This window comes from Archocentrus centrarchus, chromosome 6 (assembly GCF_007364275.1).
Source record: "Archocentrus centrarchus isolate MPI-CPG fArcCen1 chromosome 6, fArcCen1, whole genome shotgun sequence".
Classification (NCBI taxonomy): domain Eukaryota; kingdom Metazoa; phylum Chordata; class Actinopteri; order Cichliformes; family Cichlidae; genus Archocentrus; species Archocentrus centrarchus.
In genome coordinates, this window is record NC_044351.1 from 18628121 (window position 1) to 18692230 (window position 64110).

A 64110-nucleotide genomic window follows, 5' to 3' on the forward strand; every position below is an offset into this window, starting at 1 on the left:
TATTGGTTTTGTAGGATCAGTTTGACTTCATTCAATACAATACAGACCAGACAAAGCCATGTGGATGATTTGTTTCAACATCTTTAATGCATGCATGCATCCATCCATCCATCCATCCATCCATCCATCCATCCATCCTTCCATCCATCCTTCCATCCATCCATCCTCTTAACCGCTTATCTGTCTTAAAGTTGTAGGGCCAATGAAGACTATTCCAGCTATCACAGGCCAAGAGGGAGGGTGCATCCTGGACAGGTTTCCAGTCCATCACAGGGTAAAACACAACCATGTTACATAATTTGCCAGGTTGAAATCCAAGAAAAAGGTTACAGCAGAACATTACAGGCGAGTGACCTGGAGACTCTTCCGAAACAAGCAGTCACGGGTATTTGTTAATACAAACTAAATATTTGATAGGAAATTTAAAGGCCTGTAGTATTTATGCCAAGTAAATTTTGATCTCTTGAAATAACAAGCAATGGAAACATACATAGTTACAACATAACTGGACTGAACAAGGGAAAAGTAAAACCAGAGATATAAAAATGTTACTCTCACGGGTAAACAGCCTGATACATTTAAGACAGTACACAAGACTATAAAGCCTCACCTTCATTGAGAGAAAAGAGCTCCTTTGAATGTAAGTTACTTCAGGATCAAATGCAGAATACAGAATACCGTCTGCTATAAAAATTGATTTTGTGCATATATATATTTAAAAATAATTAATTGTTATCACTGCAAATGGTTTTTAATTTAGAACTTAACAGAAAGACTCAGGTCACACACTTTGCCGTGGGGAAAAATGCTCTGTGTTTTTCTTCTGGAGAAGAATTTCTGATATGATGTTAGTAAAAATACTTCACTGTATTCCTAGCCAAGCAAATTGTGCTTTGCACCATTGACTTTCCATTGTTTCTTATTTCTAAATGCTTGTAGAGCTTGTGTTCTTGCTACTGTGACCTTCACCACTGTAACACTCGCACCTTAACTAAAACTGATTGCAAAATGAGACCAATTAGTCACAGTCTGGAGTCCTGGTGTGTGTGTGTGTGTGTGTGTGTGTGTGTGTGTGTGTGTGTGTGTGTGTGTGTGTGTGTGTGTGTGTGTGTGTGTGTGTGTGTGTGTGTGTGTGTGTGTGAAAGAGAAAGAGAAAGAAAGAGAGATTCCTGCTTAGATTTGTCTCAAGGCTCATAATTTGTAGTAACTGAGCTACATTCAGGTGTCTCATCCAGCCTCTTGTCTCATTCTCTCTGCTCTCTCTCATTGTTCTTCTGAAAGTCTGCTTTTGATGGAGAGCACTTAGCCATGTTTAGATGTACAGGTTCAAAAGGAGGCCAGCAGCACAATAGAGCAGGGCAAGTTAGCTGCAGCACCCCTGTGTGGGAAACATCACTACACATCAAGGAATTAGAACAAAGAAAGAGAAGGGGGAAGACTGCAAGGATTAAGGAAACTGCTACTTTTTCCTAATCTGTTTTGCTACATGAAATCTGCAGTAAACAGTTCCTTGTCATAACAGAGGCACTAGCCAAAATGACCTGTGGCGCAATGACAGAAAACTGACCACAGACATTATATTCATTGGTAGTGAAAAATATGTATGAAGGAAAATGCCACTTTCTCTGAGAGCTATTGGCCAAGTCAGGAGGTGGGACCATAGGCCTTCTAAAGGGCAGGGTTGTAAAGATCATTGCATCATTTTGCATGACACTACTGACTGGTTGTAACAGTCCTTACTTTATGCTCATTTCCCAAACAAATGCATGCTTGGCGTCAGCGTAGGTGAAGGGCAGGCGTGAGTGCCACATTAGAGGTATAAAATTGGAGTTTGGGTTTTGAGTAAATGTTTGGCTAACTCAGCTTCATCACATGTCCAACATTTAACTAAATGGCGTGCTGGCATTGACCATAACGTACAATAAAGGGAGCCAGTCTTTTCATGGTGGCCTTCTCACCCTGACCAGCCCCTGTGACCTGTCCTTCAGCCCCCACCCCCCACCCCAATGCTTTAATCCAGCTAACCTTGTCAAAACCACCAGACCTCATTCAGAACAAGCAGATGACTCTCTGCACGCCAGTGGCCCCTATAAATAGAAATTTCATTGAGGAGCAGCAGGCTGAAGGGGAGGTATTGTAAACAGTGGGCCAGCCTAAAGCCTTAGGGCTAACCTGGGAAAGTGATGGAAAATGACATGCTGCAGCCAGAAGGCATGCAGTACAATAACAAACTGACACCACTGTATTGCTGTCCTTTGCTTTACATGCAAAGCTTTTATCTCAGTGTTAGGTGGCAGAAAAACAACTTGCACACAGCAAATTAAGAACATTTGTTGGGTTGAGCAACAAACATTGTGGTTTACAGTCATTCAAATAATAAAAGCCTTCCTTTTTTCTTTTTTTTTTTATAAAAATAACCGCATTTATAGAATGTCTGCTTCTACTAAAAAGGTAAGTAAACAGCTGTTTTCAGCCGCAACCCGACATCAGCCTGTTTTTGGCACAGGCCTAGTCTGTCTGTGAGCTACCTTATTCACTGATCATTAATTCAGTTTACTCACTCCATTTTATACACAGGACAGCATAATAAACCAATTATGCAATGGACTAACAGATTTGACATGGAAATTATGTCTTCCACAGGAGGCTAAAATGTGATAAATTAAAGGGTTACTTTGTGAAGAAAATAGTCCCATTCAGTGATGTCAAAAGCTGGCTGGCATCTCATTCAGTCAGTTCAGATATTTACAGAGTGATGCAGTTTCATAGGCAAGACAACAGATCAGTGAGGCTTAAAACACACATCTAGTCTGTATGAGGCATGTTGCTGGTGCAGCAGAGCAGCAGGGGTCTGACTCTGACTAATGTCTGGGGAAGGAACGGGGACAGTGTTTTTGAAAACCGAGGAGGCACTTCTGGTTGATTTTGTTCTCAGAATGTATGACACACTGTGGCATACTGTAATGACGGTTAACAGTCACCTACCAAAACATACAAAGACAGAGACAGAAGTGAAAGATGGTGAGAGCAAGAGAGAGACTGAACCATTTTAAAGGTGCTCATTTGATTCACAGTCCACGCAGAGATCCCAGCCAGCGGGAGGGATTTTGGGGTGGAGAGATCAGTAGCTAGGCTTAACTGAAATGTCAAATGTTTCGCTTTGACTTAATGGAAAAAAGACAGTTCAGAGGACCCAACAGACCGCATACTAGCGAGCACTTTTCTCTCTTTACTTTAAAAACAGGCTTTTTTTCACTGAGCTGGAGCACAACAAGGAGGTGCTTCAGCCCCGAAGGCCAGTGATACTTGATCATCAAACTGCTACCAATTAGAGCATTAGGAGAAGTCATTTATTTTGCCTATGTTGAAGAAGGTGCTAAACTCCATGAACCATTCCCTCATACCCCTGCTGAAATTTCATCCAGTGCAGACCTGGCCCCACAGAGAGAAAGAGGGATATTGATGGCTAAGTGAGACGTGGGCCCTGGAGACCAGGCTCGCTGGAGTAGACCCTGCCAGTCCAGGGGCAGCCGGAGAAATGACAGCCCCCTTTCATCATGCCTCCCCTCTCTCTCCCTCCTCTCTTCACAGCCCCGGCTGGGAAACTGCATACTAAAAATTTGTTGTTCACAAAAAAAAAAAAAATCTGCATGCTCAGAATGATCCGTCATGAAGGGGCTACCAGAGCCCCTTCATGGTTGTAGGGTTGTAGATGGTTGCTGATCCCCTCCCTTTTTTCAGCCCATGACCTAATGCAGGTAAAGAGAGAGGCTTGGTAGTAGACTGCCCCCCCTTCAGCCCCACACCCAAATCTCCCCATTTGGGTATTTGTGTAACCCCCTGCACAGAAACCACTGCCTGTGCAAGAACTGAGTGCTGGACAGCACACAAGTTTCCACCTATGGTAGACAGTCAAAGGAGCGCTCAGTAAGCCTTTAACCTTCCCAGTTCCACATCTATTACCGAGGACAGAAACAGCAGCCCATCAAGTTGCATAATTCAGCAGGCTCAAAACATCACTGTCTTTTTCATAAATCAACATATAGAAATTGATATTTTGATATTTCAGTGAACAGAACTACATGACAGACAGTAAAATTCTAGTGGACGCACAAGTCGTCTGCTCATGTCTCAGAAAAACAGGAAATCATACGCTTGAATGTGTCTCATCACAGAGGTGTCTCTAGGTATTGCTCAAGTGGTTTCCTCTGATTAGGCTGGTGAAGTCTTTCAGCTAGCACCTAAGCTGTTGTGGCCTTGCTCAGTTCAAATAAATCACAGTGAATGTCTGGCACCCCAGCTTGAAGACATTTTTAAATTGCACGCACAGTAAAAGGCAGCACTGTTAAAGAAATCCACACTGTGGCAGTTGTGGCACTGTCTTTGGGGGTTAAAAAAAAAACAGACAACAAATGACAGAGGAAAAAAAAACTATTTGTATCTTCTGCCACCAGCTATTAAAAACAAGCTGTTAAAAGTTCATACAATCTGATAAACAGTGTCCTCTGCTGCTTAGCCTCTGAATTATCTGTGAATTTCTTCCTATAAAAGCTTCATCTGTTCAAGATCAAGGAGGCTGAAGAGTATCCCAGAATGCACTGGGTGAGAACTCTAAATAACAAACAATCAATTTGTTCACCATGTTAAAATACACGGAGAGTAAACAAATTCCCATTTGCATGTACACACAGAAACCTAGCCTTAGTGTAGGTCAGTCTACAAGAAAGAGAATAAAAAGCAACAGTGTGGAAATGCATTTCTTCAAATATTAATAAATGTATTACAAACATAACTCTAATCCTAATTAAATGAACATCAAGGCTTTAAACCTCACACCAAAAACAGCATTTGCTTTCTGTCCTTAATATTAAATATGTACTGATTAAGTACATTTCTGGGAACAGAACAGAAACAAAAAAATAAATAAATAAACATCCAGAAAATACAGCCGTCCTCTTCTTTTAAGGATCAAAAAAGCCTATTAAAGTAACCAGTGAGTCATTCTGTTTCAAGTCTCATTAATCAGCAACATCCAAGTCCATCCAAAGCGAGAGTGGAAAACTAACCACTGGGGATCTTTATGACAGGCACTTTTTGTCTCCTTACAGAAGAAAAATAATCTCCAATGGCAAAGAAATTCAGTGAAAGCACAGATGATCGCTGCGCTTAATATAAATTTATCTGTTTCACTTTGCAAAAGACAAATGATTCCTCAAACTCAAGAGTGATGGTCCTATATTAAGAGTCAGCTCTGAACTGTGGAGGATATTTCATCTATCTGCTGTGCACAGGGCACAAACAATAACATGTCCCCACTGAAAGGAAATTCCTCTGCCTCCTCTGTTCTCAGCTGAACACACAGCTCTCTTAATTACACACTATAATATTTAACCCTTCTTTTTTCCACTTTAAAATGTGGCATTGCCTAGCTACAGGAATAAAATTTTTTGACTGATCTTTATCTTTCTTTACGAAAGATTAAGTTAGACTGGTCTGCTTGATTGAACGAAGAAAAAGTTTGATTTCCATATGGGACTCTTTGATCCTTGTTTACTACTGTTTCTGCAGCTGGGATCACAGGCCTTCATTGAAGTGGGACAGCTAGAAAAGGAGGTGGTAAGCAATCTAACAGACAGAGATTTTTCTAAGAACTATACCCTGCCAAAACTAACTCTGGTCACTGCTCTGAAATCATCTGATTGTGGGAGCACCAAGTCTGGCCTTAAGTGGAGGTGACAGTGTGTCTGAGAGACACGTTACAAGTCAGAGGAAATTGGAGATAAACAGATAAAAGAATGCAATCTCTGCTGGAAGTAGCAAGGCACAGGGGGCAGGAAATAAACCTGTATTTAAGCTGATTACCCCAGCAGAGTCCCAACCCCTTTCAGCAGTTCTGTAGTGCCCAGCCTCAACACTGCCAATGTTGTTAATTAGAGATTTGCTAAGGGGAAAAAAGGCAGCCTTGTCAGACTTGCAGGAGTGTTAGTGATGGCTGGCTGGAGGGGGACATGCAGAGCTCTTAATTGGGTCTGTATGCTGTATCGGTGGCTGGCTGGATCGCTGGTGATGATTGCTGTGAGCAGGTGGCCATGGTGGCAGCTCCATGCAGGCCGTCCCAGGCCAGCCTGTCTGTTCTTGTCAGGACCTGGAACACTGAGCAGACAGCTCCTGAGCCCCACGCTCATTACGCCAAGTTGCTCAGCTCGTTGCTTAGCAACACCCTCACAGCCCCTCCACAACACCTCCCTGGCCCCACAGTGTAACCCGCAGTGGAGGTGGACTACTTCGTCACTGTCCAGCTATAGAGCTAAGATGAATTCACTGCTACTTTCAGCGTCCTCTTTAAAAGCAGCATGTGATACGTCAAACCAGGAAACTGCAAAAACCAATGTGCAATAACTAATATTGTATATATATGACATATATATATATATATATATATATATATATATATATATGTCTGTCAAATTGTGTTTTCTTTTGAATTTTTCATAGATTTAGCTACAGAAATGGGAACAAATGATGAGCTTTTGCAAAAGGCTGCTAGTAACAAAGTGCCTAAAAATACAATTTTAAATTGTTCTAAATTTTTGATCAGTTGTCTGTTATGGATAGACACAACACTGGTTCATTCCTTGAGTTAGGTGCCTTTTTCATGATTGAATGATTCATAGGTCAGTGTTACGTGGTTTGACAAACAAAAAAGAAGAAGAATAAAAATATTCCCCTGACAAAGGTTAGGTACAAAGACTGAACTGGCACGATGGTTAGCACTGTTGCCTCACAGCAAGATGGTCCTGGGTTCAAATCCACCATCTGGCTGGAGACTTTCTGTGTAGTTTGTATCTTCTCCTCGTGTCTGCGTGGGTTCTCTCTGGGTATTCTGGGTTCCTCCTGCAGTTTAAAGACATGTAGTTAGTGGGGTTAGGTTAATTGGTGATTCTAAATTGCCCATAGGTGTGGATGTGAGTCCAAATGGTTGTCTGTCTCTTTGTGTTAGCACTGCAACAGACTTGTCTGATGTGTACCCTGCCTCACACCCTATGGCAGCTGGAATAGGTTCCACCCCATTTTTCCTGTAACACTCAGCTGGATAAGTAGAAGAAGATGGACAAAGTCTGGACTAAAACTTTCACTTCTCAAGACTTAAAATTAGTGAAAAAACAGTCCAAAGAAACACTGTTAAAAGACCTTCACAAAGTTTGGAGAACCACGAATCAAGACCCCTTTAAAGCAAGAAAGTCTGGCTCCTTGGAAGCAAAATATAAAGAAATGAGGGGTGGTTTAAGACTTTTGCACAGTACTGTAGGTGTCTGAATTTTAATCAGACCTGGTTATCCAAGGTATTTGAGATCACAATCTGCTTCCTAACAGTCCTTTATGCACACAAGAACACAAATGCAGCCATGAACATGTGGAAACCTCCACACAGCTCTTGGAAGTATTCTTGCACTACTGCTGCCATATTTTCTGGCAGTAATCTTCATTTGCAAAAGAGCGTAGCCAAAGTAGGAGTGAGGAAGGGGGTAAACTTTATGAAAACATTGCAATCCAAAAACCTACCCGAACATTTTTAACTCCAGCATCTTTGTTCTGTTCCCAAATGTCAGCTTGCTGGGGATCAGCATGTCCCAGGACAACCTAACGTTTCTTTCATTGTAGCTAGATTACTTTGGGCAGTAGTCAGGCAAAGTTTCATGATTCAATGGAAATTAGATGAATACTATAAATTAAGCGTAAAAGAATCAATCATGTGAAGATCAGACTGGTCGGACTTTGGAGAAGGGCATGTGGAACACTGCCTGCTTGGAAAATGACAGGAAACAGTAGAATGACATCAGTTATGGCACAGTGCAAGGCCTGTTTAATGAAATGGAGAAATCAATGGGCTTCTATAACGCCTTTTCAAAGATGTAGCACACCTCGAGACTCCAGTTGTGAACTGAAAAAAGGGAACATATTTCATGCAACCACTGAAGAAACTGGAGCAGAGTTGGAAACCAATCAAAACTAACATCACCCCCTAATACGCAGTGACTAATCTGGCAGTAATAAATGTTATTTTCACTTCTCGCTTCTCAAAGGGTTATGGCTTGAAACTAAAACGAAACCAACTTCCAAGGTTTTTTGTGCTATGCCTAGGATATGTGTTATTGAAGTTGATTTAATCCAGTCACCAGCCCACTAAATGACACACAGACCTGTCAGTGTTCTAAATGCAGGCTGTCCAGTTTTTTTTTTTTTTTTTTTAATGAAGGTCAATATAAAATCTTATCCTTTCTAAAATAACAATCCACACCAGTACTTGTCCACATTATGCAGTGCTGCTCCAGTCACTGAAGGGGAAAACTCTCAGCCCAAGGCAGACCTTACCTTGCCAAGAAACCCGCAGCATACGAAAACTAAAAATCCAAAGGGTGATCATTTGTCATGGGCAGTTCATATGTCTGGAACGTTTCAGTTTGTGCACTCAAAATATCAAACAAGATGTGTGGTGTTCATGGAGATCAGGGACGCTCAAATGTCGGACGATCAAAGTGAACCGAGCTGTCCCTACAAGGTTCACACGCAGCTGTGTCCTTCCCGTGGTTGCACTTGGGCTGTGGGTGCTAGACCTCACTGTGGAAGTGCCTGCAAATACATGGTTTTGTCACTGTGTTCACACATTCCTCCATCCATTGGGCCAACTCAGCTTTATACCTCCATTAGTATGGGTTGCTCGCTTGACACTTGTCTGCTCATCAACAGCACTGAGACTTCACAGGAGGAAGTGAAATGATACTCACCAATGCCATTATTTAGGTGTTACAGAAAGGATTCAAGTTTTCTCTACTGAAGGATACATAAGAAGTAGAAGTTAACATGTTTGATTAATTTAAACCTCTGTAATTTCTTTCCTGTCATGCCAGGTCATAGACTGTATATAAAAGAGGGACAGAGTCACTTGCCACCCCTCATTGGTTTGTGGACTCTCATTTTGAAGCTAAGCCTGATTATCAGAGCGCACAGACTTCTTGGATGCACTCTTAGTACAATGGACTGCACAGCAAACTATATCATTTGTCAGATAAACCAAAGACACCAAGACCACAAACACAGCCAAGAGGTCACTGACTTAAATTAGCGGAGAGAAAGGGCAACAGCAATCTGCTAACTACAGACACCTATATTAATGGTGGCTGAGTTGCTGTCATTCCCAATTGTTATAATACCACTAACTGATGACTGTGAATATTTAGTAGTGAGGAAATTTCACAAGTAGACTTGCTGCACAGGTTGCATCCTATCACGGTACCACGTGGGAATTCACTGAGCTCCCGAGAGCGACCCATTCTTTCACTAATGTTTATAGAAGCAGTCTGCATGCCTAGGCGCTTGTTTTTATACACCTGTGGCCATGGAAGTGATTGGAACACCTGAATTAAATTATTTGGATGGGTGAGTGAATACTTTTGGCAATATAATAAGACTGATCAACATTAAGGACCAGCTCCAGCCAAACTGTCTACCTCTTCAGAGTGGTTTTTCATGGCTCTCCTGCATTTGTGTAGCTTCTCAGCTCTAAGATTCTTGTTTTCTAGTGTTTCCTGTTTCGTTGAAGAACAGTTCACTTACCTGTTTCTGTCAAAGTAATCTATTCCTTCTGGAATTCTCCCTCAGAATACTCCCCTCACCATCTTACCTGCCCGCCCACCATCCTGGACTAACCCACCTCTTCTCTTTCCCAGAATAACTACTCCCTGTCTAGATCTGTCTCCATTGTTGCAGTTCTTATCTTTTCCACCACTACCTGTGTTAATAAATCTGTTAACTGCTGAACTGGTCTGTTTTGGGTTTTTAATATTACAGTTTGCTTTTCATAGCCTTTTTGGGCTTTGACACACAAAGGAGGAAAATTAACATGACCAAAACAGTTTTTTGGATGAGGCTGTATACATATATTTTTTTGCAGAAAGGTTTAATATTTTAACATGAAAGTGTATGAGGGATTGACCTTAAACTACAGATACACAAAAGATACACAATCACCACAAAGTCACCAATTTTAAAGCCTCAATGTTAGCATTTTGGCTTCCCCGCCACATTAGTTTTTGGGGGATTTTTTTGTTTTTTGAAGCCAGAATTGACCATATTCAGAGAAGACGGGACAGTGCTTAGTTATCACTAAACACTTGCAAGTTCAGTTGGCAATATGTATCCATAAACTAAGAATTCAACGCTCAGTCATGGATACCTGATAGTTAGTGTTAACTAACAAGCATAAAATAATATAATTTCACTCACTTACTCAGAGATCCAGTTCAGTGACTCCAATTAGAAAAAGTGAGGCCTGGAAGACTGATCGGCTACAGCTGTCTGTGTTAGGACACCTGTCAAGTGATGTGGCCATACCCCTTATTCCAGTATTCAGATAGGAAAGTTAAAAGGTAATTAATAAATTTGCCAAGATTGTTGTTATGAAGGAGGAAACTATTCAAAGAGGCCAAAAATGTTCCATAGATCGCCCCCTGGTGACCATTACAAAGAATGTGATAAGCCGCGTTATTTCTAGTGCTGATTTAGGAGCAAATGGCAGAGTGTGAGGAGGAAATCAGGACTCTTTTGCCTGTTGCATGATGTTTCCATAAAGAATGTGAAGAATGCCTAAACCTCTAGTCAATATTTGCTTTAGATGAAGAGATAATAACAGCTTGGTTTCTCATCAACTACAAACAGGATATCAGCCAAAAAAGAAACCCCTGAACCCCGAGGAACACACTCTAACCTGCAAAGAAACCAGCCAAACATTTAACTTGAATATGACACAAGTCCTACACAGGCAAATATTATTAAAAACCGTTACCTAGCTAGTGCTGTGTAATGATCACACAGCCAATCCTAGGGGGGTAATGCAAACTTATGCTGTCATTTGACCTTTGTCCTTGGCATCAGCGTCTGAGACTTCCCGTTGCCCAGTGTTGCAGTAAGTCTTATTTTATAAGCTTGTCATTTTTCTCTCTTGGTTTGTGGCGAATGAGGTCAAAAGGATTTGTTTATTTTTACCCTACTCCAAAACATCGTTCACCACATCTGTAGCCAGGCAATTGGATATTTGAGACTGAAAAGGCTCACCAAGAGAGAAAAATGAGCCTGTAGACTTACAAATAATGAATCACTGCGAAAAGAAAAAACGACAGCAGAAAAGAAAAAACACAATGGATTTCCTTCTGGCTGGTCTGACATTACAAGGATGTTTAACTTAAAGTATCAAGGGAGGTTAACTGCTCAGACCAATACACAAAGCTCAGGAGACAAGAGAGTGAGCAAGAAAGAAAGGAGGAGGGGGGGTGTAATTAATCATACTACAGTCTGTGGGTCTCGTGGAGGTGTTCTTGAGTTCTGGGTTTGTTTGTCGGTCTCAAGAGAAAGGCTAGTGGAACAGGAATGCTGTGTACGGGTGGTCAATTAGTTTAAAAATTTCAGCTGTGACAGAAGCATTCTCCTAAGCCCTGGCCCCAAAACTCCCTCCCGCCATCTCTGAACAAAACCACATCATCAGGGCCTAAACCTCATGTCCTGATCTGAGGAATTCCCTGGGCTGCAACATAAAGAAGCACAATCCATTTAGCCCCAACCTAAATCAGCCGCCTTTTACTGTGGTTATTTTGGACTGCCTTATGTCCAGGATCTGGCAGCACTTTCAACCTCTTTTCAGTTCCACACGTCCAGCAAAGCTCTGAGAACCAGACCTCCAAAACTGTTTTTTCACCTCCCTGGTGTCACAGTACGTTGCACATCCTTTCCAACTTGCCTGGCTGCAATTCTATTTTTCTGGATAGATGAGATTAACTACCAAAGCACAACAAAAGCCTCACAATCTGACTGAAATCAAACCTGATTATGGAGTAAATATGCTTTCCAGAGATTGTCATGAATACGGAAGTGACTATCTCCTGGAACTTGAGTGCTTCAGATAATAAAACGCTGACTGCAACAATGATCGAGTTTCCCAGCAGGACAAGGAAATAGAGCTTGGCCTTTACTACACTTGGATGGCAAATGAAGACAGCATTATAGCTGCAGAGGGCACCCAAATATACACTTACACACACGTACACATGCAAGTGTTGATAGACAAAAAACACACAGTGGCTCATACCACACTGCTGTGGTTAATCTAGAGATTAACAGTATTATCAATCATCTTCTCTGATTCAGTGACAGGCATGCCCACTGGGAGGTAGTTGACACAGTCTGAAAGGTTTCATAAAGAACCTTTTCTCCACCTTCACTAACATATTGCCACTCAGTGCTGTGATGATATTACATAAAATATGAAGAAATGTTTTCTTCGGACCCTGTAGGCTACACTTCTGTAGGCATTTTTTTTTTCTTGTAGCTGTGCTATGTCCACACAGGGATCTGTATTGGTACACTTATTCACCAGCAAAGCATGCATCCATATCTTTCAGGCTCTGCTTACGTGCACAAGATTGTGCTGATTACAATGGAAGCACTCTAATACATTTGTCCCACTGCTTGTGCATGCCACTTTGCATGAATATGTGTGTAGGAGTTCAGAACAGGAAATGTTAAGGTTTAGCTAGTTCCTTGGAAACAAAGGCTCCAGCAGATACACAAGCCCTTTCTTTTTATAGGCACGCTGGGCTCATGTCTGAGTCGCCGTTGGGCTGAAGAGGAAACATCCCAGAGTTAACACCCCCACCTTTCCCTTCGTCTCCTATAGATGGCCTGACCTGCAATGCATTACAGTCAAGCAACTTTATTACATAAAAGCAATTAGAGTAAAGCTTTATTAGACTTGTTCCTGGACCAGTACCAAATGAAAGACAATGCAATCTATGATCAGGGGTGTATAACTAACTTGCTATTTAGCAGGATAGAAAACCAAAAAAAAAATTGCCGTACTTCATCATTGTAGTCATTTTGGCCCACAGTCCTTTACACTGCATGTACAACAAGTTTGTGGCACAATATTAAGACAAAGTAGCATGTTCCAAATATATGCATGGTGCATTCCCTTTGTGAGAGCAGGTGCAGAAAAAAGGAAAGTGAAAAGAAAAAGTCTGTGATTTGGAGCTTGGGGCTGGTGGTCCTCAGCTGTGATTCTACAATGACTCACCAGTCCCATCAGCTTCCCATACCTTTCACTGCTCTCTTACAATCTGCATAATCCCCCACTTCTCCATCTTACATCTCCCTCTATTGCCATGCTCTTACTTACTCTGGGTAGGGCTTTAACCCAGTTCTGTTCCTGCATTGCATATTCATTTCTGCCACTGAAGACCTGAGGAAAAGTGATTCTGCATATACCCACTGCTTATTTTTTATTTGGTTTGTTTAAAATGATCTGCATCAATTTGTATTAATAGTGCACGCCGATCAGTCAAACTCCACTGTGTACAGTTAATATACTTCCCAGCTCAGAATTTGCATGTGAGTGAACAGAAATGATGATAGACAATTAGGAAGGCCTTCAATCTGAAAATTAAAGGTTAAAAAAAAAATCACCAACAAAAGGAGTGTGCCTGCCTGGTAAAAGCTTGAAGCCTTCTATCCCTGCTCAGCCCTTTTTGAGCTTCACTCCTGAAAGCAAAAATAAAAACTCTGAAATGGCCCAAGTGATAGAGGATCAGTGGAGGAGCATTCAGTTCAGGGAATTGGCATATGCCTTCTCTATTTCACTGCCCCAGTTGAAAAATTGAGTCATAATTTCCTGGTGGCACTGTTCAAAGGTCACCTCCCCTCCTCTTTCTTTCTAAGTTTCTCGCCCCTTTTCCTCCTCTCCCTTTTGGTGGGCCCCTCTTCCAAAATGCCCAGCACTGCATTCCACAGACAGAGGGAGCACCTTCAAACGCTGCACAAGCATAGCAGACCACCACAGGCGGCGGTATGCATGGAGTCTGAGCCCCAGCCTCAGCTGCCACCAAGGCCTCAGCACTGGGTCTGAGCCCTGCCAGGAAGAGCTTTGACTGGGGAGAAACTGCAATGTAGCTGCAATACAGTCTGTGTGATGACAAGGAGAAAACAACTGTCTCTCTCAAGAAGCAGAGTGATAACTGTCCAGCATTAGCCACCTCAGAGTTGATGAAACTTGCTCCAAGTAAAATCCTCGTGCCACAGCAGAACCTCTTGTGCGTGTGCTGGGAGGCTGGCAGCTGCGATATTGGGGCACACACCTAAGAGCACCTATTCATCTGACCCCCAAATCCTTGAGGTCACTGCTACACTGACATGCAGCTCCAATTTCTGCCTCCCAAAGCTTCCCATGTGCTTGGCTCATAAAACAATAGTGTTCTTGTACATGAGCACATGCCACAACACAGCACATGTACAGTACTGTTGATTAATCCATTAGCTGGCCAACACAAGATTAATGACTTCCAATCTACCAACTATTCTTACATGTGTCCTTGTAAGTTTGGATTCACTGGAGAGACAGGATACCTTCAGGTCATTTACACTGCAATGGCTACCTCAGTAGTGTTGCTACCCACATCTGTCCCTTTATGACAAATATCATCAACATCAGATCTTCTCCACGCTCACCAGATCTGAATCCAATAGAGCACATCATGCATGCCCAGCTGACAAATCTGCAGTATCTCTGTGATGCTCTCAGGTCAGTATGGACCAAAATCTCAGAGGAATGTTTCCAGCACCTTGTTAAATCTATGCTGGGAAGAATTAAGGCACTTGAACCTGAAACATTCCACACTGTGTGTACCAGACGCATGAACACCCATCTGTCATGCCAGAAAGAAGCCCCCAAAGCACAACAGAACCAAATGACCTCCTCACTGTAGGAGTCAAGGGTTCAGATTTTTTTCTTTTAATGTGTCACTCCTCTGTGAATATTATATAGTGCTCAAAAAATTAAAGGAACACTTTTTAATCAGAGTATAGCATCAAGTCAATTAAACTTCTGGGATATTGATCTGATCAGTTAAGTAGCAGAGGGGGGTGGTAATCCGTTTCAGCTGCTTTGGTGTTAATGAAATTAACAACAGGCACATTAGAGGGTCAACAATGAGACAACCCCCAAAACAGGAATTGGACACTGACATTTTGTCCCTCCTCATCTTTTCTGACTGTTTTTTTTTACTAGTTTTGCATTTGGCCAGGATTAGTGTTACTACTGGTAGCATGAGGTGATACCTGGACCCTACAGAGACTGCACAGGTAGTCCAACTCCTCCAGAATGACAAATCAATACATGTGATTGCCAGAAGGTTTCCTGTGTCTTCCAGGACAGTCTTAAGAGCATGGAGGAGATTCCAGGGGACTCCAGGAGATTCCAGGAGGAGATTCCAGGAGACAGGGAGTTACTCTAGTAGAGCTGGACAAGAGCATCAAAGGTTCTTAACCCATCAGCAGGACTGGTATCTCCTCCTTTGTGCAAAGAGGAACAGGATGAGCACTGCCAGAGGTCTAAGAAATGACCCCTGGCAGGCCACTGGTCTGTATGTCTCTGACCAGACAATTAGAAACAAACTTCATGAGGGTGGCCTGAGGGCCCAATGTCCTCTAGTAGGCCCAGTGTTCACTGCCGTGGAGCCTGATTGGCATTTGCCATAGATTATCAGAACTGGCAGGTGCACCCTATCTATCTATCTATCTATCTATCTATCTATCTATCTATCTATCTATCTATCTATCTATCTATCTATCTATCTATCTATCTATCTATCTATCTATCTATCTATCTATCTATCTGTCTGTCTGTCTGTCTGTCTGTCTGTCTGTCTGTCTGTCTGTCTGTCTGTCTATCTATCTATCTGTCTGTCTGTCTGTCTGTCTGTCTGTCTGTCTGTCTGTCTGTCTGTCTGTCTGTCTGTCTGTCTGTCTGTCTATCTATCTGTCTGTCTGTATGTCTGTCTCTCTGTCTATCTATCTATCTGTCTATCTATCTGTCTGTCTGTATGTCTGTCTGTCTGTCTGTCTGTCTGTCTATCTATCTATCTATCTGTCTGTCTGTCTGTCTGTCTGTCTATCTTTCTTCTGTAACTACATAGTGAATCCTCCCACTCTTTCTTGCTATGGTGATATTCTCCATTCCCCATTCCTGATCCCACAGTGCTAAGAAGTAAAACAGTTGAACTAAAAGCAAAAACTAAGAAAGCCTTAATTTGTGAACTTAGGAAAAATTAGGACATTCCTAATTTTCCTGTTTTCATGTGTGTGTGAACAGAGACAGTTACTGTATGTCTCTCCTTTTGGCTGGGCTCCACAGTGGTGCCTGTGCTGTGATTATCAACGCACACACATCTGGATGGACTTAGAAAGAAATCCTATAAAGGACCTAATGGGCTCTTCAAACATTTCTGAAGACTGATTAAGAGCTGTTTCAGATCTTGTTCACATTAGTGAGTTCCATCTGCAGTTTATTATGTTTTCACTGAATTCGTCATCTACTTTTGTTGTTTCAGTGTGTTGGAAGTTTTTCTTTTTTCGGAGTGTTTTGCAGGTAATGTGCAACACTGCAAAATATTTTCTTTTATATATATATATATATATATATATATATATATATATATATATATATATATATGTAGACCATCTCCATTTCTGTCTGTCTGACTACCCATGATAATCCTATATGGTCCGTGGCATGACAATGATCTCTTGTTCCCAGCTTCTGGTTTCATGCTAAATTTCTTACAGCATGTTAGTTAAGCGTCACTCACCTTACTTAAGGTGACATTACAGGCAAATTTACACCATGTATTTGAAGTAGCAAAAGGCCTCACTTCTTCACTTTTAAGGCCTGTTTGTCTTCCACCAGCGTGACCTTTGTGTTTTATAAGGGGAACTAACACCCTGGGCTACATTTGTTACATATTAGGCTTCCTGGCGCTGTAAAGTTAACACCAACCACTTCAACTGGTCCACCAAAGAATTTAATTGATACTGTTTAATTAACCACGTCAGCTGATGGCCAGCTGCTGTAACCACTGCAGCGGTTTGTTAACAGTTGTTTATGTAGTCGCTCTTACAAAAACAGCTAGATTTTCGGTTTTCTTACCGGCTAAAACCTTCATGTGGTTCAAAGTATGGTCCCTCGGGTTGTTTTTTTTTTTTTTCATTAAAAAAGGCAAGACTGTAATTACTGCCACTTTACCGCAAGATGTCGCCACATGAAATCCTTCGTTAATGCTGCCTTTCAATGCTTATTGTGAATTTGTGTTCCTAGCTTTCAAGGGACAGAAATATAAAGAGTGTTTTCTTTTTTTTTTTTTGCAAAAAACATCGAAGTGAGTCCAGTTAACTAACAAAACAAGAAAAGTATGAAATTACACGTTTGTGGCGCTGTAATTAGTAAAGCCGTGACAATCTTATTTGACAACTGTATTGTCCGATAGGACATGAAGGCGCACCAAACCCGGACATGACAGCACAGGAACCAAAGTTTGGCTAGTAGCGGTAGCCGTAGCTGTAGCACAACATCTCTGCTGCTGTTCATATGCTAAATAAGAGGCTCTTGGAGGCACTTTATCCTGCGTATCATTAGTTTCGACGTTGGTATGGAGCTGTAGGCTGAATTTATAAGCAGAGGTAACGGTCTCTAAGCTGTTTTTGTTATGCATGCGAGGAAATAAGCTGGGCTACACGCTTTTCCTCTAAAGTGCTCTTCGTAGCAGCTTGCTAGAAATGACAGCAAAATCATGTTCCAAAATTAAGGAAATAGTTTGTGCTGCTGCGAAGATTAAATGCCGATCTGTTCGTAACTGTTTGCGATATGTGCACTGTTATAGTGTTCTAAAAATTGATATTTTGGCCAGCTAACACTATCTGCTGAGTTGTTAAATATATTTAATATTGTTAAATTAAATTTTAAAAAATAAGACAGAAACAAGGCCAAACGTGTTTGACGACTGCAGCAGATTTAGTACAGTAAACTCAAGATGCTGGAGATCTAATAATGGGCTTAAAAAGCACTTTTTAAAGGAAATAGAAAACATGCCACCCATCCTTATCTTGTCCTTTTTTTTTCTCTCAGTGTTGAGGAATGGTCTGACTGCAGCAGCAAAGATGCTTAGCCGTCTGCAGGAGTTAAAGAAGGAAGAGGAGACTCTCCTCAAAATCAAAGTCATGCTACAGGACCAGTTGAACAGGTTGAAGGTAAGTGCAAGTGCAAAATACAAGCATGTTGGTGTTTGTGTACATACCCTTAGTTTATGTTCTGTGTGCTTATTCTGTATTTCAGTTTGAAGAAGGGGCCCTGAAGTCTATTATTAATGCTCAAACAGAAGAAGGAGCCTCCCAACGCTCATCCCCTGAACCTGAGGTATATCTCTGCACCAGGAAAGGGCACAACCCTGAAAACTGTCACAAGCTGATTACATTTCAATTACATTACAATTCAGAGACTGCATTTTGCATGAAGAGTCTACACAGCTGAAGCATTTTTAATCATCAAAATCTGCTGCTGAGTAGAGTAGGCTTCTACTCTGCAGAGTAGGATTCCCTGAAATATAAACTTGTTGGTTCTGCATGATTGTGAATGATTGCAAGGTTAAAGTAAACATTTTGCAATACTGTCTCAAGAGATTGTACCATCAGCCTGACAGTCTCACACTGACTTATGCTCTCTTTGCATATTTTTTCTCAGACCTTTGCACAAAAGTACTTTATGGTGCCTGTGTCCAGTGATCACGACTGGTTGTAAAGTTTGCACCTTTTAACATCAGTTCTGTTTTTTGAATGTTTTAGGTTCACATCAATCTTGATGATGAAAGTGAGATCAATCGAACCAAACTCCTACTGAATGCCGTTGCAGATTATGATATGGAAGAAGAAGAAGAAGAGGAGGAGGAGGATGAGGAGGAGGAGGAAGAGGAGGAGGATGAGGACGATGACAACGAGCTTGGGTTTTTGCCTGAGGAGGATGAGGAGGAAGAATACTGAGATCCAAAGGTGTCCATATTTGCACCACTGAAAAAGAACATGAACCTGTTATTTGTTCACCTGTTTTGTATTATCAGTGAGGAAGTTTTATTTATTTGGGTGGAGTAGGTAGCAGTGTAACAATGTCTGGTGCTAGCAATATCCTCTCCTTTGCTGGATTTAAGGTGCATCACCAGGATTTCAAACCATGTTAGTCGTGTCAAATTTTGCAGGAAATCTGTTGCTAAAAGGCAGTGAGGCAGTGTTATCAGGTGCTCCCGGCTTTCTAAACGTATTGTGCATTTTGAGGGAATAAGAGCATCAATTCACTTGAGAAATAGTCTGATGTTGAGATGTCTGTTGATGAAAATGTATGGCTGGGCCATATAAGGAGATAGTATGTCTGTGTTGTGTAAGAAATTATAACTGTAAGCACAAAATAAATGTTTTCCATACATTTTCACCGTCCTGATTTTTACAGTGTACACTTGAAGGTAATAACTGTGTTCACTTCATGTCCTAACCTGACCCGGGCAAATGGGTAATGCAGTGCAAACACTTTCCACGAGAAAACCATTCAGCATTTTCTAAACAGTTAAAACAATACGGTGAGCCTCACAATAAGGCCAGCTTTCATCCTGACAGCAGGGACAGCTCTGGAGAAGGGTGGTGCTACAACAGGGAATGTATAATAGAGATTGCACAAATACAGCTGTATACAGGGTCTGCTGGTCCAGGAAAGAGCTGCCACTCACCCACGGACTCAGGGGCCAGCACGTAGACCTGCTGCAAATGCCTTCTTCTTAAGTTAACAGGTAACTGGGTACGAAGGGTAATTTTAGAGAGAATGGGGAAAAAATACTGCAAGGATAATGTTTATAAACGAGCAAGGAAGAAAATTACATATTTGGGGGAAAAAAATGTTTTTAATGGTTACAGTGCAGTGTCATTATGTAGTGTCCACTGATTGCAGGCTTTTTAGACTATGAGACCAAAGTATGCTTCTGAACACCTGAGAATTATTTACAAAGATAAGTAGGTTTATTATTTTTAGTTTCAAATGTGTAAGCAAAATAGAAAATAGCATAATTGGTTTGTAATTGTGAGGTTCTCTTATTCACATTTGCCCATTTGTGCAGAAAAGTTCATCCATTGTGCACTGTAAATATATCAACCTCTCCAACATTAGCTTTGCTTACAGAGGTGAAACCATAGTTTGTATGGGATCTGTCTGCCTCAGCAAGATGAGCTTACACACCATTGAGTCTGAAAAGCTCCATTTGGCTTTGCATTAGGGACATGGGACCCCCCACAGTCCATCACATTGGATGCTTCCAGACAGCTTGGTGACAGTTTATTGCTATTATATAAATGTTATAACGATTTTGCACAGTTTTTAATAGAAAGGTTTGCAAGCATGTGTGCACATGCTTAGATATAGCATGTTTACTCCAGCCATGCATCTTTTTGTGCTGAATGCTTCTCATCTGTATTTAGGCAGCAGTGAGGGACTGAAGCAGAGCGAGACACTAACTGTGCTGCAGGCTCAGGAGTACCATGCTGCCCCGCTGTGCAGTCGGTGTGTGCCATGTGCTTATGTTGGTGCTGTGTCTGTCTGCGACTGAGGACTTCGACTGGACAAAAAACCACCACGGCTCCTTCTATTATGGCACTTTTCCAGCTGGTACACCTACTTTGTTTTGTTCAGTAGGATTACCTTTTAATTATTTTGTATCTACTGCCATTAGTTCCCCCAAATTGTGGTGATGTAACCTAGATCTGATGGATTGCTGCCAATGTTTTGTTTCGCAGGATTTTCGTGGGGTGCCGGAGGTTCAGCCTATCAAACAGAAGGAGCCTGGGACAAAGATGGAAAAGGACTGAGCATCTGGGATGTGTTCAGTCACAAGAAAGGGAAGATCCAACAAAATGACACTGGCGATTCCTCCTGTGAGGGCTACTACAAAGTCAAGGTAGGGTGATCAGGTGTGGTGCACCTGAGATATAAGGAAAGAGCAGGGGTTGGAGTTAGGACACCAAGTAATCTAAATACTTAACTCCACTGTATGCATTTTGTACAGGATGATGTTTCTCTGATGAAGGAACTGAGGCTTAACCACTATCGTTTCTCCATCTCGTGGCCTAGACTCCTTCCCACTGGCATAAAATGTGGGTAACTGATGTTAAGTTAAGCCTTTTGAAAATGAACTGGCACCGTGTGATCTTATTTAAAAGTAATCTGTGCTAAAAAAACTATTTTCAGCTGACCACATAAACGAAAAAGGAATACAGTACTATGATCACCTGATTGACCACCTACTGGAGAACAAAATCACTCCCATTGTTACTCTGTATCACTGGGATCTTCCACAGGTTTGTATGCAAAATACTGAGAACTCTTAACTTTATCCTTCATAATTTTTTTAAATAATGTACTGCTTTTTTTTGTTGTTGTTGTTGTTTTTATAGGTCTTACAAGAGAAATATAATGGATGGCAAAATATAAGCATGGTCAATTATTTCAATGAATATGCCAACCTGTGCTTTGAGAGATTTGGCAACCGAGTGAAACACTGGATCACTTTCAACAACCCATGGGTATGTTTACAAAAATATTTATACAATTTTTTTTTTTTCAAGAATATAGATCCTCTTTTTTAATAGTTTTTTTTTTTAACATGCATATATATTGTGCATGCCTGAATTAAAAGTATTGCATTTATACACACCTACAGTCTGTAGCAGTTGAAGGCTATGAGACGGGTGAACACGCTCCTGGACTGAGGGTGAGGGGAACGGGAGCATACAGAGCTGCGCATCACATAATCAAGGTATAAGACTGCAATTGTATTTACTCAAAGTATCAAAACTACTAAGTGAACACTTTAAAATGAAATGTGAACCTTTTTTCACAGGCACATGCCAAAGTTTGGCACACGTACGACACACAGTGGAGGGGGAAGCAAAAAGGTAAACAAGATGAAAGTTTGGAAAATTAGCACACAGTCACTTGATTCAATGTTTACCTCTAAAAGACAAAATTTTTAGAGTGTTGAGAGCTTCTGTTTAAATCCGTAGGTTTGGTGGGCATCTCTCTGTCGGGGGAATGGGGAGAACCGGTGGATCTCAGCAACCAAAAAAACATTGAAGCAGCTGAAAGATACGTCCAGTTCCACCTGGGATGGTTTGCCACACCGATCTTTCATGGCGACTACCCTCAAGTGATGAAAGACTTCATAGGCAGGTTAAATTGTAAACGCTCCTAAAATAATGTTATTTATATTATGGGATTTAAATAATTGCTACTTCCGTGTACAGGAAGGAAGAGTATCCAACAGGGCCTCGGGACATCTCGGCTGCCCACATTTTCCCCTCAAGAGAAGAGCTACATAAAGGGGACCTGTGACTTCCTCGGCATTGGTCATTTCACCACGCGCTACATCACCCAAAAAAGCAACCCATTAGGCCGTAGCAGCAGCAGCTACTTTAGTGACCGTGACCTGGCTGAACTGGTTGACCCAAGATGGCCTGACCCTGGTTCAGAGTGGCTCTACTCCGTGCCCTGGGGTTTTAGACGTCTGCTCAATTTTGTCAAGGTGTCTTGTTGATATCAATAATCTTAGCACTCCCTGTTCAAATTTGCAAAAAGGTAACTCATATTGATTTAATCCCCATCTAGACTCAGTATGGAAACCCAATGATTTATGTGACCGAGAATGGAGTCTCTGAGAAGATGTTATGCACAGAGCTTTGTGATGAATGGAGGATACAATACTATAAAGAGTACATCAATGAGATGCTTAAAGGTGAATGAGCTCATGTGTTAGAGCAGAAAAAATTTACAATGTGCTTATTGAATCAAATTCTAATCACTTTTTGTTTGTAGTTATCAAGCTCTTTGATCTCTGTGTCATCCAGCTATTAAAGACGGAGTCAATGTGAAGGGCTACACTGCGTGGTCGCTGCTGGACAAGTTTGAGTGGGATGAAGGTTTTTCCGAGAGATTTGGCTTGTACTACGTGGACTTCCGGAACAAAAACAAGCCTCGCTATCCCAAAGCTTCTGTTCAGTTTTACAAACGTATTATCAGCTCCAATGGATTTCCCAATCAAAGAGAGGTATTCCCTACAAAGACCTGCCACTCTGATGGGTTTTTAATTACATGGTTTATACCCCCAAAATACACCAAGCCTCTGATTATGTCTGACTGTCCTGTGAACCTCCACAGGTTGAAAACTGGAAACGAAAGGCTGTTGAGACTTGCTCTTCCAGCAACCAGCTCCTCGCTGCAGGTCAGTTTGTCTATAACATCCCTGATCATGTTCCTCACTGAATGGGGGTGAACAACTAGCAGGGGGTAAACAAATAAAGATTCTTACCAAAATATGGACAAAAACAAAAAAAAAAAACAAAAAGAAATGTCCCAACAAAATTAGTACAATATACCAGTAATAATTTGAATAAAATGTGTTTCTGTTCTTTAACCCCCTCAGAACACACACGAACAAACTATGGTAGAAATACAAAACCTGATTATTAAAATCTCTTACAGAATATCTGAGATATCTTCTTTGTTTGCCCCTCCAGCTAGAAGAAAAGCCCAGGAACATGCAGAAATGCCAAAGGTTTGGCCAGTGCATGATGAAGTTTAGAGCTTGAGGGTACATGCTTCCTATTCCTAATAATGTCATTTTTTTTTTTTTTTTCCTTGTTGCTTTGCGATTGCGTGGTCTTCATTCTGACTAACGGGCCTCTGCAGTTTAACACCTGCCATTAAAAACAAGCTTTTGCTGCCTCCATAAAGTTTCTTAATTCAGCTTTGGTTTTACCAGCGTGCACAAATCTGGTTTGCAAGAATCTGATTCGCTCTTTTAACAAAAAGCTGGTAAAATAAACATAAAGCAAAAAGGAGTGGACTTCAGCCCTCGGGGTATTTCACAAAGCAGGGTTAAAAATGAAACTGGATAACATAATAACAGTCTGTGATATATCTGAGCTGATTTTAGAAATCAAAATGTCAACATAAGATTCAGCTGTTTGCTGACGGCTGGTAATGCTAAATTATTTTCAAAAGGCTGCATTTTAGTAGTTATCTGGTAAAAGCACTGCTTTCTGAAATATTCCCTTGTAGCTGCATGCAGTTCTCAAAGGGTTAAAGTGCCATTAATCAACTCTGAGTACTTTCTCTTCTTTTATTAGAGGAACAGCGGAGTACTGCTGCCAATATTCTAAGACTTATACATGGTAAGGAATCCCTATGCTCTCTATTAATTCGATCAAATATTTGATTTAGGGACAAGTGTTAACCCTTTGAGTGCTGCTTTTTACACTGTGCTTGAGCATTCACTTCATAAGCAGTGTCTGTGCGCCAAAAAAATGCCCTAAGTTTTTAATGTGTGTGTGTGTGTGTGTGTGTGTGTGTGTGTGTGTGTGTGTGTGTGTGTGCTTTGCAGACCCTTTGACCAACCACATGGAGATGGTGACTGAGATCGTTGTTCCCACTGTGTGCACACTCTCTATTTTGCTCAGTGCCATCTTCCTCATGTTCCTGCTGCGGAGGCGGAACTAGAAAGGCTTCATGTTTATAATCACAAGCATCAGCTCACATATATGCACACACTTAAAATGTAAGTGCATCATTTCTTTATTGGATTATGTGTGAATATAAATACATCATTTGAACTGAACTGAAATTGGTGATTCCATCAATTTGACATATGTCAAGTGTTTGCTCAAAAATGACTGGTTTAGCATAGAAGGAACAGGGGTCAGGTTTTCTTATTAAAGTACTGCTGTGGGTTACTGACACTGCAAACAGCCCAGGTGATCTAGCATACTTTGTGTTTTCATTTGGATACAACTTTCCTTGAGCAGCAAAATGTGATAATAAAGATGTGACTGGAAAACCCAAATATATATACAAAGGGCTGAAATGTGTTTACTGAAAGCACTGACAAAAATATACTGTGAGAAATACCTATAGTGGCCATTTTCAATCTCCCAATCAGAATATAAAACATGAGAACACCTCTTTGGTTGGTTAGTCGCACGCTTTGTAAATTCAGGCAAAGTTGACGAGGCTGCAGCACACCACGGTGGAGAAGAAAGCAGGATCCTCACTGTCCCCGTTCACGGTTTCATTTGGGAAGTCTAAAAAGAAAGAAAGAAGAAGAACAGAAGAATAAAACCATCTGTGCTTTACTGGGGTGGTCACTTACATATTCGTTAAATAAAAATCACCTGTTTCAAAGATGACATGATCAACCAGTGGTCTGTCGCTAAGCTGTAAGGAGGTCCTGACCTCACGGGAACCGTGGCCACTGGACAACTCAACCCCCCACACTACTGGGTGCTCTCTGTGGAACACAAAGATCAACACAGATAAACCCAACTGTGCGTAAAAAGTCTCTATAAAAAGATTACAAAAAGGGGCCTAATCTCTACTAACATATCCTTTGACTTTCAATAAATGTTTTATGTGGTTTCTTGCAAGCTGCTGAGATCTCTGTGTTTTCAACACTCCGTATAATAGACTGCCAGAATTCTGCGGGCATCACATTCAGGTCGACTTTTATGTGCCCTTCAGTCAAGATTGGACTGTGGTGAGGTTTACAGGGCTGATATCGTGGAATCGTGGAAATCACCTTTTGGCACAAAGCAATAATTAGTTCTCTTTTGAGATTAAAAACAGCAATATCAGAGAGGGATTAAAGAATGAGTGAATAAATACCCTGGAATACAGAATGATTATTGCACATTTTCATTAGCAGTATGATTATGTTAGATATACAAATGTCATTTGTCAAAGGTCTAGATCACTAGAGTGTAGTGCAGTGCTGTGGTTAGCACTCCACTCCACTCACAGCAAGAAGATCCTGGGTTTGAATCCACTGGCTGGCTGGGGCCCTTTCTGTGTGGAGTTTGTATGTTCTCCCTGTATTTGTGAGTCCTCTCTGGGTACTCCAGCTTCCTCCCACAGCCCAGAGACATGCATGTGTTAGATTAATTGGTGATTCTAGATTGGCCATTGCTGTGAATGTACATGTCAATGGTTATCTTTGTGTTAGCCCTGTGACAGACTGGCAACCTGTCCACTGTCCACCCTGCCTTTTGGATGGATGGATGGATGGATGGATGGATGGATGGATGGATGGATGGAACTGTATTTGTTGATCTGGGAAACACTAAAAACTCTAAAGTGCCTTAAAACAAAAAACAGACTAAGGGGCATTTGAATCACTTACACAGCATTTGGAAGTAAGCAGAACATTGGTTAAATAATTTATACATTTTTGAAAAAACACAAATAATAGGTCACATGTCCCAGTTTCACTTTCAGTTGTTTTTTTTGTTTTTTTGGAATGAAGCAGGCAGTAAACAAAGGTTGGGATTCCTTACTTTTGGTAGAAATGACTGATCAGCGCAGGTTTGATTTGGAGTTTGAATTCATGCTCTTCATCATAAGGTGATGTTCTGTAGTGCTGCAAACATGATCTATGTGAGGAGAAAGGAAAGGGAATTGTTTATTTCAATGCCAGTTTAAAGAACACTCACACATCACTGGAAAAAAAAGTCAAATGATTTACTGCGTGAGAAGAAAGAGACGATCGTAGGGCAAGCCCAGGAACGTGCTGCAGGTCACAGTTATTTCCAGCAGATGGTGCAGTTTCCTGAGTCGGATCACTTGCTCCTGCAGATCAACCTCTGTGCTCAGGTAATAACACTGTGGAATAGTTTACTCAGAGTTGGTACTTTGCAGACAAACATTTGAAAAGAAATGCAACAGTCTGAAGCTTACCAAGTGGTTTAGAGTCGTCAATTCCTCACCTGAGAAACAAACACAAATTGCAAATAGTCTATCATCCAAGAAACAATAACACAAACGTAGAGCTACAGGGGAATAATTAAAGATTACCAATTAAGTAGTTAATATAGTCTTTTCTCATCTTATCCAGACCCATCTCAAGCAGCATGTTGACAGGCGTGACACCTGTAAGAGACACATGCTCGATCTGTTGGTGGTAGGACTGCAGGATGAGCTTGCTGAGGGAACTGCTGCTGTCTCTGTGAATCTGGGTGAAGTGGAAAAAAAAAATTTTAAAAATAAATAATAGCTGTTCACAATAACATCCAAACATTTGCTTGTGATAAACAGTTTTTTAAAGCGGAAACATTTTCTTTTTTTTTTTTTTTACCCAGGGTTTGATGTCACCATATCTTAGAGCGTCAATTACCAACTTCAGGCAATCTCCAATGTCCTGATATGAAGTCACACCTGTAATAGAAAGTTACTGCTGTCTGTAATGCTAAATCAAATAAATCCCATTTTCCTGAATGGAGTGCCTGACTCACTTTTCCTCATCCGAACCCAAAGCTGCTCCACAAAATCCAAATCTCCTCTTTCCAAGAAAGAGTTGAAAATGGGAGTTTCCGTCTCAGACTTCAGCTTTGAGATCTTTAGAACAAGAAAAAGAGAAAAAAATTCAAGAACTCTACCAGATATATATGAAATTAATGTTTTAGTGAAAAGGCTCCATCGTACCTCTGGTGTTCTTGCAGCTTGATCCTGCAGTGTTTTTGCAGTGCTCTGCAGCTCTGAAAGAAGAGTTTAAAAAAATAAAAATAAAATAAAAGAGAAAATAATCAAGTAGCGGGTTACATTAGATTTACAATTTACTGCCTACCTACCTTCTAGGTAGGCCTTGGTCAGATTTACAGCTGATGTGCTTTCCAAAGGTTCCATCCATTCAGTCTCACCAGTTCTCAACCCATCAGCAAGAGTCTGAAACAAAAGTAATCTGATATATTCTTTTTTTTTGGATGCAGGTAGTTATTGTCATTTCAGACTACAGTCGAAGACAAACCTTAAGAAACTCCAGCTCCCTGTACATCTCAAACATTGGACTTCTCATGTCTCCACTGGCAACTTTGATATTCTGCATGAAAACAAAGATAAACAAAATCACAGTCTGTGTAAAATGCTTAGCTTCTACTGTATTACTTCCAGATCCACATTTGCATTTTCTATTGATAATTACATATTAATGAAATAGAAATATGAAAAGTAAGCATTTTAAGAGAAAGAAGAAGTGGTTATAAGAGTTCATTATTGCTGCTCACTAATGTTGCTGTGGAGGACAGAGGTGGGATCTCAAGGATACTCTCCATATGGCTCCATTTGAAATCCACAGTCACACTGCTCTGAGACTCAATGGTGGTGTTTTCAACAACAGTGGAACCAAACAGGTTGAACCTGGCACTGCCTTTAATCCCCATCTAGAAGTATTGACCGGTGTAAGAGAACAGACATTCATTCATACAGACTCACAACAGAGGATGAAAACTGAAATACCGAGGACGGATGATGGCGCTTCTTATGTTCTTGTTTCAGTTCCTCTAAGGTTGTGAGGGATTGTTTGTCTGCAGTAGAACCTAACAATATTACACATCAGGAAAAACAAAACGAGTGATTAAAAACACACAAAAATTAACAGTAAATAATGTACTGATAGTGTTTTAGGATGGGTTATTCAATGAGGAATGATGTTTCTAAGCAATACCTTTGCAGGTAATGGAGTACAATTTGACACCAGTAACTTTAGTGCCCACACAGATTGTTTCAGCTCCAAACCAGGTTGTTCCTGCAGGATCAGCCATGTCACATCGCACCCACAGGGGGTATAACTGAAGGTTCGTGTCCACAGCTGACACGCTAGCATTTTGAGATAATGTATACCAAGAGAGCAACTGCCTGTACGAACAAGATGAAAAAAGCTGTGGTTGAATAAATATTCACATCTTACTTATGTGTTTCATTTGCATGAAATGTTAAACTTCTTAGCACTGATCACCTTGCTTTCATGACTGTAAGTGGCTGTGGTCCAATTTCTGTTTGAAGAACATGGGCACTATCATTAGCCTCATCAGCATCACCATCAGAACAATTTGATGTCTCGGTCATTTGCCCGTCATCTGGTTCGCTCATTTTTGGAACCTTAGTGAAATAAAAACACAATCCAGTGGTGAGTGCTGAAGAGGAGATTGGTTAATCAACTAAGAGTACATCCACACTAATAGGTTCATTCAGACTAAAACACAGTCCTGGACCCTGTACAATGAAGCAAGTTCCACACACCCAGGTATCTTTGCATTACCCAGCTTTGCTTATTCTAACATTGGCAATCAGGCTAAGGGGTCACATGAAGGCAGCTATCAACTCAGTAAGTCTATTTAGGGTTTATCAATCTAACTACAAGCTTGTTCACATGAAAAGGGCAGCGTTGACAGAACCCGATCAATCAGAAACATGGATAAGTCTACTGTCAGCAGAGTGACTGATTTTACAAAGAAAGATAAAACTATAATCTTAGAAAAGTATGAAGGGATTAAGGACATAATACCAACTGAAAGCAACACAAAGGAAGAAAGTGTGTGTGTGTGTGAAAGAGAGAGAGAGAAAAAGACAGAGGAAAAGTATTAAAGACCTGTATGAATGTGACACTTTTTTTCCCCCAGAGAACTGATTGGGCCGGGGTGGCTGTGGCTCAGGAAAGTGCATCTACCAATCAGAAAGTCTGTAGTTTGCTTCCTGGCTCCTTCAACTAGCATGCCGAAGTATGGGCTTGGGCAAAATATTGAACCCCAAGTTGGCCCCTATGCATCCATGAATGTTAGACAAGGTGCTTAGATATAGAAAAAAAAGCACTTGTATGAATGTGTGTGTGATTGGGTGAACGAGGCTTGTAGTGAAAAGCTTTTCTCTGTCCTCAGCTAGAGCACTGCTACTGGTACTGGACTGGTACAATATAAGTACCAGTCCATTTACCAATGGTCACTAGGTGGTGATCTTTAATCTCAAACATAATCTGCTCCAGAGCAGGTCATACCCTGAAGGTACCAAATCCTGTTTTGTACTACAGGCCTTCAGAGTTTTCAAACTAAAACTAGTAGTAACAGTTCCACTTTAGAAAACATAATTGTATCAATTAGGATGTACCCTAAAAGTCAAAGCAAGTGTCAACAATTGTTCCTTTACGTCACTATAAACACAACTTTGTAAAAATAATTATAATAAAAGAAATTCGGAGAAAAACAGTGTATGTCAAAGGACTGACATTACTCACAGCTTTTTCACACACGAAGATTTTCTGGTTGCCACAATACACATTCACTGCAGGAATTCTGTCTCCATTCATCTTCACTATTTGGACATCTTCCTGATGCCCAAAAGATATCAACATCATTACTGCAACAGCGACAAATGCACAAACCCAGGACAGCTTACTTTAGTACGAATGAATTTACCTCGTATGCATATGGATCACTGCTTTCCGCATCCTGAAGGGATCTGGAACCAACAGGCCAGAAATTAACTTAATCACACGAACATAAGTATTTAGTGGTAAGTGAAGCCAGATCAAAACATAATTTTCTGGCATCATCTTAACGGCTAACTTTTTGTTTGTTTCGCTGTGCGTCCAAAACTCACCGAAGAATACTGACAAACTCCTTCGCTCTGGATATAACCTTTGAGCACATCGCGATCGCAGGATGTAGACAAAATATACAAAAGTGGCTGAAAGAGTTTAACAAAAGTGTTGTTGATATTTCGACAGTCCCGCGCTCGAAAACCAAAGGGTGATGACGTGGGGGTCACAGGTCAACACACTTCCCAGATAAATAACTTGAAAAAATAATAAAGTATAAAATAAATTGAAAATGGAATATGAATACAAATGAAATGTCAATAAACTTAACAATATTTTATATAAAAAAAGGAAAGAAAATAGTTCGGTCTTTCCGTTTATCCTGCGCCAACATGGAGCAAAAAAATAGTCCCAGGCGCATGACCCACTTTAAAATTGTTTTGCTTCTTAGCTAGAATTTACTTAAATGCACCAAAACAATTATGTTCGGTATTCATTCTTCTTTTACTGTTCTTGTTTTATGAGGTTAAACAAATAAGTTGTCGCAAGAATGTTGTTACCGGAAGTGGTGCTTTGAAGCGGAGGCATAAACCATCTCAGATGAATCGCCAACTTCCTTTTTTACTGTGGCCGCCATAGCGTGTGGAGCGTGGTTCCCGGCGAGCCGAAAAATAACTACCGAAAATGGTGAGAATTTACATGTATGTTCAGGAAAACGGGGTATACTACACAAGTGTTGGTGTTATTATTCGCACTTAACAAGCCAGCGCGTATTTTGTGAATTTGGGAAACCTCGGTTCATATTTAATGCAGTAGCAAGATGAAATGCTCCCGGCTAGCAAAGCTAACACGAGGAGCCATTTTGGGCGAGCGGCTTGAAGTTACACGTGTGGCTGTCCTTTCAGAGGTAGCTCACTAAAGGCTGGTGTTGTGTATTTTAATGGCAGCTACAAGTGGCTTGTTAATGCCGTCGCCTGAGTTTATTTATGCTTAGCCGTTAACATCTACAATGAATGTTAATTTAAAACGAGCTCGCCAAGTCAGCTTAGCAGAAATGAGGTAAGGTGAGGCCAACGAGGCAGGTTTCATGTTGGCTTATTCACAGCTGTTAGTTAAAGAAGGGATGTCCTTTTTTGGAACTGTAGGTGCATCAAGATTAGTCTGCGTGATTTTTTTTTTTTTTTTTTTATGTTAAAAGTTTGTCCAGTCTCAGTTTATGAGCCCTTAAAAACCCCTGCTGCTCAGGTTTACAGCTTGTACTGTCTACATGTCCGTCTCTGATTTAACAATGCATTTTACTAACGATTTTTTTTCCCCTTTCTCAGGCCTGTGCCCGACCCCTCATCTCGGTGTATTCCGAGAAAGGAGAATCCTTAGGCAAAAATGTAGTCATGCCTGCTGTGTTCAAGGCCCCTATTCGTCCTGATGTGGTGAATTTTGTGCACACCAACATGCGCAAGAATAACCGCCAGCCTTATGCAGTCAGTGAACTGGCAGGTGAGTGCATAAATATATTTAGCATATAGTAAATGGTTCTATTATACACACAGATTATAGTTATTATATACACAGTATGGGTGTGTAAATTTGTGTGTGTGTGTTTTAGGTCACCAGACCAGTGCAGAGTCCTGGGGTACAGGAAGAGCTGTGGCCCGTATCCCTCGTGTGAGAGGTGGTGGTACTCACCGCTCTGGTCAGGGTGCTTTTGGAAATGTATCCTCTTGATGCAAATTGTAAACTGCAAGAGTTGTTCCCCCTTTGTAATTTATATACTAAGCCAAACTAACTCTTTGGACTTGCTGTGATGGTGTAATTTGCGTCTGACTCTGTGACCAGTGACAGAATGCCTGCTGTCATATACTGGTGCAGATGGCTGATGACCCTTGAGTCTGAGCAGGGGAAAAGTTTTCTTTTTTGAAACTTAAGTCAGTGGGCAAGCATCCTTGACTTTGGTCTAGATGTGTCGTGGTGGTCGTATGTTTGCCCCCACTAAAACCTGGCGCCGCTGGCACCGCAGGATCAATGTACCCCAGAAGCGCTACGCCATCTGCTCTGCCCTGGCTGCCTCTGCCATTCCTGCACTTGTGATGTCCAAAGGTAAGCACCAAAATAGATATATACAGGACATACATGGGTAGAAAGCAATATAAAAAAATTTTTTGTGATAATAAAATATAAGCCTTGTGATTCTGCCCATTTGACTTGCCATGATGGTGTAATTTGCGTCTGAGCCTGTGAACAGTGACAGTTGCCTGCTGTCTCTTAACTGTCACAGAGTACTGATGTGTTTTTTAAATCTGAGCAAGCCCAGTTAATGCTGTAATCTTGAAAGCCCCAACATTTTCTTGTGCCATCTTTGTCTGATTTTAACAATCTTGTCTGTTAGGACATCGTATTGAGGAAATCCCTGAGGTCCCATTGGTAGTTGAAGACAAAGTTGAGGGCTACAAGAAGACCAAGGAAGCAGTGCTCCTGCTCAAGAAGCTTAAAGCCTGGAATGACATTAAGAAGGTACAATAACTTAGACCCTCAAACTGAGAACACTGGATTTCATCAGTAGTTTTCCTGAAGTCAATTTGTTTATTTAAATAGCCCTATATTAAAAATTAGCACTGGGGGCAATTAATTATTTCTTTTCTCAGGTCTATGCCTCTCAGCGCATGCGTGCTGGTAAGGGTAAGATGAGGAATCGCAGACGTATCCAGCGCAGAGGGCCATGCATTGTCTACAACCAAGATGCTGGCTTAACCAAAGCTTTCAGAAATATCCCAGGTAAATTAACTGATAAAATTTAGAATAAATTATGGTGTTAGAAAATTGATATTACTCATGCATTAAATCAGAGTATAGGTAATGCAGCAGAATGAAAAGGCTGAAATAGAATAAAATGGCCAAGATGGTAAAAGGCGGTAACACCGTGCTGCCCATTAGACCCTAGTTATTGTATTTTCTCTATTTATGCATGTGTAACTTTGTGAGTCTGCCTCTACATTGCTGTTGTAATTGTTAATGTTTACAGCATAGTTCAGTCCTAATTAAATTACTTTATAAGTCATTTCAGCTTCAATATGAGTTCATCAACCTCCAGATGTTGAGTTATTGTGGTACATTTTGCAGGCATCACTCTGCTGAACGTGAACAAACTGAACCTCCTGAGGCTCGCTCCTGGTGGTCACGTTGGACGGTTCTGCATCTGGACCGAAAGCGCTTTCCGCAAGCTGGATGACCTGTACGGCACATGGCGTAAATCTGCCTCCCTGAAGGTCGACTACAAGTGAGTATTTTAAGGAGCATGCACTTAACAGTACAACTCCATATGATGCTTATGTACGACAGTGATGAGCTTCTACTTCATGGTCCGTGTTTTTGAACTATGTGATATTAAGTGAAGTTCTGAGTTTGAGCAACACAAGACTCCTCATAGGACTGTTTGTCTTAATGCATGAGGGACTTTAATTCTTGGCTCTTCATCCTTCAGCCTGCCAATGCACAAGATGACCAACACAGACCTGACCAGGATTTTGAAGAGTGAAGAGATCCAGAAAGCACTTCGCGCACCCAAGTATGCACTTTTTAAATTATTTTTTCCCAGAACTTCTCATTCATCAGCTATGATGATGTTCCACTTCAGGTCCGTGTTTCTGAACCCTGATTATATGGAAGTCCTGAGTGATGCATGACCTTTTATTACTAAAGTTTTAGTTGAGCAGAAGTTCACATATTTAAGAGTGGATTATATTGTCATTACAGCAAGAAGCTCAAGCGCAGAATACTGAAGAAGAATCCTCTGAAGAATTTGAACATAATGCTCAAACTGAATCCTTATGCCAAGACAGCAAGACGTCATGCCATCCTCAAGCATAACCCTGCGGTAAGAGCCTGATCAGTTAAAGATAAGTAAAAAATTTTAGGTTTAATTGTTGATGGTGACTTTGAACTCTTGTTTGGTCTCCTCATAGATTAAGGCCAAGATGCTGAAACCCAAGAAGAGGCCTAGAAAGAAGGCTGAATCTGCTGAACCTGCTAAACCCAAGGCATAAACTAATACATACAGACTTGAGTTCAGTGATCAATAAATGAGTTGGTTCAAATGCACGAGTCAGACTTGTCATTCAAACTTTTAATTCACAGGACTAATTTATTCCACATAAGCTAGCAAAGGTTTGCACTGTGAATACTTGGGGTTACAAAGGAATATCAAGCACACAGGTTGAGCAGCATTTGTTGTCATTAAATCTTTAGAAAAGATGGCTTTTCAGGAAGGCCTGCAAGATAGCCCAAAGAATTGTTCAATACATAATTTCACTTGGCATATGTAGGTTTGTACACTTTAACTCAGTATAAACAGTTTTATATACTGACAATAGAAATTAGTCATTAGTAGACTTTCTGATGCAGGCTTTGTAGGCAGAACAGGTCTCACATTGTGGTACCATGGGTTGGTGTCAAAGGCTGACTAAGTCCAATGGTGGTGCACAGCCAGCCAGCAAAGTCAACCTCCTCTGCTTCAGAGTTTTTGATAAAAGGGTGCACCTGAAGGAAAGGAGAGCTTTTAGATGCATAGAGATAAGGAGGAGTGTGGCAAGTGGGAATATTAAGGGTGCAAACCTTACCATCAACTGTTTCAAGTCTGCTCTCTCTGCAGGGTTTTTAATCAAGCTGCAGAGGAAACAAAGCATCTTAGAATGTGTAGTCCTCTTAAATGCCACTAGGTGGCATAAGATTTATTTTTTTTCTCTCTTCTACATACCACTTATTAACGAAGTCTTGGAATTCAGAACTAAATACTGCAGGCAATTTTGGTGGAGGCTGAAATTTAGAGATACACTGCATAAGTCAAATTCTAGCATCAAACTGGTCTCAAAGGCATTGGTACTCTGTAGCCCAGCATGTGTGACTAAAACCGGCAAACTCACCTCATTGACAATGTAATCAAGAAGCTCAAAAATGGCCATTGGAGGTCTGCTGTCTGGGCCGTATGCTGTGAAGAGGATAAAACCAAAATACCAGCCTCTTAAAGGTTAGATGACATTGTCTAGTTATTTTCATGACTATGCCGTAACTTATTTTAGCTATTTCATCAGAGCTTTTTGAAATGATATAAAGCTGCTGTAACATCAGAAACTGCCCTTCAGAGTTACAGCAAGAACCAGAGCCTTCTCAGACTTACAGCTGCCGGGTCGCCCAGGGGGCCGCGGCTTTGGGGAAGATTCCCTGGAGGCTGCCTCCCCTTCCACCGGGAAGCCGAAAATCTGTTCGAGCTCCTTAGCATCGGGTGGTGGAATAGGAAAACGTCCGATGGCCATTTCAACCAGTGACAGACCCATACTCCAGATGTCTGACTGAACGGAGTAGTGGGTGCCCTGTAAACGCTCAGGCTGCGCAACACATACAGAGTTTTATCAGTTATATAGCTGTTACTGATTTTTATAACAATTATAAACCTACAGGTAAATTATAGATACAGAAGATTTAGTTAAGTGACAAATGTAAATCAGTACTGCGTAAAACATACGAGTTTTCCATTTTAACTCACCGACATGTAAGAGCGAGTGCCCACAAAGGAGTTGGCCATGGAGTCTATAAGCTGTCCGCTCACTCCAAAGTCACACAGCTTGATCTCACCACGGGAATTCACTAGGATGTTAGAAGGCTTGACATCTGAGAGAGGGACATGCAGCTTTTAGGAGAACACAGAGGGCAAGTGTAGAACAGGCAGCAACGACACCGCTTGTGCTAGTTTGTCTTAATTTCATCTATATAGCAAAGATTTAACATAGGCAGGTCATCACTATGTTGCTGTAATCATTCCTTGGTTTATAAATTAGAAAATAAGCTTTTAAACCCAGTATAAAACACAATATGATAGAAACATTAAAGTGAGCATATTCTGTAACTCAGAAAAAACATGAACTTCAAACATCCCCCTCAAAACAAACTATATCTAACTTATGTGCAATCATATGTACACCTCTCTGCTAGTGCCAGATCCGGGCTTTAAGTACAGCATAACTAAGGAATGGCATTTATATGTTTAAAGGCCAGATGAAGAGAATAAAATTATATTTAATTTTGAGATTTTAGTCAATGAGATAGCAACCTCTGTGCATGATCTTGTGCTTCTCCCTCAGGTAGGAAAGGCCTTTAATGACCTGCAAAGACAAATATTGCATAACTGCACAGTAAAGGTACAGATAACTTGGTACTGCAAAACAAATATTCTTAAGAATAAGAAATATAGCTCTAGTGTGATGGCCACAGCATGAAATAAGTGGGAAGGGTGTTAAAGCTACCCACAGCAATGCTGACTTTGCCAAGGATCTGCTCGGGGATCTTGCCTGCTTTCTTCAGTGATTGGTCCAAGGAGCCACCATCCTATAAACAACAGAAGGGAACACATGGAGAGCATTCAAAATAAAAATTGTGAAAAACAACACATTTAATCAAAATTAGCTTGTTGCCTTACTAACAAGGCTGTAAACGGAAGACAAGAAATACCGGGCACTTTCAGTACAGTCTCTAAAAAGAAAACACTATGGGAAAAGCACTGGCAGGCATAACATTAATGAGCTGTACCATATGCTCCATGCAGATGCTGATTTCTCCGTCGCTGTAAAAAGCCCCGTAGAAGCCCACAATATACGGGGAGTTGCACTCATGTAGCACCTGCAGCTCCCTAATGATCTGGTTCCTGATGGCTGGTTTAATCTCAAGGTGGATCAGCTGGAACACAGCAGGGCTCAGGTTTTTAATTATGCTCCCATAACACAGAGAAGATAAATGCTAGACAATACATGCACTCACAAGAACATTCTTTATGATCAAAAATATTCATTAAGGAAAAATATTGAGGCACATCTTAGATATCCTGCCTTGACTGAACTAACAATAGCCCTTGGTGTTTCAGATGGACTGCTGTCCCATTAACCCGGATTTGAGGCTGTGCACAAACATTGGAAAATCTCTGAAAACTGTAATGATGCCTGTCACACATACAGGAGTAAAAACAGGTTTTTCACAGCGTCTTCAACCAGCTGTGCAGCAGCTTACCTTCCTTGCCATAATCAGACCTGAGGGACGGTGGGAGACCTTAAAGACAACTCCTCCGTTGCCAGCACCAAGCTCACAGATCTTCTCAAAGTCATCGTCCTTCAGCTCTCCCACCTTCTGCTTCTGTGTCAGAAAGGCCTCCAAGCGTTTCCGCTGCTGCTCATCCAACTCAAGCTCCTCTAGTTTTTTCTGCAGTGCCTCCAAGTTTGTTCTTAAGAGCAAGGTGATGAAAGACAGAGAAAAAGATGAGAAACTTGTGCATCTTCACTGTATTCAGTTCAGAGACAACTCATAACACATCTTGTTTATCAAACTGTCAGATCTTCCCTCATTAGATATCAGTATCATGATCAGGGTTTCCACTTTATACGGGACTGCACAGCATATTTATTCCTCGTCCCTTCATCTCACATACATGGTTCTAGTTACACAACTCACGAGTCTCACCAGAAATGTGTGGTTCAAAAAGGGGATGTGCTATTCACGGATGCCTTCTTACTGCAGCCCAAATATGATTACCAGAACAAACAGCAGCTGAAATAACACTTTAAACTTTTCATAGTGCAACAGAAAACAGGCATGCAGAACAGTGTACAAAAACATAAGACCATAAAAACAAACTTTAATACCCATCTGTGTGCAAACATGCTCTTTCCCCAACATTTAACTTGCTGGGATCTGGTCACCTTAGATAATCTATTGCACATCCAGACCTACTGCATCTATTATGTCATCCTCACAGATAGGACTGAGCTCAGTGTACTACTCCTGCACATTCCTCAAGAATAATGTCAAACAGAGAAAGAGCCAGCAGAAAGACGGAAAGGGTTGCCTGTGTGTTTCATTATTCCTTTCCAGATCCCAGTGTGAGGAAGCTGTAAATTATCTTTCCTTGAGAAAGTAACTGTGCAGTGAACTCCGCTGACCCGCTGCTCTTTGACCTCCCACTCAACTGCCTCAAAACACTGTAAACGCTGCCACAGACAGCCAGTCTAAGATTTAAAAAAAAAAAAAAGGAGCAGGATGTGAAGACCACAGAGTTGTCCTATCGTTTGAACCGATTAATGTCAAACAGCTGGCCCGTGAGTGTTAAATATTTGCAATTTTTTAATGCTGCAAATTATAAATGAATCACACAAAAGCATGCATGATTCATGTGTGCTTCCTCTGACAGAACTCTATCTTCACCCTGTTAAGAGAAATGATTTTAGTGAATTTAATTATTTAATTGCTAGCTTGCCAAATTTGCATAACAATATGACTATCTGGAGATAAGATGATTTTCATCAAGCTTGGTGGTAATGACTCTTTTTTTCATCTTTTTTCTTAATCACGACTCACTGGAGAGAAGCTGGGGAGTATGCTCTTCTCTCTGCACAGCTCTGCACAGCAAAGAGAGGGTTAAGTGGTTTTATTTTTGACAGTAGGCCTGCATATCCATGGAGACGAGGTGCAGAGTTTGAGCTGGCTGTGGGTGGCGTGGGCGTTTTGTCGACAAGAGCTGGAGGTTGAGGAGGCTGAGAAGAGGAGAAGCCTGAAACACTACACAATGTATGAGGGAGGGACTACAGTAGCTCTACACTGCAGCCCCCCTCCCCTCCAGGTGCAGGAAGAAGTGAGCACGACACCGGCCTTTTGAGCCCCATCCACACTAAAGAGCAAGGACATCCAGCAGAACTCGAATGTGAGAGGCACAATAACTCTGCACCCTGACAAAAAGCACCTTAAAGAATATGCATTTTAAAAAATGAGTCTGTGAGCCACACATTTATCTACCAGGTTTTGGTTTATGGCTTCAGTTGCAGAGGTATTCATCCACTTATTACTTCAACTCATATTTCAAAGACTAGTTCAACACAGCACTGCAAAACCAACGTTTTATGAAACACTGATACAAGCACTGCTTAAAAAATTAAAGGAACAATTTTTATTCAGAGTATAGCATCAAATCAATAAAATTTCTGGGATATGGATCTGGTCAGTTAAGTAGGGGTTGTTTCAGTTGCTTTGGTGTCAATGAAATTAACAACAGGTGCACTAGAGGGGCAACAATGAGACAACCCCCCCAAACAGGAATGGTTTCACAAGTGGAAGCCACTGACATTTTTTCCCTCCTCTTTTCTGACTGTTTTTCACTGGTTTTGCATTTGGCTAGGGTCAGTGTCACTACTGGTAGCTCCTCCAGGATGGCACATCACTATGTACCATTGCAAGAAAGTTTGCTGTGTCTACCAACACTGTCTGAAGAGCATGAAGGAGATTCTAGGAGACAGACTTCATGAGAGTGGCCTGAGGGCCCGACATCCTCTAGTGGGCCTTTGTTTACTGCCCGACGCCATGGAACCCGATTTGCCAAAGAATACTGGAACTGGCAGGTCTACCACTGGTGCCCTGTGCCTTTCACAGGCAAAAGCAGGACATGAGCACATGTGACAGGCGTGAAAGGCTCTGGAGAAGCTGTGGAGAACATTATGCTGCCCGTAACATCGTTCAGCATGACCGGTTTGATGGTCTGGGGAGGCATATCCACGGAGGGATACACAGACCTATACAGACTAGCCAACAGCACCCTGACTGCCACTAAGTGTGGCAAGAGTATGCAAGCAGTTCCTGGAGGATGAAGGAATAGATACCACTGACTGACCACCACACTCGCCTGACCTAAATCCAATGTAACACCTCTAGGAGAGTGTACCATTGACAGAGAAAGGAATCCAGATATAGGCAGACAAACTGGTGATGACCAACCAATCGGATATAAAAGAAAGTCATAGTGACAGATGTAGCAATACCAAGCAACAGCAACATCAGGAAGAAGGAACACAAGAAACTGAGATATACCAAGGGTTCAGAAAAGAGTTAGAGAGGATGTGGAAGGTGAAGGTAACAGTGGTCCCCGTGGTGATTGGAACACTCAGGGTAGTGACCCCCAGACTGGGCGAGTGGCTCCAGCAGATTCCAAGAACCACATCCGAGATCTCTGTCCAGAAGAGCGCAGTCCTAGGAACAGTTAAGATACTGTGCAGGACCCTCAAGGTCCTGAGCCTCTGGTAGAGGACCCAAGCTTAAAGGACAAAGACCTTTTTAATGTATATATATATATATATATATATATATATATATATATATATATATATATATATATATATATATATATATATATATATATATATATATCCAATCAAGCATAACATTATGACCACCTGCCTAATATTGTGTTGGTCCCCCTTTTGCTGGTAAAACAACCCTGACCTGTCAAGGCCTGGACTCCAACAGACCCAAAAAGCTCTGTGTGTGCGTGCGTGCGTATCAGGGCCTTTTTTCTCTTTAAAACCATTTTTTGAAAAATGGTTGCTGTTTCAGCTCGGTTTCTGTCCGTTCATATTCTGTGTCTCCCAATTGTTTCTCTTTTCTAAGTATTGTGCAACTACCTGCATGTATAAGCATGCGTGTTGGGTGAAATTACCTGCATGTGTAAACATGTGTGGCCTATAAAGATTACAATTCAATCTGCTGTTTCCCCAACAAACCTGTAAAATGGATAGCAGTGAACTTAAAGGTATGCAATGAATTTAAAAAACAGGAGCATTACAGGTTTTTTTAGTGAGTGTCAGTCACTTATGGTCTGAGGACTAAAAACCACAATGCGTTCATCAGAACACTTTGTACTTTAATTTAAAAAATGAGTATCACTTCCTTTCTGATAAAACGGCATATGGTAAGAAATATACATAAAATAAATAATTAATGAACGAGAGCGAGAAAATATGGCTACTATTAATATTTATCAACAATTTTGTTTCCCAGATCCTTAGAAACGCTTTCACATATGAGTGTTCACATGATGTGCACACTCACATATGAGTGTGCACATCATGTGAAAACATGACAAAAAGATTGTTAGCAATAAAGTCCTGCCACCCCAAACTACACAAACACATACTATAAAACCTGGATTTATCTGATGGCAGTAGCTTATCTAAGATTTCAGCCAAGATTGAAATTTGGGTAGACAGATCTATCCAGAATAAGTTGTTTTTATTTGTTCTCAGGTCTCCCCTGATAACATTCCCTCCTTTATATAGGCCACTCAGTGCAGTTCTCCAAAGGCTGCCAGCCATTTCATGCTGAAAAAGCATTTGGCGCGCTGGAATGGCAGTTCTTTCTCACAAGAGTGCAACGCTCTGGTTTCAGTAAGAGGCTCATCGATTGGATTAAGCTCATCCACAACCATTATGCAACATATTTGCTCTCTAGTGTCAGCATCCAATCATCCTGTGTCCTGTGCAAATTACCCCGAATAATGTCCTAATTTAAATGAGCACTTTGAAATATGAGCCTTTTCTTCCCCTTCTGTTCGAAACAGCTGGTGGTTTTTCTTAGTTTCAGCTATAACACTGATACTCCATTATGACACACAATAAATAAATCATAGATGTAAATACTGAAATGGCTGAAATCCATTTAGCTGTTTGATTTCAGGACCATGGTATTGCATCTGTACAGTTATCAGTCATTTCATTAGGTACACCTTGCTAATACCAGGTTGGACCCTCCTGTTGCCTTCAGAACTGCCTTAATTCTTCTTCTGATGCATTCAATAAGAAACTGGAAACATTCCTCAGAGATTTTGGTCCAAATTGACATGACAGAATCACACAGTTGCTGCAGATTTGTTGGCTGCACATCCATGACGTGAATCTCCCGTTCTACCACATCCCAAAGGTGCTCTAATGGTTTGAGATTTTGAGATCTGGTGACTGTGGTCATTTGAGTAGAGTGAACTCACTGTCATGTTCAAGAAATGAGTTTGAGATGATCTGAGTTTTGTGACATGGTACATTATCCTGCTAGAAGCACCCATCATTAGATGGGTACACTGTGGTCATGAAGGGATGAACATGGTCAGCAAGAACACTCAGGCTGTGGCATTTAAACAATGCTCAATTTGGTACTAAGGGTAAGGTAAATGTGCCAAGAACATATCCCCCACACCATTACACCACCACCCTGAACCATTGATACAAGGCCGGATGGATCCACACTTTCATGTTGTTCATGCCAAATTCTGACCTTTCCATCTGAATGTTGCAGCAGAAATTGGGACTCATCAGACCAGGTAAAGTTTTTCCAATTTTCTGTTGTCAGTGTGAATTGTAGCCTCAATTTCCTGTTCTTAGCTGAGAAGAGTGTCTGTTCAGAGATGCTCTTCTGCATACTTTGGTTGTAACTGGTTATTTGAGTTACTCTTCTCTGATGTCTGGCATCAACAAGGCAGTTTCATCCGGAGAACTGCTGCTCATAGGAAATTTCCTCTTTTTTTGGACCATTCTCTGTAAATCATAGAGATGGTTGTGTGGAAAAATTCCAGTAGATCAGCAGCTTCTGAAAAGTTTAGAGCAGCCTGTCTGGCAACAACAACCATGTAATGTTCAAAGTCTCTTAAATCATCTTTCCTCCCCATTCTGATGCTTGGTTTGAACTTCAGCAGGTTGTCTACATGCCTAAATGCAGTGAGCTGAGTGCCATTGGCTAATTAGATATCTGTATTAACAAGCAACTGAACCGGTGTACCTAATGCATACTGCAACTGCTTCCTAGGATATCTGAATAGATAATATACTTTTTAGGCCAACACGGTAAGTGGAGCTGGAACAATGGTTTTCTTTTTTTGTCCATAATTTGTATCTAAGTGATACTTGGAGATGGCAAAATGCACCAAGTAAAATATTTGCTGGTTAGATCTTAAAAGCACACCCATCCTAGTGTACTACACACAGTGTAGTAAATACAAGGAAATTAAAAAAAAATAAAAAATGGTTGCGATATCTGACCAAAGGAATTTTAATCAACTGTTAAAGTATTTTGGAAAAATGTAAATTTATTAAAACAAATCAAATTCATAACAGCACCCAGCAGGTGCTCAGTATATGGCACCAACTCCTTCACAAATGTTGGAACAGCACACCAGGTGACTGCCGAAGTCAGAGAAAACGCCAACAGTGTGCAAAGCACTTCTCAAGAAAAGGCTTACAGTTTTGAAGACTCTAAAATAAAAACCAGTTTTGATTTGCTAAACTGAAGGTCACAGTTCATGTTCTGTCACTGTGATTATTTACTGTTATCATAAGCTGTTGATAAAAAAATAGTCATCTATGACCGAATAAATGTCACCCTCTTTCCTTGTTTATCTAGCTTTTGTTGTATGTAAAATATGTGAGAACAAACTCACCATCTACTGTCACTGGACTGAAAACAAATGAGCTTTTCCTCAGTCTCAGGGAGCTCAACATGTGCACCCAAGCAGAACTGTCTTTTTATGGAAAAGAGGACCTGAGTAACAGCAGGCCACTCGCTATCTGTCAACAGTGCCACAGTACACAATACAGCTGTATTACACACTCACACATGGCAGTGGATGGAGGGACACTCATACAAAAGTCTGAGATTCAGAGTTACTGATTGTTGAATCACCCCAACATGTTGTTCTTTAGCCGACTGCAGCCTGGCAGGCAGCAACAGGAATGTGGTAGGCTCTTGCCAAACATTATCGTCATCACTAGCTCCTAATGAGCAAAGCACCCCATGTCAGCACCCCAATCCAACACAGATTACTTCATGTCCTGAAAGTTGACTTGTAATGCTCACTTCAAGCTCTTTTATAGTGCTTTTCTAGTCTTACTGACCACTCAAGTCACATATTAACCACATATTCGTGCAGTACTTTATGCTACGTACTATACATAAGCACAGTATCTACCTCACATCCATGGCCGATTTTGAATAACCAACTAACATGCATGCCTTTGGGAGGAGCACCCATAGGAAACCCATACAGGCACAGGGAGAACACGCAAACTCTGAAAGGGAAGGCCCAAGCCAATCACACTCTACTACCAAGCCACCTGAGTTTATCCTTAAACTCCAGAACTCGAGCTTTGCATACTTTCCAGTTCAAAATAATCCCTTTTTATCTTATAATTCAATTTCAATTCAATTTTATTTAGTAAACAAACAGTTGCCTCTATTGTATGGTAAAGACAGTCAAAACAATCCCCTATGAGCAAGCACTTGGCGAATGAAAAACTCCCTATTAACAGAAAGAAACCTCCGGCAGAACCAGGCTCAGGGAGGGGCAGCCATCTGCTGTGACCGGTTGGGAGTGAGGGGAGAGGGACAGGACAAAAGATACCAGCCTTTCTTGCAGCTTTTCACTTCATTGACAATCTTAAATAAGCCATTTTAGTTCCTGTCCCTTTTAATTTTGATTTGATTGGCTGCTCCTCTCCTGACTTGATTGGCAGTATAGAGATTCTGAAGACTGTAAACCTACAAAAATTTATATATATATATATATATATATATATATATATATATATATATATATATATATATATATATATATATATATATATATATATACACAATTTTTTGTAGGTTTATATATATAATTTTTTATCCATAGCTTTTCAGTAAGTATTAGGCATCATGGGATGTCACAATCTGTATATAAACAGTCAGACGTTTCACACTTCTAACACTCCTTCATAACTGAAAAAAAATTTGACCAATTTCCAAAGCTTGCAGATAATTCTTAAAAAAAACTTTCCAGGGCAGATGGTTCAGGTTCTGGTGGTTCTAGGCTCATTCTGTGCCCATTTAAGGAAATTCCTGCCTTACATGCACACTAAACATTAGTTAATATATATTTTAATACTGAACCATTCTATTCATTCAATAGAGTAGAGTTCAAAATGAAATGTACAGAATATTTAAGACGTTTTCCATCCAATGCCAGCTAAAGTCAAGCGGCATCTGTCCTTGGCTAAAACTAAATTAAATAATTGAATCTTTAAAAATCATTCAGTCAGAATAAAAAAAAATTTTTTTGTTTCTTTAAATTTTGCAATTTCTTATTTTTTTTCTGACAGTGCAGTTGATGTTGGCCTAAATGCTTAAAGCAAAACGGAATTCAAATATGATTCAGTGCTAGATTTTAGTCCTTAATTCACTGCCAAAAACACAGATGGCCTTCAGATGTACGATCTAATAATGAAACAATGATATATTCAGACTCTACAACACATTAGAAAAGCAGCCATCACGACCGATGACACGTTATGTAATCCTTATCTCAACCGATCCAGCTTGTTGCAGGACTGACTGGGCTTTTCTCTGCAAACTGAGGGCTAGAGGAGGATGTCAAAACAATTTTATATCTCCATTACTGTGTTTTGTCAAACAATGGTGGGAGCAGGCCTTTGCCAAACTTCTTCAGCAGACAGAAATATAATTCTATGAGCTGCCTCACTGGAAAGGTTTATCTCTAAATAATCACACCAAGTGGGCTGTGAGAGTAACAGGGAGGCCAGTCCATCCATGACACCATGAAGAGGACTTGACAGCTGCGTGTCACGGAGATATTACAGTGGGAAACATTGTAACAGGAATAATCTGTGAAGATGACTTATGGCATGAGTAAAACTGGAAAAAATGAATGAAATCATAAGGACTCTGACAGCTATTTAGTGCTTGGAAAGATAAGAGATGAAATTAGTTTCTAGGTTTTCTCCATTTTTACATCATTATAAATTGAACTTCTTTACATTTTTGACAGCTGATTAGCGCTTAAACAATGAGGCCAGTTATCAGTTAGTCCACTTAATGATGATTAAGTGACTGTTCTGATAACTGTTCGGGCATTATTAATCCGAGTGTGTTCAGTTTATTCCCTGTTTTACATCAGTGAGAACAGAATATCTTTGTGTCTTGGATTGTGCGTGAAGATTCAATCTTAACAATTAATCACTCCACACAATAAGTGATTAATCGATACTGTAGCCTATAAACATGTTAGATGGAACCCAAACAACATAAGCTATTTAAGGATATTTCATTTGACCCTGGGAGCCTTTAATGGGCATGTTTCAGTAACTTTTCAGATTTAAAAATATTTCATTTCCTCAATACAATAACTGATAAAAATACCAATGATTGTTAGTTGCAGCAGAGGTCATTAAGATTTCAGGGACACACACAAACACTCGGTGCAGAGTATTCAAACACACACACACACACCCGCTACTGACTGCTGTCACACTGACTAGCCTACATTGGGTTATGTATCAGAAAGCAGTTATCTATATACTATAATCACCTATCTGAATATCAGCAGCAGATTAATATTGACACTCACTCTGTGGCTCCGCTGCCGTTGATAGTGTTTCCATCAGGGATGGGGTTGAGTTGGATCGGCTCAGGCTTCCTTCTCTTCTGCATGTTACACACAAGAAAAAAGCTGGTGTAAAAAACAACAACAACAAAACAAAATACGAGCTACAGCAATGTAGGTGGAAGCCCGAACACAAGGAGTATTTGGTATCAAGAAGACACTCTGACAGGAGAAGAAACAGAGCAAGGCTGTCATGCACTGCAAGCAAGAGCAGCTGATTTCTTCTTAATGGGTGGAGGTGAATGAAACGTCACAAAAATATTTTCATTCGTCTTCCGGACAGCATGGCTGGGCTTGTTGCAGCTCTCCCTCTGCTGGTGATAGACGGTATTACCATGCTGTAACATAAAGTTTCATATAAATGAGGTGGAGCAGGAAGGCAGGTATTTGGCGCCCACTAAAGGGGACCTGTTTTGCTTATTGCCATCTCCATATTTTTTTTCTTGGAGTCTACTAGAGTAGCTTTGCATTAAAAAAAAAAATCTTTATGCTCGGCTTCAGTACAGCCTCTCACTTCATCCTGAAAGATCCTGAAACTGTGTGAAACAAGTTGGTTTTAGCCCCTTTCTTCTGATTGGCTGCCCCTCCTAACCTAAAAGTTTGAACAAAAAGTGGGTGGGGCATCCGTACTCTCAGCCAGAGCTGTGTGCTTTCAAGGATATCCATTCTCACTGACAGAAAAAAAATGTCTGAAACTGAGCATTTCAAGCAGCTTGAAACCCGAGCTTTTGGTTCACGGTGATCACTTGTACATATACATAGAAATCTTTATTTGAAACTTTGGCCATATTTAATACGGTCATCCACCTTTGTAGCATATGAAATAAAATGAGGAAAAGCATAATAGGTCCACTTTTAGGACTGTCATTTTAATCATCATCATCATCATAAATTCAGCAGAAGTTCAACCTCAGCTTCAAGTGTTGTGGACTGGGCAACACAAATAAAACAATCCAGTTATCAAAGTGGGTAAAGAGACTCTGACAACCCTTATCCAAAATAGCAGAAAAATCTAACTGATACCACAGTGCTTGTCACACAGGTAAACAAGGACTGCGTCCCTCAGCATGGAGCCAGGTAGTGGTCCAAAAGTCTGCTACTGGAACAAACTCTACCCAGCAAGCAAATGAGGATCACCCCACTGACACTGACACAAAAAGCACCACCTGAAAATCGCCAAAAACCAACTAGAACTAATATGACCTAATATGACTGCCAATAACCCTGCAAACAACAGAAGGGACATCATGAAAAACAAGAGACTGAGAAAAACTGAAATTCAAAGGATAAAAGATAAGAGCTGGAAAGAGATCTGAATCAACAAGAAAACAGTTTCACAGGGAAATGAACAGAGCAACGAAGAAAACCAACCAAATGAATCAGACCACCCAAATGCTGAACACAGTGGAGATGAAAAAGTAGAGGAAATAGTAGACAACATCCTGAGAAAATGGGAAACTGTATACCACTAATGCCAAAAATTAAATGCGACAGGCATGCAAAATCAGCATTACAAACAGCTAATAGAGCAGGAAAGCAGGCTTGAGCATACACTATCCCTTACTGAAGTGAATAAATTCTTTTATGCCTCTGCCTGTGCAGTTTGTGGCACATTAAGCATAAAAATGAGGAAGAACAGACACAAGAAAATAAAACAGTCACAATGGAAAAAACTAATTGAAAAACAAATCCAAAAGAGAAGAGCTGAAAGTTCAGCACTGTTTGAAATCAACAGAGGGAATCATGTGAAGGGAAGGAAAGGAAGAGTTCTCATAAGAAAACACAAAAAAGTTCTGAAAAAGAAAGAAGAATATCGAACTCCATGAAAAACCTGACCAAAAAAGCAGCAAAAAAAAATTTGGGCTAATATCTGGGAGAAGGAAAAACATCAAAATAAAAATGCAGAGTGGATAAAGGCAACAGAAAAAAGCAAATCAACAAGCATCCGAACAAGAGTGGCCAGAAATAACTGCAAAAGAGAGAGCAACAGCAAACCAGATATCAAGCAACTGGAAGACCCTGGGGAATGATGGCATAGCAAGCTTCTGGCTAAAACACCTGACAACACTACATGAAAACCTGACCTAAGCCTAAACGATATCATAGAAATCCCTGAGGAATGTTCTAGTTGTCTAACAACCGGTACTATCTAACTTCTCCCCTCAAATCAGGAAATGTCTAACCCTTAAAAGCCAATCAATGCCTCCTCAGTGTATAAGGCTTTAACTTGCTACCAGCAGAACAAAAAGGCTGTAGGAAAGGGAGTTATGGTGACCAATATCAACTACTGATAAACAAAGCCATAATAGAGGAGACTAAGACTGGAAAAAGAACCTTACAACAGCCTGGGTTGATTACAAAAAAGTATTCAACTTTGTTCCTTGCAACTGGATAGTAAAATGCCAAGAAATCTACAACTTCTCAACCAATTATAATTGCCTTCAGTAGAATCAATATGACAAAATGGAACCAACTCAACAACAATGAGGGAACTTTGACATCCAGACCCATCAGTTTCAATAGTGGAATCTTTCAGGGCACTCCTTTTCACCTCTTCTTTTTTGTATTGGTCTAGCTCCTCTATCATATCTTCGGAACAAATACAGCTATGATACAAGACACGCAACAAGGTCATCAACTAGCTGTTTTACACAGATGACCTGAAAATCCATTATCATTAAAAACCATCATTAAAGACTTTAGCAATTTTACTGATGACACAGCTGTTGTGGGATTAATCTCCCAGAATGAAGAGACAGCCTACAGGAGGGAAGTCTCCTGCCTGGAGGAATGGTGCCAGGAGATCCACCTTCTGCTTAACATCAGCAAAACAAAGGAAATTCAGCAGGAGGCAGCAGAGGGTCTACCATCCACTTCTCATCAGTGGTGCTGGGGTGGAAAGAGTGGACACTTTCAAATACCTGGGAGTGACCATCTCACAGGACCTGTCCTGGACTCATCATATTAACACTGTGAAGAAGGCCAGACAGCGTCTCTACCTCCTCAGGTGGCTGAGAGACTTCAAGCTCCCACTCAAGGTGCTCAGGAACTTTTGCACCCGCACCATAGAGAGCATCTTAGGTGGAAGCATCATCACCTGGATGGGAAACTCCACCAAACAGGACTTCATGGCCCTTAAAGAATTTTATATTTTTACACTAGATACTTATATACTTTTATCTGGTGTGCCATGACATGTGAATTACATATTTCATTTATTTATATATATATATATATATATATATATATATATATATATATATATATATATATATATATATATATATATATATATATGTATGTATGTATGTATGTATGTATATGTATATATGTATTTTTTTTCTACGATGTGTGAATTACTTATTTTTCTTGTTTTTATTATTGTGTTTATTCTTATTTATATATTTTTACCACTTACTATTGGCTACAGGTACAAAAACTGTGCATTTTACTGTATATAACTGTTGACAAATGTGCCAAAGCAACTTTTTAAAAAGGCTAGTTAACAAACACTGAAAACACCAGACTTGACCTAGATACCATTCTAGACCTAGATCTAGAACAAGAACAAGGCACATACAAATAATGTGAATGAAGGAGACAGAATACAAAATCCAAAAAAGAGAAAATCTGAATAAAATATTACAGACAAATATGACCGGTGGTTGAATCAGAAGTTAATTAAACACCTTTGTGAGCATGAATGGTTGTCTGTGTCTCTGTGTTAGCCTTGCAATAGACTGGTGACCTGTCCAGGATGTACACCACCTTTTGCCTTATGACAGCTGGGATAGACTCCAGCCTCCCCATGACCCTGAATTGGATAAACAAAAGAAAATGGATGGATGGATGGATGGATGGATGGATGATGGATGGATGCTGTGCCTTCCAAGAACATTAGGTGAAGAGGTCTTACCCAGATTGACACCAGATAAAAAATAACATTGACTGGCCTGGACACATACCTCGAAAACCAAGAAAACGATCTCCTTAAGATAGCTAGAGATCTTAAAAGAACTAAGAAAGCATTATCATTACACTATAAAGCCACTAAATTCAGAAGAGAGCTCAACATGCTAGAAATACAAGTAATGGAAAATGAGCCAACCACTAGGTATGTTAGAAGAACATAAATGGCAGGTAAACATCAAGCAATAGAACAATTAAAGACCAAATGGGAAGAAAAATCTCTAGACAGTCCCAAAAGGAATAAATGACAGAGATGTGACCTAAGTCCAAACAAGCTGCTGGCTTAAAATAGCAGACTTAAAGTCAGAAACTGAAGGGCTCATCATTACTGCTCAAGACAAACGCATCAAGACCAATTATTACTGAAACCTTGAGGAGAGGAACCTTGAGGTGACTGTTGTCAGCTGTGCTGGTGCTGCCAAATTTATTGTGATTCTTTTCCCCACACAAAGCCACTACAACTGATCTTTGGGTTCCCCCACTTGCTGAATCCCACTTTAACCCCTGACCCCTGTTTAGGTGTTGAGGCAGAGTTACACTCCACAATGTGGGTGACAGCAAATATGTCATGGCAGGCCGCCGTGCAGGCAGGAAGGAGGACCCCAAATAGCAGACTCGGGACAGGTGTAATTCATTCACTCGCTTTATTTACCCCAATCTGACAGACATTAACATGAGCTCTCCCTGGCATACACTTAACGGAGAGACGTGAAACTAACTAGACTTGACTTGAGCAAACAGACGTACATGCAGGACAGCAGAGAACAACCATCAATGACGCGACAAAGAACAAAGCAAACCCAGGGGCTTAAATACATACAGAAGGCAATGGTGGGTAACAAGAAACAGCTGGGGAACACAGGGCACAGGTGAACAGAATCTACCTAATCAACAAGGGATGACAACTAGACAGGACACACAGGGAGTACTAAACTATCAAACTAAAACAGGAAGTAAACAAAGACATAATGCAGACTAAGCACAAACCCATAACCAACTGAAGACCCACATGAGAGAAACCAAACATACATAATCATAGCTAACCAAACATAACCAAAAGAACACAAAGCACTGGGCCACCGGCCCAGGATCATGACAGTACCCCCCCTCAAGGGCCGGCTCCCGACGGCCGCAACGAAAAACAAAACAAAACCCCAACCAGGGCGGGAGGCGGGGGACCAGGACGGAGGGCTCGAGACAAAAAGGCCAAAAGGGCAGCAAAGTCCAAAAAACGAACTAGTACAGAAACAAAAGCGGCAGCACAAGGCTGGAAAAAGAGTCCAAAAACAAAACATGAGTGACCAAACACCCCAAAGACACCATTCAGGGGGCCTGCCAAGGAAACCACAAAAGTGGCAACTCAGTCTTGGGGGCCGCCCGCGCCTCCAGCGGCGGCGGCGTGGACGTGGCGTGGCTTGAGGCCGACCGCGCTCCCAGCGGCGGCGGCAGCAACGAAGAGGAGTCACTGGAGGCCGACCGCGCTCCCAGCGGCGGCGGCAGCAACGAAGAGGAGTCACTGGAGGCCGCCCGCGCTCCCAGCGGCGGCGGCGAAGAGACGAGACTGGAGGCCGACCGCGCTCCCAGCGGCGGCGGCGAAGAGACGAGACTGGAGGCCGACCGCGCTCCCAGCGGCGGCGGCGAAGAGACGAGACTGGAGGCCGACCGCGCTCCCAGCGGCGGCGGCGAAGAGACGAGACTGGAGGCCGACCGCGCTCCCAGCGGCGGCGGCGACGACGACGACGAAGAGACGAGACTGGAGGCCGACCGCGCGGCATGCGGCGCCGACGAGGAGGGGTCACTGGAGGCCGACCGCGCTCCCAGCGGCGGCGGCGACGAGGAGGGGTCACTGGAGGCCGACCGCGGGGCATGCGGCGGCGGCGACGGGGAGCAGACACTGGAGGCCGACCGCGGGGCATGCGGCGGCGGAGAAGGGCGACCCCGGGCTCTGGTGGGGAACCCTCGGGTGACGTGGAGCGCTCGGACTGAGCAGAGACCCCCACCGGCTCGGACTGAGCGGGACCCCCTGGCTCAGAGCGCTCGGACTGAGCGGAGACCCCCATCGGCTCGGACTGAGCGGGACCCTCGTGCGCGGAGCGCTCGGACTGAGCGGGACCCTCTGGCGCGGAGCGCTCGGACTGAGCGGAGACCCCCATCGGCTCGGTCTGAGCGGGACCCTCTGGCGCGGAGCGCTCGGACTGAGCGGAGACCCCCATCGGCTCGGACTGAGCGGGACCCTCTGGCGCGGAGCGCTCGGACTGAGCGGGACCCCCTGGCTCGGACTGAGCGGAGACCCCCATCGGCTCGGACTGAGCGGGACCCTCTGGCGCGGAGCGCTCGGACTGAGCGGGACCCTCTGGCGCGGAGCGCTCGGACTGAGCGGGACCCCCTGGCTCGGACTGAGCGGAACTCCCTGGCTGCATTGCAGGGCGCGCAGCCGTCTCCTCCGACGACTGGGGCTGCTTTGCAGATAGATCGGGTGAGTCAGATGGTGAGGATGAGGGTGACAGGAGAGCTGACTGAGGGCGAGCTAGTGCTACAGGAGCGAACTGCGTGGAAGCAGACTGAGACTGGGAGGTGGCTGGAGCTACAGCAGACTGAGGCTGAGGGAGAGCGGCTGGCTGAGAGCTAGGGAAATCAGGCTGCGTGGAAACTGACCGAGAGCTAGGGAAATCAGGCTGCGTGGAAACTGACCGAGAGCTAGGGAAATCAGGCTGCGTGGAAACTGACCGAGAGCTAGGGAAATCAGGCTGCGTGGAAACTGACCGAGAGCTAGGGAAATCAGGCTGCGTGGAAACTGACCGAGAGCTAGGGAAATCAGGCTGCGTGGAAACTGACCGAGAGCTAGGGAAATCTGGCTGCGTGGAAACTGACCGAGAGCTAGGGAAATCTGGCTGCGTGGAAACTGACCGAGAGCTAGGGAAATCTGGCTGCGTGGAAACTGACCGAGAGTGAGGGAGAGCTGACTGAGATGGCTGGGAGTGAGCTGAGGCTGAGGATGGCTGGGAGTGAGCTGAGGCTGAGGCTGGCTGAGACCCTGCTGCTGCAGTTAACGCTGAAAACCGATGCGAAGGCTTGGACCTGGCTGCCCCCACCCGCGGAACAGGAACGGGTGCAGAGGTCAGCCCGTCCGTGGCTGCCCCCACCCGCGGAACAGGAACGGGTGCAGAGGTCAGCCCGTCCGTGGCTGCCCCCACCCGCGGAACAGGAACGGGTGCAGAGGTCAGCCCGTCCGTGGCTGCCCCCACCCGCGGAACAGGAACGGGTGCAGAGGTCAGCCCGTCCGTGGCTGCCCCCACCCGCGGAACAGGAACGGGTGCAGAGGTCAGCCCGTCCGTGGCTGCCCCCACCCGCGGAACAGGAACGGGTGCAGAGGTCAGCCCGTCCGTGGCTGCCTCCCCCCGCGAAACAGGTACGGGTGCAGAGGACAGCCCGTCCGTGGCTGCCCCCACCCGCGGAACAGGAACGGGTGCAGAGGACAGCCCGTCCGTGGCTGCCTCCCCCCGCGAAACAGGTACGGGTGCAGAGGACAGCCCGTCCGTGGCTGCCTCCACCCGCGAAACAGGAACGGGTGCAGAGGACAGCCCGTCCATGGCTGCCTCCACCCGCGGAACATCTCTTGCATGGAAATGGGTGTCTGCAGTCTTTTCTGTGGCCAAAGTATCAGAAGTAGTTTTATGGGTCTTTGAAGGAAAAGGGAGTTCAGTCCAACTCAGTATTCGCTCTACATAACTATGAGTTAATGGTGGTAATGAGTCCGTAAGCCAGGGGTATTCTATTATTAGTCCATGAAGTCTGTGTGCTATGGCTTTCCCCTGCTTGTCACAGGGTTGCCGAAACCACTGAATGCACAATTCCAAAACATGTTTACAGGAGTCCTGCTTAAATCCCTCACTGGGCTGTTTACACAGTGGTTTACAACAATCTGGTTCCATTATTTTCTTTTTGGGGTGCAAAGAAACAGGCATAGACAAAGAGTCACTCACGGACATGATTAATGGTGTATGAAGCGGTGACGGCTGTGTGGAAACCTGAAGCTGTGGTGACTGACTCCGCGGCGATTCTCTCCGACGCTGCCGGGAGCTTGGCCTTCCTCCCTCAGCGGCAGGCAGCGGCGAAGTGGAAGCGCTGGGAGGCCAGGGACCCCTGTGTCCCAGGAACCGGAAAAACGACTCCTCCGGAGTCATTCCGGGCGGCGGCTCCGGCGAAAAGTCTCTTTGCTTCCTCCGGGATCTCGTCCTCCGTGGCCGCGGCATGGAAAACCGCGGCGTCATACCGCACGGCTCCGGGGACGAATCATGCAGCTGCTGCCAGGGATTCCCCTTCCGCCATGGCTGCGGCGCCCGCTGAGGAGGGGAGGGACCAGTGAGCGGAGTGACAGGTGAGCGAGCGGCAGGAGACAAAAAAATTCCGCCAGTGCGGATAACTCGTGGCTTAGGAGGAGGAGGTGAGTGGCGTCGCCGGGGACCGTTCCAAAAAGCAGGTCCCCCCAGCGCCAGGCGAGTGCCACTGTAGGGGTCGGAGTCTGCGGGGTCCATTCGTGGTCGCGTCATTCTGTCATGGCAGGCCGCCGTGCAGGCAGGAAGGAGGACCCCAAATAGCAGACTCGGGACAGGTGTAATTCATTCACTCGCTTTATTTACCCCAATCTGACAGACATTAACATGAGCTCTCCCTGGCATACACTTAACGGAGAGACGTGAAACTAACTAGACTTGACTTGAGCAAACAGACGTACATGCAGGACAGCAGAGAACAACCATCAATGACGCGACAAAGAACAAAGCAAACCCAGGGGCTTAAATACATACAGAAGGCAATGGTGGGTAACAAGAAACAGCTGGGGAACACAGGGCACAGGTGAACAGAATCTACCTAATCAACAAGGGATGACAACTAGACAGGACACACAGGGAGTACTAAACTATCAAACTAAAACAGGAAGTAAACAAAGACATAATGCAGACTAAGCACAAACCCATAACCAACTGAAGACCCACATGAGAGAAACCAAACATACATAATCATAGCTAACCAAACATAACCAAAAGAACACAAAGCACTGGGCCACCGGCCCAGGATCATGACAAAATAGAGCTTTTTTTTTTCTCTGCTCATGTTCTACATGACAGATTCAAGCTGAGTACATTCATTAGAATTAGAATTTAGACTGAAATAAAGTTTGTGTTCTCATGTCATTTTTTTTTTTTTTTACTTTCTTACTTTGATTACATTTCAGAGCGTGTACTTTTTCACTTTTACTTGAGTTAAGAAGTTGAATCAGTACTTCAACTTTTACCAGAGTATTTTTTTAAGTATCTGTACATGACCCCTATTTCATTTGTTCCGAGTTTTGCATTTTTAAAAGACAGTACAATTTGGGAAGATTTATTTAATTTGGACTCAGCTGGGTACACCTGTACTTAATGACAGGTGCATCTATTACAATATAACACAGCAGCTGTACTGTGAGTACATCATTTACAGTTTTTGGTGAAATCATCAGAAATTTCAATGTTAAAAAGACACAGCACTTCAGTGGTATCACTTTGTCCACTTGTGAAACATAAACTATTGTGAATCCATTTGAGCTGCTTTGGTGCAAACGACTGACAACAGGTACACTGAAGAGGCATTACCAAGACAACCCTAAAAAAGGAATGTTTTTAAGGCTCTCTCCTTATCGCTCCTGACTGATATTTCTCTAGTTCTACTTTTTTTTTTTAACTTTTTGCCAGGGTTCTTGTTAGTGCTGGTAGCATGATCCAGTGGTTTGAAGCTCCTCTGAGTATAATGCAGCCCATTTTAACAGCACCATAACTCTGAACCATTTGATGCAATTAACATCTCTGTCACAGAGTCGATGATGAAAGAACAGTGGCTACCAAGTCTATATCCAATTAACATAAATCATAATTGATCTACAAAAAGCTGTGTTTACTACATAGCCTCATTATAAAGTAACAGCAAATGATTTTGTTGGAGTCAGTAAAGAACAAGCCAGAAACTGCATAGAGTAGTGCAAATAAACAAGATTTGACTGAAATCTGGCTGTTAATGAACATAACAATTACAAAATAAAGCAGTTCAAAAGAAACTAAAACTATTTAGCCCTTTTTAGTTCAGGTTCTTTTATCCCATATGTCCATACAGTTATTTTAATTACGCCCAAATCAAAATAGCGATAATACACACGGTGTTCATTGTGCTTGATTGTTTTGGGGTTTTTTTTGTTTGTTTATTAGTGCTTCAGGTAGTTTGCATTCCAATTAGTTGCCAGCTCAGTGTATTCAAATCAGGAGCAGGCAAGGAGTCTACATGAAGAATCAAACAGGCAAAATTACCATTCTGCCAGCTGGTTGTTATTAATGTTTAAATACTAACATTTTAAGAAAGGAAACTCATACTGTTGAAAGCCATTTGTGATTAATTTGTTGTCAACATGTAATTTTGATGTAATGTAGTACTTACAGTAAATACTGTGGTTATTAAACACATGCTGATGAAGTTAAAATTGGCAAACAAAGCAATAAAAGGCATTTATTTGATAAGACTTGTTAATAGTTCTTTTCAGTTTTTTTGTCTTGCTCCCACATTACTCTAAACCTGCAACATTTTCTTCTTTAATTGACTCGTAAGCAACCCGTGTCATCTCATTTGAAGCTAGTGCTTTAAAATCATTTCACTATTCTGGGTCATCATTAGCCTCTCAGACAGCCAGTGAAATGTTCTGTTCATGCTCTGCTTCTGTTTTATTTATTTCAGACCAAAATCACCAAGGATTCTGTGTCTGATTTCATCCACAGCAATACCCTCCCCTCTTTAATACTTCCCTTTGTGCATTTGCTATATTTTATTATTGTTGACACCCACTGTGGCTTTTCAGAAGCTGCTGATGATTCTTTTCATACTGTACAAGGAGCTGGATTTTCACCCAAGCTCAGAGTTATGCTCTGCAGACCCTGAGATTTCTTTTCTTTGTCCACTAACACCATCATTTTCTGACAATTTGTTACACCTCACTGTAAAACAAATCTGTGCCCAGTGGATTTAAAAAAAAAAAAAGGCAAAGTTCATTTATTAACCATAACATTGTTGTAGTATAAAAAAAAAAGAATGTTAAAATGATCATTTAAATAACATATTTATTCATCCATTATTAACATTTTTAAAAATTTATTCTATTTGTATAATTGTGGTTCTTAACCTGGAAGGGGGCCTGAGGGTTGTGCCAACATGAATTAAAAAGTAAAAATCATTTGGAGAATGCTACTGACTAATAACAGTGCAGAAAACCCACTTTTGGTTATTTTTGCCTCTGTGCCTCTTTCTCTTCTCTCTCTTTGACTCACTGTAGGGCAGAGAAGGCGTAACTCTTGCCGAAAACTTTATCATTACTTGCCTCACCCCATCCTTAAATTCTTTACCTTAAAATTAAATAAGCTGCCAGAAACCAGATTTGCTTTTTCTCCACATAAAGAAGGCTGATCTCAAACAATGATGGTATAAACACATTAATATTTCATACACAGAGAACAGACTCATGTTGTGTTAATGATTTTTTTTTAATCATACTTGTGAATAAATCCCCAGCAAAGAACACAGTACAAGCATTTTGTCAGACAACTGTGAAACAATAACAGACTACAAACTTGCAGAGATGCAATATCATCTAATCCCATGTCTACATCTAACACAGTCTCATGGTGCTTGTTATGGTCATTTTTAAAAAACATTTTGTGAGCTATCTAAAAACAAATGATCATCTGCAAAAAAAAAAAAATTACTATTTGAAATGAAATTAAGTGGAGAAAAAAGCAAGAAAAAAGGTTAAGCATCATCATCACAAAAGTCAGAGCTGCTTCCAGCAGAGAGTCTCGCATCAGCAATGGAAGGAGGATGGAGAAGACAACGATGACTGCCTATTAACTCTAAAATGCTTGCTTCCCGAATTAAAATAGCTGACTATGGCATTATGTAGCTCATAAACACAGCTAGACTAAACTAAACTATTCTTCTCAGCTGCGGGTGGGAGGCTTTGAATAATTTTCATCCCTAAAAGGGGCCAATCGCCTAATTTTTTTTTTTTTTTTTTTTTTTTTGCTGTGTTGGGGAAAACTGTTTAACTCAAACAGTTTGATCTCTGAAAAAAAATAACAATAATCCAAACTACCAATGAATGAATGTTTCACCAGACAGAAGACCTTCTCCATCCAAAGATTTATTAGCTGTCAGTCAATATGTAGTGTGCAGATTAGACAGCAAGCAGAACTTTAAATCGACTCCCATTTTTACAATCTATCCTGAAGTCTCTACAGATTGTCCTGACGGACACAAGGCCGGTGAGCCGTGCCTGGTTTACCAAAAGCATCTTGCTGCCATAATCAGCTTTTTCTTCATAAACCAGAACTGACAGAGAGGAAAGATTGGCTCATAGGCAGGAAACCTGTGAATTGTAAGTTGCATTTGACAAACTGGGCTGTGGGTACTTAAGCATAACTGACCTGACCACAGCACTGGTGTCCAGGGTGGACCATAAAACATCTACACCAGTGTTTTTTCTACTCTGATGAGCTGGGGCCCGTCACATAGTCACAGACCCACAACCAGGATGAAATTATGCTTATTTTTGGACTGCTTTGCATCTCTTTTTCTTTGTTAATGAAATGTTTTTGCAATTACTAAAATAACATAAAATGACTCAAATTGACTGCGTACAACATTAAGTCATGTGTAACAGTTTACAAGTACTACAGATGCTGTAGAAGTCAAAAAATGTTGGGGAACCATGGATCTGAAGAAAGACCAATGTTTTCACACATTTGGCCAGTGAGACTGAAGGGGACGGCATTGCAGCCATGTAATCAAACATATCATATTTGATGAAATGAAAAACTAAGATCTTTAATTATTTTGTAATGCTAATCATACATACAATCACGTGGGAAAAGTAAGCAGGTCGCTAGTATATTGTTGCCTTTTTTGAAAGCAAATACTTCATCCTCTTCGAGACGGCACCCACAAATGAAGATGGAACAACACTTTGAGAAAAAAATTGCTATTCAATAAAAATGTCAGTACATGTAATGGAATAGGTAAATAGCACTGGCATCAGACTGGTCTATTGCCACTTTTAGTACATTTAATTTCTTGTGGGCATAATTTCCACAAATTCTTCGATATTGGACTGCCAAGGTTTTCGACGATTCCATGCCAAAATCCAGATGCAAGATGTTTGAGTGTTTTCTTGCGTGTATGGAATGTTTGAAATTTCCCCCACACCATTTCAAAAGGATTCAAATCTGAGCTTTGACGAGACCATTCAATAACTCTCTATTTATTTGTTTAGAACCCATTCCTTGGTGCATTTTCCTAATGTGCATAGAATCAATATTCAATTGAAAGGTCCACTTCTGACTCGAGATAGCAGAGTTCAAGCAATCCCAAAACATAACATTTCAATTTTTTTAGTTTTTCTTGTCTTTCTTTTTATTTTTTTGCTCTCTTTTTTTTTGTCATTTGAAACTGTTCTTTGTTTGCATCACTTTTATCTGCAAGCCCCGTTTTAAAGCACATCAAGTGTTTGCTTGTTCAAATGCATGACTGTAGTTTTTATTATTTACACAGGTTTTGAGTTATCCATCACTTTCCAACCTACTTTCCAACCTAGTACAGTAAAGGTAAATGACGTTTTATTTGTGCTTGATTACATTTAAAGCCGTCACTTCAAAACGTGCTTCACCTTTTTTTTTTTTCACTTCATATGAACGACTGACTTTCACTGTTCCGAATTATGTATGTGCGCAGTTTGACACACAAAAGCGCTTTTCATCTTCATCTGCTGAAGGAGGAAAGTTTCTTACCTTCAGTCTGAGGTTAAGATGCGTACGTGTGATGTGCAAACATTAAACCTCCAGTGCACCTGCAATAAAATGGGCTTTTCTGATGTAGGAGACATCTCATGCGGGACAGAAAAGGCAGAAATTGAAAATTTGAATATTCATAGATTCTGGATTTTCAAGGAGACGTGATGAGATGAAGAAAATCAACCAAATAATTGAAAGTTTAGTTGAAAAACACATAAGACACAAATTATCATTCAAAGTGGAGAATATGTATATATCTTAAAATGTCTGGAGGGCATCTTTAAAATAATTCATCACCAGAATTTCCTTCCAGAGTCAGTGTCGCTGACACTCAGGATTATCCAAAACACCTCGCCATCAACAGTTTTCTTTTTAATGAGAACTGTTAGGAAGTGTTGGCAATATGGTCTCTGGATTATCCTGAATAACAGGAGCATTAATTCTGGAGATACTGGTGGGTAATCCAGCCTTGTAAATATTAAATGAATTGCATTGCTAGATACAATGAGACCGTTTAGAAAGATGATGTTCAAATTTACATGAAAATTATTTGTTTGTTCTTGTTTTTAATATTTTTAATTGCACAAATTGATTTAACTGTAAGAGGCAGAAACCCTAAGAATCTGATTTGCCATGTTTCACCTCATCACTTCTGAGCAAGCACTGTGGGTGCTAAAAATAAAAAATAAATTGAGATTCAGATATATACAGTCTCCTAGCCTCTATGACAGCTGGGATAGGCTCCAGCCCCTTGCGACCCTGAATTGGATAAGTGGTTAAGAAAATATATAGATAGATGGATACATACAGTCTATCACAAAAACCAGCCTACCGCCCTGATATGGTCAAAACAAGCTCACTCTCTACTGCACTTTACAGACACTGCTGCGCCATCAGGAGACAGCAGATGAGACATAAAAGAAACAAGCTCAGACGCACTGATTGAGGATGAGCAGCAGTGTTGGAAAACCAGAATACACTATGTCTTGTTTGATGCTGTGGATTTGTTGCCTCATCCACCACTACTTTGGTCGGGGAGTTGGGGATTTGTGGTCTGGGATTGCAGCAGGCCACAAAGGCAGCTTCTGAAGCAGCCGATAACAGCAGCCAGTTGCTCCTGCTGAGAAAAAAGGCCAAAAGTTTGAGTCCCAAACATGCAAATCTGTCCAGTGACTAATACAGAAAAACAATGACAGGATGGGACAACTGTGGCGGGACAAGTGGGTACTCATGCATTGTTTTCTATTTCTGGATTAACATAAATAAGGATAATTTATTTGATGGTTGAATCGCATGTAAAAGGTTTGAAATTCCCACTTCAGTACACTTAATGTAATTGCTTACATCGCACAGACTTTCAAGTGCTGATCCTTTTAGGGTTTTTTTTTTTTTTTTTTCCATTTTCTTTGCTTCCTTCACCTAGAGTGCCCCCCTGGACAAGAAGCAGTTTTTTAATACAGAGAATGATGCTGATTCCTTAAGTTAACTTTCATAAAGGTACTATGTGCTTTCTTGACTAGAGTATTAATATAAGGAGTCAAATTTTCTTAATCTAAATCTTATAATAAGCTTTGTATAAATGTGGCAACCCAAAAAGAAACAAAGAAACAAAACATTTCAGTTCAGGTTACATTTCTTCCATAGAATCATTTACTATAAGAGCCTTAAGTAGTGGAAGAGATTATCATGCTACATGAAGAATGTATTGTCCCTTAGCCAATGGCAGTGGGAAGGCAGAGCTGTGCCCTTCTGTTTGATTACGATAAGTCAGCGAGCTATAATACAGAGGCAAAAGCAGTTTTTACATTTGGGCAGATGTAGTTCATCTGGAGCAAAGCCAATGACAAAACACAGAGGACTGCATATGCTATTTGATTGAGAACATAAAAATATGAAAACAAAAGTCCAGCACTCAGCTGAATTCAGCAAGAATAAGTTAAACACACACACACACACACACACACACACACACACACACACACACACACACACACACGCTCTGCTGGGGATAGTGAAGGTTTCGTGTAGGGTGGAATATATGTGTTTACAAGGCTTATGCACACTACTTTTCACTTCACATTTCAGGGTAAAATATTGTACTTTTTGTATTAATTAGATTAAAATATCATGCATTGCTAAAGACAATAAAAGATTTTCTGCCTTAAATTACCGTAACTCTTAACGATTTGTGCATGTACTTGGAAACAGCAGTCATTTCAGCATTAATTTTGATAACAATAATCATCAGTTAAGCCAACAGCAGCAGTTAGCCTCACCTCAATTAGCTGATGTTTCCTCATGAATGCATTGCAAAAACAAACCAAATTATACAACAGCTGCATAATGCATACTTTATGCATATACATACTTAAAGTCACTTTGGTATTGGTACATTTGGACACTTTTTACATCTGTTGCTGTTGTGCTAGGGAGCAGGCAGTAGGACCATGATGGACAGACAAAAGCAGGGCAAAAACACCTTTAATGTTCTATCTTATAATCCAGAGTGTACCTCTTACTGCCTGGTTAGCATGCAAGCAAACACACATCCGATAGGCAACGGAAACAAAACAAAAGAACCAGGAACAAAAGTGAGTGACAGGATGTGTCATGTTTTGCTTTTCAGTCTTGTCACCTTTCTGTTGCATTTCTCCAACACATTCTGCACTGACTTTCACCTGAAGGATAAGGCTGCTGCTACACAATATGTTTGTCATATATTTTTCATCAATAGACCAAAACTAAAAAAATATGTTACTTTATCTATCAGTACTTTCCAGCAGCCTCACAATGTGTTGTCTGCGGCACTCAGCTGCAACCCGCTCGTTCCTGCGGAAAATATGTTTCATTATTTTTTCTTTAAGAAAAAACAACAAAAACAACACTGTGACTAATGCACATTTGTTCATCTCATGAGTATTCCTGTCAGGTGGAGGGTTTAAGTTAGATGGACTCAATGAAATGAATGAATGAATAATGAATGAATAAATAAAATGCCATAAGTTACACAGTGAAAAATTTGGCACATTTATGTGTTTTTAGACCCCCCCCCCCCTCCCCCCTTTGGTTTTGTTTTTGCTTTTTTAAACTTTGTTGGTAGCAAAAATATCAACAGACTTATCCTTCAGAATTAGGCCCATTATTTTTCAGTCAAACATGCACATCTATTTTAAACAGTCTGTCTCCTCTTAACACCTTCTAACTTCCCACTAAGAAGCATATCTCTCTAAACATCAAAGTGAGAACTAGATCCAACGCTCGGTGTCCAAATCTTTCATGTGGAAAAATCCTTGGAAACATCAGGACCGCAAAAGCGTGAAGTAGCTGTAAGACTCGGCCGAGGTTGGTGACTGCAACAACTTAGCAGACTTGTTTAGATCTGTCATACGCAGACGAGGATTTGTTAGTAAAGGTGGATTATGAACAATCATTTGAATATTACAATAAAAAAACGAATTCAGTCTCAAGTGACTTGATCTGTTTTTGTTTTTTTTTGTTTTTTTTTTTGGTTCAGAGTAGAACTAGTGTGCATCCTTTCAGAAATAGGAGGTAATTATAATAATTATGCTGTTCCAGGCAATTTGCTCCTTTCACCCCATACAATTTTGACTGCTGCATCCATCTATAGAAAGTAGTTAGATGAATAATCCTTTGCGGAATCAGAAAAGACACTTTTAACTAA

The 64110-nt window shown here is 41.4% G+C and overlaps 5 protein-coding genes and 4 non-coding genes across 12 annotated transcripts; 7 read left to right on the forward strand and 2 right to left on the reverse strand.

Moving 5' to 3' along the window:
- Window positions 1-17410: 17410 nt before the first annotated feature.
- On the forward strand, window positions 17411-19339 carry snapc5 (small nuclear RNA activating complex, polypeptide 5). Its single transcript, XM_030731099.1, has 4 exons — window positions 17411-17556; window positions 18002-18123; window positions 18209-18289; window positions 18715-19339. The coding sequence occupies exons 2-4, from the start codon at window positions 18034-18036 to the stop codon at window positions 18907-18909; spliced, it is 366 nt and encodes a 121-aa protein (XP_030586959.1). The 5' UTR covers window positions 17411-17556; window positions 18002-18033; the 3' UTR covers window positions 18910-19339.
- A 273-nt stretch (window positions 19340-19612) lies between these two features.
- lctlb (lactase-like b) lies at window positions 19613-24530 on the forward strand. Of its 4 annotated transcripts, XR_004020083.1 has the most exons (16): window positions 19613-19703; window positions 20386-20572; window positions 20701-20861; window positions 20970-21057; window positions 21152-21261; window positions 21358-21486; window positions 21624-21719; window positions 21804-21858; window positions 21967-22128; window positions 22207-22484; window positions 22568-22694; window positions 22807-23006; window positions 23117-23180; window positions 23476-23549; window positions 24088-24132; window positions 24342-24399. XR_004020083.1 is itself a non-coding variant. In XM_030731094.1 (15 exons), exons 2-15 carry the CDS (start codon window positions 20446-20448, stop codon window positions 24455-24457), a joined length of 1758 nt encoding a protein of 585 aa, XP_030586954.1. In that variant the 5' UTR covers window positions 19613-19703; window positions 20386-20445; the 3' UTR covers window positions 24458-24530. The 4 variants fall into 4 exon arrangements, 3 of the variants coding, with proteins under 3 accessions (XP_030586954.1, XP_030586957.1, XP_030586955.1); XM_030731094.1 differs by lacking the exon at window positions 23476-23549 and having other exon boundaries at window positions 24342-24530; XM_030731095.1 differs by lacking the exons at window positions 19613-19703; window positions 23476-23549 and adding an exon at window positions 20177-20234 and having other exon boundaries at window positions 24342-24530.
- zwilch (zwilch kinetochore protein) lies at window positions 24515-30518 on the reverse strand. The gene is made up of 18 exons (XM_030731093.1): window positions 30377-30518; window positions 30193-30235; window positions 30012-30104; window positions 28740-28882; window positions 28449-28639; window positions 28241-28320; window positions 28009-28164; window positions 27753-27824; window positions 27577-27670; window positions 27431-27483; window positions 27241-27343; window positions 27084-27163; window positions 26804-26960; window positions 26687-26715; window positions 26475-26611; window positions 26287-26382; window positions 25129-25244; window positions 24515-25038 (listed from the first exon to the last, which is right to left on the reverse strand). Exons 1-18 carry the CDS (start codon window positions 30424-30426, stop codon window positions 24950-24952), a joined length of 1782 nt encoding a protein of 593 aa, XP_030586953.1. The 5' UTR covers window positions 30427-30518; the 3' UTR covers window positions 24515-24949.
- Window positions 30519-30882: 364 nt separating this feature from the next.
- rpl4 (ribosomal protein L4) lies at window positions 30883-34409 on the forward strand. The gene is made up of 10 exons (XM_030731664.1): window positions 30883-31001; window positions 31640-31811; window positions 31921-32027; window positions 32273-32411; window positions 32701-32825; window positions 32957-33086; window positions 33432-33588; window positions 33793-33876; window positions 34065-34185; window positions 34274-34409. Exons 1-10 carry the CDS (start codon window positions 30999-31001, stop codon window positions 34352-34354), a joined length of 1119 nt encoding a protein of 372 aa, XP_030587524.1. The 5' UTR covers window positions 30883-30998; the 3' UTR covers window positions 34355-34409.
- LOC115782406 (small nucleolar RNA SNORD16) lies at window positions 32112-32210 on the forward strand. The gene has a single exon (XR_004020144.1). It is a non-coding gene; the product is annotated as a small nucleolar RNA SNORD16 (small nucleolar RNA).
- LOC115782405 (small nucleolar RNA SNORD16) lies at window positions 32518-32618 on the forward strand. Its single transcript, XR_004020143.1, has one exon. It is a non-coding gene; the product is annotated as a small nucleolar RNA SNORD16 (small nucleolar RNA).
- Window positions 33645-33715, forward strand: LOC115782403 (small nucleolar RNA SNORD18). The gene has a single exon (XR_004020141.1). It is a non-coding gene; the product is annotated as a small nucleolar RNA SNORD18 (small nucleolar RNA).
- LOC115782404 (small nucleolar RNA SNORD18) lies at window positions 33921-33987 on the forward strand. Its single transcript, XR_004020142.1, has one exon. It is a non-coding gene; the product is annotated as a small nucleolar RNA SNORD18 (small nucleolar RNA).
- A 6-nt stretch (window positions 34410-34415) lies between the features above and the next one.
- map2k1 (mitogen-activated protein kinase kinase 1) lies at window positions 34416-46829 on the reverse strand. The gene is made up of 11 exons (XM_030731665.1): window positions 46561-46829; window positions 37365-37575; window positions 36891-37037; window positions 36612-36689; window positions 36415-36466; window positions 35851-35975; window positions 35485-35692; window positions 35231-35295; window positions 35065-35123; window positions 34928-34973; window positions 34416-34847 (listed from the first exon to the last, which is right to left on the reverse strand). The coding sequence occupies exons 1-11, from the start codon at window positions 46641-46643 to the stop codon at window positions 34734-34736; spliced, it is 1188 nt and encodes a 395-aa protein (XP_030587525.1). The 5' UTR covers window positions 46644-46829; the 3' UTR covers window positions 34416-34733.
- Window positions 46830-64110: the final 17281 nt, after the last annotated feature.

Coding starts and splice junctions, on each gene's coding strand:
- zwilch (XM_030731093.1), bottom strand. CDS start 30,426: ATGTGCTCAAAGGTTATATCCAGAGCGAAGGAGTTTGTCAGTATTCTT. Junction 27,164..27,240: donor TTGGGTTCGGATGAGGAAAA/GTGAGTCAGGCA, acceptor TTTCTATTACAG/GTGTGACTTCATATCAGGAC. Junction 25,039..25,128: donor TCATGTCATCTTTGAAACAG/GTGATTTTTATT, acceptor CTTTCTTTTTAG/ACTTCCCAAATGAAACCGTG.
- rpl4 (XM_030731664.1), top strand. Junction 33,589..33,792: donor TCCCTGAAGGTCGACTACAA/GTGAGTATTTTA, acceptor TTCATCCTTCAG/CCTGCCAATGCACAAGATGA. Junction 34,186..34,273: donor TCCTCAAGCATAACCCTGCG/GTAAGAGCCTGA, acceptor GTCTCCTCATAG/ATTAAGGCCAAGATGCTGAA.
- map2k1 (XM_030731665.1), bottom strand. CDS start 46,643: ATGCAGAAGAGAAGGAAGCCTGAGCCGATCCAACTCAACCCCATCCCT. Junction 36,467..36,611: donor TTGGCAAAGTCAGCATTGCT/GTGGGTAGCTTT, acceptor TTGTCTTTGCAG/GTCATTAAAGGCCTTTCCTA. Junction 34,848..34,927: donor CAGACTTGAAACAGTTGATG/GTAAGGTTTGCA, acceptor CCTTTCCTTCAG/GTGCACCCTTTTATCAAAAA.
- snapc5 (XM_030731099.1), top strand. CDS start 18,034: ATGCTTAGCCGTCTGCAGGAGTTAAAGAAGGAAGAGGAGACTCTCCTC. Junction 18,124..18,208: donor ACCAGTTGAACAGGTTGAAG/GTAAGTGCAAGT, acceptor TCTGTATTTCAG/TTTGAAGAAGGGGCCCTGAA. Junction 18,290..18,714: donor GCTCATCCCCTGAACCTGAG/GTATATCTCTGC, acceptor TGAATGTTTTAG/GTTCACATCAATCTTGATGA.
- lctlb (XM_030731094.1), top strand. CDS start 20,446: ATGCTGCCCCGCTGTGCAGTCGGTGTGTGCCATGTGCTTATGTTGGTG. Junction 20,862..20,969: donor AGGGCTACTACAAAGTCAAG/GTAGGGTGATCA, acceptor CATTTTGTACAG/GATGATGTTTCTCTGATGAA. Junction 22,129..22,206: donor AGTGATGAAAGACTTCATAG/GCAGGTTAAATT, acceptor TTCCGTGTACAG/GAAGGAAGAGTATCCAACAG.